The 60,948-nt window shown below is 36.1% G+C and overlaps 2 protein-coding genes and 1 pseudogene across 4 annotated transcripts; 1 reads left to right on the top strand and 2 right to left on the bottom strand.

The window, feature by feature from the left end:
• The window catches only part of LOC124104685 (mitochondrial folate transporter/carrier-like), an 8,079-nt pseudogene extending 5,740 nt beyond the window's left edge, over positions 1–2,339 (bottom strand).
• Positions 2,340–6,747: 4,408 nt separating this feature from the next.
• Dhrs7 (dehydrogenase/reductase 7) lies at positions 6,748–24,035 on the top strand. Its single transcript, XM_046461159.2, has 7 exons — positions 6,748–6,965; positions 13,326–13,478; positions 15,292–15,398; positions 15,762–16,001; positions 18,629–18,751; positions 19,494–19,709; positions 23,771–24,035. Exons 1-7 carry the CDS (start codon positions 6,833–6,835, stop codon positions 23,816–23,818), a joined length of 1,020 nt encoding a protein of 339 aa, XP_046317115.1. The 5' UTR covers positions 6,748–6,832; the 3' UTR covers positions 23,819–24,035.
• A 2,431-nt stretch (positions 24,036–26,466) lies between these two features.
• Pcnx4 (pecanex 4) lies at positions 26,467–59,471 on the bottom strand. Of its 3 annotated transcripts, XM_046461116.2 has the most exons (11): positions 59,049–59,471; positions 53,387–54,130; positions 47,131–47,310; positions 46,527–47,041; positions 46,197–46,297; positions 45,959–46,081; positions 40,649–41,012; positions 39,089–39,192; positions 34,742–35,781; positions 34,176–34,362; positions 26,467–27,837 (listed from the first exon to the last, which is right to left on the bottom strand). In XM_046461116.2, exons 2-11 carry the CDS (start codon positions 54,073–54,075, stop codon positions 27,586–27,588), a joined length of 3,555 nt encoding a protein of 1,184 aa, XP_046317072.1. In that variant the 5' UTR covers positions 54,076–54,130; positions 59,049–59,471; the 3' UTR covers positions 26,467–27,585. The 3 variants fall into 3 exon arrangements, with proteins under 3 accessions (XP_046317072.1, XP_058440599.1, XP_046317073.1); XM_058584616.1 differs by lacking the exon at positions 47,131–47,310; XM_046461117.2 differs by lacking the exon at positions 53,387–54,130 and having other exon boundaries at positions 59,049–59,470.
• Positions 59,472–60,948: the final 1,477 nt, after the last annotated feature.

Below are 60,948 nucleotides of genomic sequence, written 5' to 3' on the forward strand. Positions count from 1 at the left end.
ATACATGAATGTAAAGCACTGCTTTATTTACTCAATAGAACAGGAAGGAGTTTTAATGCCCATGTGTAAAGGATATGATTAAAATATAAATTTGGTATATCTAGTCAATGGAAATCTATTTTAAAGAAGATGTCAAGGTGAGCAAGGTGGTGCCTACCTGTAATTTCAGCAATCACAAGTTCAAACCTGGCCTCAGCAACTTAGCGAGATCCTCAATAACTTAGCTAGACCCTGTCTCTAGTAAATATTAGGGATGGAATTGTAGCTCCATGATAAAGCACACTGGATTCAATCCCCAGTAGTCTCCTGTCCCAAAAGATGTCAAATCTACTGAATCTATTTTGAGGGAGGACCACAATATTGGTAAATTAAACGGACAAGTTTCTATATGATGTATATAATACATTCCCATCCTCATGAATTCTACCCAAAAAAAAAAAAAAAAAAAACTGGGGGTGGGGTTGCTGATATTTGGCCATTTTAAAACATAGGTTCATATATTTCATCACAAGATTTATGAATGTTTATACGAGGAAGGGAATGTTGTAGAGGCATACTGTAGCCTCTGCCTAGGGTTGCCAGGCTGGGGTAGGATCAGAGTTCATGCAGGGGACATCAGCTACTTTTCCTTATGTTTCCTTTTTCTTTCTTTCTTTCTTTCTTTTTTTTTTTTTACACAATACATTTTATTGATTGATTGATTGATTGATTGTGCTGAGGATTGAACCCAGGGCCTCGAATGTGCTAATCGAGTGCTCTACTGCTGAGCCACCACCCCAGCCCTACCTTATGTTTCTTGCATCATTGATTTGTTACAAAGACTTTTTTCTATTTTTATAAATTTTAGAAAATTATTGTGATAAATTTATGAAAATGAGAATAGTTTATTTATTATTTGAAATATTATTTTCATTTCATCAGTGCAAACTAAGTGTTTTATTGAACTGGCAAATGATTTCTCAAAAAAAGTTTCAGAATGTAAATTTTCATTTTCTTAATTTATCATATAACAGATAACTAGTCAAATAAGTGTGTAACTAGTCACATCTTAATGTCTTCTCCTAACTTACTTTACTACATTCTTTTAATCCAATCATTAATATAAAACCTCTGATCACTACAATGCAAGCTCCATAGGAGCAGGGATTTTTTATTCATTGGTGTATTTCCAGTACCTAAGGCAACACCTGCCAATTAGTAGTCACTCAGTGAATCAATAGTTTTTGAATGAATGAATGAATGAATATGGCAGTAGATGGTGAGGAAGAAGATGGAAACTCTCCAGTTGTCTGTGTGATGGTGAGATGGCAGACAGGGGTTATAATGATCTTTCGTCTTGTCAACTGGGATGGATAAAGGAGAATATTTTCTACAACGTGGTACTGAAATTTTCTGTATCCATCCAACAAATGGTGATGAACTTTTAAAAATTTTAATTAGATTTCTCCTTAATTATTCATTACTCTTGATTAGGAATCTAATTTACAAAAATATAACATATTATTTGCTCCCTTTGGCAAAGTTCAGGATGAGTTCACAACTTTTGAATAGGGAACTGACTTAGGCTTTTAAAAGGTAACTCTGGTTGTCAAGTAGAAGACAGACATGGGCTATGGAGAAGGAGAGTGGGATCAAGGAGCCCAGGGAGGAGGTCACAGTGGAGTTTCACTGGAGAGGTGATGTCAGCTCAGACCAGGGTAGCAAGAATGGATGGGGTAAAAAATGGCAGCTTTGGAGTATGATCAAATAGGGGAAAAGCAAATTTAGAGATAGTTACAGTAACAGGATTATTCACCCCATGGGGTGGGTGTTGACATACTTATTTTCCTCCAATGCAGTTGAATTTTTTTTTCCTGTCCCTTTACTGTATTTCTAACCATTGGCACAATTTCCTGACCATGTGCAGGCATTTTAGTGCCAGCTTTAGCGTATCCCAACTTAACCCTTCATATCAAGTTCAACTTCATGTTCATCTGCCCATAACGCTCACTCCCTCTCAGTGCCTTCTCTCATAAGGATTTGGAGACCCTCCTTTCTGCCTTGTTCTTTGCCATGGGACATATAATTCCAAACTGATTTCTTCTAACCACTCAGCTCAAAGCCCTCATTTTTACTGTGGGATCCCTTTGGTTCTGCCACCAACCCTCTCTGGTGATTTTAGTCTTGATATCCCCATCATTTGGTCCTTTTAGGAATTCTAGATTCATCATACCTAATGCTGGTCCTTTCTGCAGCTCCAGGGTTGTCCCTCTGTCCACTCTGCTGTCCCACCTCATTTTCTCTTTTTCCTGCTCAAGTCTGCTGTCTAAGCAGGGAGTTGACAGCAGATGAACAGACATGTTCTTTTCCTACAACCATCACATCTCTACGATTTCCCTCACTTGTCTGGAGGAGGGGGCACTCACTTCTGCTTCACAGAGGACAGAAAACGTCACTGTCACAATTTCTTTGTGGACAGATTAGGAGAATAAAAAGGGCTTTGTAGGATCATATTTGAGAGTGACAAAACAGGTTCTTTGGTTATAAATAAACCTAACAAAGTGTCTGGCCCTTTTTAGAACATGGATTATGTAATAATTTTTCCCTCAGAACTGGATTCTAGATGTCAATTCTGAGGCCAGGGGAAAATTTCCATTCAATATCCCTTAAGGGATGATTCTCAGGTTTGGGCCCTTCTCAGTGGAGTGTCATTTACTGAGATGGGAGAACATTCTGGGCAGAAAAGTTTCAGAAGTAGGAACCAAATGATCTGTTTGGAACATTTTAAGTTTGAGATGAGTACTAGACAACTAGTACTAGTTATGAGTTTGGAAGTCCAGGGAGAGGTCAGTGCCAGAAACATATCCATGGGACTCATTAGGATACAGATGTATGATACAAAGAACTCACTAGGACATATGAACAAATAGAAGGGCTAGTAAAGTGGGACAAGGGCTGTCCTGAGAGTCCTTCAACATTCAAAATTTAGGAAGAGGAGGAGGAGCCAGTAATGGAGACAGAGATTGAGTCAACACCTAAGAAGGAAAATGAAACCAGGAAATACTTTGTCTTGAGGCAAATAGATTAATCACTACCTTTCAGTGTATCAAGATGAGGATCACTGGTGACAACAACAAGAGTGCGTGCGTTCAATGGAATAGGGAGGGGAAAGCCTGACTGACATACACTGAATAGAGAATGAAGGTGATGGATAGAGACAGTGCATGCAGCTATCATTTGAATTTTTCTTAAGGAGGGAGTGACAAATGAAATGGTAGCTGGAGGGGAATTGGGTATCAAAGCAGTGTTGTTTCTTTTTTTAGATGAGCATTTTGCTTAGACATGGTGGCACATGATGTAATCCCAGCTCCTCAGGAGACTGAGGAAGGAGGAGTGCAAGTTCAGGGCCATACTGGCAATAGTCCCTGTCTCAAAATAACATCTTTAGCAAAGGGCTGGAGATGTAACTGAGAGGTAGAACACTCCTGGGTTCAATCTTTAGTACTGGGGAAAAAGAAAGATGGAGCATATTATACATGTGGAACAGTGGATATAAAATGCTGACTGACATAAATTGAAAAGAAAATGAAATTGATGAGTGGAGACACAGCATGCACCCATCTCTTGAATTTTGATTTAAAAGAGAGCAGTGAAAAATGGGCCAAGAGCTAGAAGTGATTTTATGATCAAAGAAGTATTTCTTTTTTAAGATGGAGCATATTATAAGTTTCACGCTGATTTAAATGTAGAGAAAATAAAATATTTATGATAGAGACAGGAAATAATAAGAGTAAAATTGCACTTATAATTAAGATCAAATTAGTGTCCTACTGTTTGCCTTTTTTAGTTAGAGAAACAAGTGATGTATCAAGGAGGAGAGAAAGAAAATAATAAGAGTAAAGTTACAATTATTATTAAGACTAAAATTATAATATCAAATCTAACTTAATTATTGGAATTTTTTTTTCAGTACTGGGTATTGAACCTGGGGTGTTCAACTGTTGAGCAACACCCCAACCCTTTTGTATTTTTTTAAATTTTGAGTCTGGGTCTCCCTAAGTTTCTGAGGTTGGCCTTGAACTTGCAATCCTCCTACCTCAGCTTCCTGAGTAGCTGGGACTACAGGCATTCACCAGTAGTCAAGTTATTTTTTGGCATTTTATATTTAAATGTTTAAAGTTCTGTCAGCTTATGAATGGCTAATTCAGGAGAGTCAGCATTCCTTTGCTGGGCCTATTGTTCCTACCCTGTTCTCGGGAGAGTCCCTTCATTTTTTCATCTGTCCTTTATCTGTGCTTCCAAGTTCTGAGATAATTCTGTGCAAATGGGAAGCGGCAATCCTGGTGGGTGCTATTTGTGAAAAGAACTTTGAGTGTCTTTACCAGAGGCATGAGAGTCCAAGGCTGGGTTTTTTTTTTTTTTTTTTCTTACTGTACAGTAGAACAAAGAAGGGCAAATTGCAGCACAAATAGATTAGTTGTACTCATTGTGTTTCTGATAATAGTAACTGATTCTTTGTATGTAACTAAACTCCAAAATGAATTATGCTTCTATTCAAGTAGAAAGAAAAGTTTGAAGTAGAAATTTGTAATTTACTCTGCTTTTCTTTTCCAATATAAAAACTACTGTGTAGTTTTATTGCAGTTTGTGAATTAGTCAGAGTTTTCCAGAGAAACAGAAGCATTAAAAAAAAAAAAAACACACAACATACATATGAGAGAGAGAGAGAGAGAAAGATTTATTTTTAAGAAGTGGCTCAAGTGATTGTGAAGTCCAGAAAGACTATAGTGTCCCAGGGGAGAAAGAATGTTGCAGCTGAAGCCTAAAGGCAGTCTGGAGGCAGAATTTCCTCTTTTTCCAGGGGCCTGCCTCCTTCTTTTAAAAGCTTCAACTGATTGTACGTGGCCTGCTTCCAATATGCAAGATAGATAGATAACCTGCCTTACTGAAAATCTACTGATTTAAGTTTTAATCACATCTTAAAAATACCTTCACAGCAATATCTAGACTGTTTCATTAAAAATTGTGTCAGTGGATACATAAAATTAACCATCACAGTTTGTAAATCAATAAATGGGATACTTCATTGTGTACTTAAGTTTTCAAAAACACAGTGGTATGAATGATAAAATCTTCAGAGTAAAAGACACGTTTTTGAACTTTTACAAAGCTCACAGGGACCTCTAATTTCTAGGGCTTGAGAGGGTAGAGATTATATTGTTCCTGTCACTTTTTCCAATCCTGAGCCCACTGTCCCATCCTCCACTCCCTCTTCTCCACAACTGGAGTTTGTGATGGAGAATCTAGTTTCTCCATTCATGGGATAGTCTGGCTTAGGATGCTAAATCTAATTAATCCTTTTATTTTAAAGCAGAGAAAACAAGCTCAGAGGAAACTTTTGAGTAGACTCCATTTGGTATTTTAAAACATCTTATCATAAGAGTACTGTATCATACAGAAAATAAAACTCCTGAGGGGCAGGGAGGAAGAAACCACACTTGTGAAAGCAATAGGTCAATGAGAGCAGTTCTTGAGCAATATTATTGCCAGTTGCAATTGGGATAAGCAATAAAGCAAGATAAGAATTTAGGGGGCTCAGGGCTGAGGCTGTGGCTCAGTGGTAGAGCTCTCGCCTCGCATGTGTGAGGTTGGGTTCCATCCTTAGCACCACATAAAAATAAAACAAATAAAAATAAAGGTATTGTGTTCAACTAAAACCAAAAAAAAAAAAAAAGAATTTAGAGGGCTCATATATTCCTAGGGTCACCCTGAACTAGATCACAGCAATTTCTGATTCATCACAGTTTAAACATTTTTTACTGCTTTCACTGGTAAGGGGAATTTTATAGGTGCAGAATACAGACGTTAACAAAAAGGATTCCGGATCTTTCAGGTTGGAGCCCAATAAATGATAATTACAAATGAAAGAATAAATAACTCATAAAGATAATTTATCTTTAATTACAAAACAATGAATGATATTATTGTATACAAGGTGCTGTGCCCTTCATAGGCATTTTTTCACTTCAAATTCCTCGTGTATACTTTGGGGGTTCAGATAACGAAATCATTTACACGAGGTAGCAGAGGGGACAGCCACTAGACTTAAACACTATGCAGGCCACGCCCCAGCCTGGGCTCCCAAGGCCTAAAACTCACCAACCAACAAGCTCCTCAGAAATCACTATCCAGCTCCGCTCTGAGCAAGTGTCATTTGCAACGTGATCTGCAAATGTCAGTTGACATGGGGCAAACTCAACTCAGCGACTGGGTTAATTCGGTGGTGGTATCAATCTATGCTTTGTTGGCTTCACCTAGTTAAAAAAAGAAAAGGAAGAAGGAAACAAAACAAAACAAAACAAACAAAAAACAGACGGGGGATGCTGCTAGGGCTGTAGCCCAGTGGAAAAGCGCTTGCCTAGAAAGCACGAGGCCTTGAGTTTTATCCCTAGAACTGAAGAAGGAAAAGGAAGGAAGGAAAGGGGCATGTTTGTTTCTCCCCCAAACACTGGAGCCCTAAAAAATACTAGTCCGCAAGAAAATTGTTGAAAATAATAGTTCTTGTTAATACAAATCCTGTTTACTGTCCCAACAATGGTATAGCCAAGTAATGAAGTCATCTGTGCCTTTTGTTCCTCTCGCAGCACTTCATTGGGCGCACATCCAAGCGAAACCAGCAGCTTCGGCCACCAGGGCTCCAACTTCTCAAATCAACTCTCGGCCGCAGCCCGGGACCTGGACCCGCCGGGCCACTCCTCCTTCCTGTGGGTTGGGAGGAGCCGGGAGGCTGTGGCGGTGTGATATTGAGGGCTTGAGCCGGTCGTCTTCCGCTAGAGCCCGGCCTGAGGCCACCATGACCTGGGAGCTGGTGCTCTGGTTGCTGGCGCTGGGCGCGCTGCTCCTACTCCTGGTGCAGCTGCTGCGCTTCCTGCGTGCCGACGGCGACCTCGCTCTGTGGTGGGCTGAGTGGCAGGGGCGACGCCCAGGTGAGGGCCCTCCGTGACTCCCAGACACAAGTGGGAGATCGGGCTTAGAGCGGCCAAGGCGGGTCTAGATCGCTAGCTTCCCGGTGGTCCGGGTGGTCCGGGTGGTCCGGGTCCCTCGCGTTTGCGTGGAGTTTATGGGCCGCGGGGCCGCGCCCTTCCTAGGCTGCCACTGGGGAAGGAAGAGGCCGGGCTTAAGGAGGCAGTTCTGCCTCTTTGTTTTTATTTATTTTTTTATGGAGATCATTGTTTTTTAAACCTTTATTTCACTTACTTATTTTAATGTGGTGCTGAGGATCGAACCCAGGGTCCCGCCTGTGCGAGGCGAACGCTCTACCGCTGAGCCACAACCCCAGACCCTGTTTTTTATCCCTATGGGAAAATGGCACAGACTCACTTTCCAGCTCAGGCAACCCCTGGGGTTGCCAAACTACCCGAAAGCGTGGGAATTGGAGGGACGTCCTCAGGGGTTTGACTTCTCAGCCCGGATCCCAGGGGTTCTGGTGCTGTATCAGGGGAGGACACTCTGAGAAACAAGGAGCATCCCCCTGCATTGTAAGACAGTCTCCTTGTACAGAGGCTCAGTGTGTCTTCCTGAAGTTGTTTGTCCTCGACTTCTTGCTGTTCTGTAGTTTTGGAATCAAATTTGAGGTAATGGTGTCTTCCATCTGCCTTCTCACTAGGATATAAGTGTAACACCACAAAGAACTGAAATTGGTATTGTGCCGAGGTGAGATGATTCTTGGCACACTAAGGGACATTCTGCCTACCCTTCTTTTGTCTCTGCCTTCCTATTTTATGGTCCTATAATGAGTGTGTGTGTGTGTGTGTGGTGTATGTGTATTCATGAACACAGTGTGTACTAGGTAGGCAGTGTGCTCAGCACTTTACAAGCATAACGTTTGATCTTACAAAACTGGTACAAATTGGGCATTACTCTTGTTTTCTACGTAAGGAAATTGATGTTCAGAGAGATGAAATGACCTGCCCAAAGGTGAGGTTTCCCGGGATTAAGTTTCCTGTATGAAAATACCTGAAGTATGTGATGAAGTTGGCTTGGAAGTGAAATAGTTACTAGCTCAGAAGATAGACTATGTCTTCTAAATGGCTGATGGGTGGAGATAAAATTGGTTCTTGGGGACTGAAAAAAATCTGATGGCACAGTGTTTTGTGTCTCTCCAAAGCTCAACCTTCCTGATGAAATAAAATTTCATTGTGTTTCATTTCTCTGGTTGGGCTTTCTTGGGTAAAACATGTGCAGCAGTACTGTTGCTGAATTAATACACAGCATGTATACAAGGTCAGTGCTACAAGACTATGGCAAATAGTTGGCTGTGATTGGTGGACTTTGTTTTTTTTTTTTTAGTTGTTTTTAAATCAGGAATTCCATATACACTGCAATTTTACTAACTGTGGAACTTTCTCCTGATTGTAGGTGAAAGGCATGTGCCTATTCACTGCCATTGGCTGCCTTGTGGATGTTTATGTTTGATTCTAAGTGCTTTTGTGTTAAGTTGGACTTTCTACTTTTATCACAAAATTCTACAAAAGTTATTCAATCCATCAAATTATGTTGAGGAAAAGGAAAAATATTAACAGTATCTGAATGCATATCTAGCAGCTTAACTGCTAAGTAAGTTTAGCTTTTACTTGATTATCAAGTAAAAGTTAAAAGATAAGGTCACTAATAATAGTGTTTAAGAAATTCAGTGATTTTTTTCAGTTGTGTTACTTTTGTTGGAAAAATGAGTTTTGAAGGATTTTAAATTTGATGATAGTCAATAATGTGGTTGTATAAGTTGAAAATTTGCATGTTAATTTTATATATCAGGGCTGGGGTTGTGGCACGGTGGTAGAGTGCTTGCCTAGCATGTACAAGGCACCAGGTTCAATCCTCAGCATCACATAAATGTAAAATAAAGATATTGTGTCCAACTAAAGCTTAAGGATAAATATTTTTTTAAATTTCATATATTATCACTTATTTAATAAGTTACATTAAAATTTCTTTAACAAATTCAGTTAATAGTTTAATAGTTTTTAAATTTTTGTCATTCGTAATCTGCATTGACAAAAAGTAAGCTTTATAGAACTGTATTTATAAAGCATACACAGAAATATGTACAGTGTATAGAAACATATTTGTTGAATGCAACTTCATTTGGGAGCACATTAAGGAAAAAAACATGTCTAAAAAGACATTGATGTAGAGGGATAAAGAAAAAAATTAAAGGAACATTGAAATCCACTGAGATTTCCTAAACAACTTAGTCATAAAGATGGGCAGGCCCTATGAAGAAAAAAATTATGCTCCTTGATTACTTTGTAGATTTATTATTTTTTGTTACTTTAAAAAGTAGACAACACATGGAGGAACTTTGGATAGGGCAAAGGAGAGAGGGGAAGGGATGGGGCCTGGGGGTAGGAAAGATAGTGGAATGAGATGGACATCATTACCCTAGGTACATGTATAAAAACACGAATGATGTGACTCTATGTACAACTAGAGAAATGAAAAGTTGTTCTCTATTTGTGTGCTATGAACTGAAATGCATTCTGCTGTCAAATTAGAACAAATAAATAAATCAATTAAAAAAATAGAAAACACATTCATGTAATAAAAAATTACAAATATAAAAACATGTATGGTAAAAAGCAAAGCTTACCCCACCCTTGTCCCCCAGAATCCCAGTATTCAGGCAATCATTATTTTCTGCCTCTTTTGTGTCCTTCTAGAGAGACATATTCTTTGCATTTCCAGGCATGTATCTCACAAGATGAATTTTCAAGGAAACTAAATTTGGATATCGGACATTGATTTAGAAAATCCTATGGCACAGTTCCTGAGTATGAAAAGGGACAACATGTATGGACAACTCAGGTTTTAGTTGACAGAAACCTCAGTGTGAGTCAGCTGTGAAGTGCCTTCCAGCAAAGCTGAGGCGGGTCTGGGCTACATCTGCAGACATTTAGTGTCTAAAGAAACAATTGCCAATGATGCCTCTGTGCTGGGCACTGGGGATGCAGCAGGGACCTGCCATAATCTGGTCATAGATGGAACCTTCTGCAGGACAAGGGAAATAATGGAGTCAGCTCATCCTGCTCTGCATTGCCCTGACCCCACTGGAATCCTGCATCCTTCTCTGGCCAGCTCCCTTCAACAGGAGCATTGAACAAGCAATGGGAGCTTGTGCAGGGGGTTTGAGCAGAGCTCAGGACCTGGTGCTCAGGACACATGAGGAAAGCAGCAGAAGTTGAATATGTTTATTTAGCCTTAGAGAAGCCAGAGATGGGAGTCCTCAGGGAGGATAGAACAGCTGTCTTCAAGCACATGAGGATGGCCGTGTGGAAGAGGCTTGATTTACTCTTTCTGGTGCCAGAAGGCAGGCCTGCTGCCCACTGCTGCCAGTGGGTAGAAGTTAAAGCTGTATCCCGTCAGTGGAAGAAAGAGCCCTTGAATGATTAGACTTGTGTGAAAGTCCCAGATGACGAGCTTCCACAGCCTGGGAGGGAAGGAATGGTTTGAGGAGAGAATTTTCAAACTGGGTTTAGCATTGAATGTTAGTTTCTGTCTAACTCTAAGAGTCTGCTTTCAGGTGTTCTTTCAGGGAGTATTTATATATGTCAGATTCTGTGGAATGTTAAACAAAGGCTGGCTGCTAAACAAAAAAGCGTTCTTCAGGATGGGAGAGTGGGTGTCAGAATTGAATGTGCTAAGGTGAACTTGAGCCTGGACACTTTCACTATTGGCTTTATGTAGTAGCTGCTTGCTTATAGATACAAAATGAAGAAACCTTTATTAGCTCTAGGCCAAGTTAGTCAACAGTATCAGAGCAAAGTAGATTCACTTTATGTGTCTGAGTAAAGAATTCCAAAACAAACTGAATTCACTTTACTTAAATTTGGATTAATGAGTAGTCAATTCCAAGTCAAGCGAATAACATTGAGAAAATAAAGGATTACCTGAATACATATTTCTTAATCCTGTAACATCCTGGTCCAATTGTGCTTTTCCAAAAAAGTATAATTACCTTGCAGGAAAGCTTTGTAGCCCAGGCATATTTTAGGGACATTTCCATTTTTAATTTAAATATTTATAGAAGACTCTTTTCCTAAGGGCAGTTGTATTGTTTAGAATATCTAAGAAACAGTTGGGTTTTAAAATATTGAGTAAAATCAGGCACTCTGGAGGTGTGACTCCAGAGGCTGAGGCAAGAAGATTACTAGTTTGAGGCCATCCTTAGCAACATAATGAGGCCTAAGCAACTTAGAGAAACCCTGTCTCAAAATTAAAATTATAAAGGACTGGGGATATAGCTCAGTGGCAAAGTCAGCTACACCCATGGAAAGTGACCTTGGGTTCCAGTCCCAGCACTGCAAAGACAACTGATCTTATTTAAATATGTGCACTATATGATAGTCAACTGTGTGGAGTTTGGAGCTAGCTATACCTGGGTTCATATCCCAGCTTTGCCAGGGTTTTTGGGTGTTGATTCATAGTTATTTAGTTTTGGATTCCTTTCTATGTTTCAATCTCTCCCAGGCACTGAGGCTATCCAGGAACAAGGAAGTCAGGGTCTCAATCTTGATGGTATTTACAGTCTACTCAGGGTAAATTAATCTTTATTAACCTCAGTTTTCTTTTCTAAAAAAGTGAGATCATAACAGGATTCTTGTGAGGGTTTTAATAAGTAAAGCAAAGCATATAAGTAATAAAGAAAAATGAAATCATTAGGACTGTTAACCCTATTGGCCCTGGTGGGAGAATCAGAACAAAGTTATTAGTATTCTATGTTTTGCTGCTGTAAAGTCCACCTGTTAAAATATTTTTGTATGATTATTATTATTACTTTTTATTGTAGATGAACACACAGTATCTTTATTTTTATGTGGTGCTGAGGATTGAACTCAGTGCCTCACACATGCTCAGCAAGCACTCTACCACTGAGCTACAGCCTCAGCCCGAGTTTCCCATGTTTTTACTCATTACTCTTAACAATCCTGTGAGGGATTTGATATTAATCACTTTTCTTGATCTGGAAAATTAAGGCACTGAGCATATGGGACATGCTCATTGCTGTGTGTGGTGGAGCTGAAATTTGAACCCTGGCAGTCTCTAAAGATGCTGTTGTTAAAAAGATTGGATTTAAAAGTGCTTAACTGAAATAGTACACAAGGTTCTTGATTTCAAGTGTCCTGATATAAAATCAGAAATGCAAAGTTAAGTAATAACTTGCTAGCTAGTTTTAATCCATAACACATATTTTTTTTAAAGAGAGAGAGAGAGAGAATTTTTTAATATTTATTTATTTTTTTTAGTTTTCGGTGGACACAACATCTTTATTTTATCTTTATGTGGTGCTTAGGATCGAACCCAGCGCCCTGCGCATGCCAGACGACCGCGCTACCGCTTGAGCCACATCCCCAGCCCCATAACACATATCTTAATGAAGAAGAAATACAGGAGGTGAATCACAGTGACTCTACAGGTTCAGATAGACAGTGACTTCAGTGACTATCATCTCCTGCAGCGCAAATAAACCACTTTCCATTGCTTTAGTATTGCAGAATTTTCAGAGTCTTCAACAGGAAAATGACTGTGCAAGAACACAACATGTCTTCTTCCTGTCATTATATATTTCATCTTGGGTAAACTACTAAGATTCTCTTCAAATGAGAGCTCAGGCATTTCAGGGGCACTATTACAAAATGACATTAAGTCATCCAATTTGATTGCCAGATGGAGAAAATATTTCCTTTAAAATGCAAGATTATTACATCTTATCATAGAGCAGCACTTGTAATATTGGCACTCTTCATTGAAAGCTTGATTTCAAAAAGTTGGAAGGACTGACTGAAAAAAGTAGTCTGAATTCATCATTATATGGAGAAGAAAAGTGAGTCTGGGTAATGACTTTCTGTTCACTTTGATTGATTGATTGATTGATTGATTGATGGCGCTGAGGATTGAACCCAAGGCCTTGTACATCTGAGGCAAGCACTCTAACAACTGAGCTATATCCCCAGTCCCTTAGCTTTACTTTTCTTATCATACATGTAGATAAATAGAGCCAGGGAGTGAACCATGGAGTGATAAGGCTAACCTTGAAGTAAAGTCTGGAAAATTCTGCAATGCATAAAATACTGTTTAGATAACTATTACTAATATGGTTTGTATTCATGCTTTAAGAGATTAGGTATGAGGAGTTTTCTTAGAAAGTTTAAAAAATTTAAGCTCCACACATTAGTATTCATATTTAGTGGAATTGTTTAAAGTTTTTGATGTTTGTTGCCAGTCTTTGATGTGCAGGTGTGATCCCTCACTTATTCATTCCCTTCTACCTCTGTTTCTTTCCTCAATAGAATGGGAGTTGACGGACATGGTGGTGTGGGTGACTGGAGCATCCAGTGGGATTGGCGAGGAGCTGGCTTACCAGCTGTCTAAACTGGGAGTTTCTCTTGTGTTGTCAGCCAGAAGAGTGCATGAGCTGGAGAGGGTGAAAAGAAAATGCCTAGGTAAGTGAACCTAAAACAGCAGCTGTGCTTCCTAGACATGAGGCAGACTGCAAACTCAAGTGCAGCCTGGGAATGGCAGAGGGGAGATGGGCTTCTCCTGCCAGTGCACCCTGGCTCCAAACGCTCCAAGTGCCTGGCCCCTGGCCCTTTTCTCTTGTCGCATCTTAGTTGGCTTCCCTCCACCTTTCCTGCCTCATTTTGTCAGCTTTCTATTCTTTTTTGCACTGACTCTTGGCATTAGGGAGAGACTGCTGATTGTCCAATCCTTTTTGACTTTTTAGTGACCAGGTGACTTATATTTTTGTCTTAGAGAAAGAATAGTTTTTTTTTTTTTAATATTTATTTAGTTGTAGATGAACACACAGTATCTTTATTTATTTTTACGTGGTCCTGGGGATTGAACCCAGTGCCTCATACATGCGAGGCAAGTGCTTTACCACTGAGCTACAACCTCAGCCCCGTTCAGTTTGTTTTTTTATCTATGACATTCATATATGTAACCACTGAAACTGAGGTAGGATGGATCCTTACTCATTTTGCTAAAAGGTGAGTATTGTAGTCAATGAAATGGTATAACATTTTTGTTATAGAGAATAAAAGAAACAGAATGAAATTAGGTATAAAAAATGCAACCAGAACTAATATTGTTTACATTCCTATAAAGGGTGACTGTGTTAATTATTTGTTGGTTTGGGTTTTGGTGTTATGTTCACATTGAAAGCAGCCTCAAGTAGAAGAGTTGTTTTTTCTCATAGGGTACTTGGTACCTAAACTGAGAGAATGTTGAATTTTCCAGCTCATTGTTTTTTGGTCATCTCTCTGTTATTCCTTTTTCAGTCTTTCTTTAACTTTGCTGATTATGAGCTAAACACCCTGTAATAAGAGTTCATTGCCTGATTAACAGTCTGCAAGGCCACAGGTCATCTTTGATGTTATTGCTTCCAAAGGCCTCTTATGGCACTAGGTCATTTCTTATGGTAGTTACCCCTCTACTTCTGGGACCTGCAAATCCTGCACAAGCAGAGAAGCTGAACCCTGTCAGTCTTTCTTCATTTGTGTGAGCGTGAATGCTTTTCTTTTATCTGTCAGATCATTAGTGCAAGCCCTTACATATATTAGTTCGAAGATGATGCTTCATTATGTCCTCTTTTGCCCATAAATAATTTGTACTTACTGTATTTTCTGTTTTGTTTTTCTTATTGGCATTATTTATTCTGTTTCAAGGTTAGAGTTCAGGCAAATTTGCTTTAATGAACAGAAATAGAAAATGGCAGTTGTAGCACATGTTGATTCTTGGTGGGATTTGTAGAAAGGACCATGTTGTTTTCTTATATGTCATTGGCCTGTGGCTTCTACATGTCATTTGACTGTGGGCTTTGAGCTTCTTACTGAATTAAAACATAACTTTCATTTTCTTTTTTAAAATGTTTGCAAGGCAGCAACTAACCTTTGTGAGCCTACTGCAAAGTAAACAAAACTGTACTTCTAAAGAAATTGCTGTACAGTTTTTGTTTCTTATAGCTTGTAGGTTAGTCTTGATTTCCGCCAGTCTTTTCTAAAGTTCTACTGTCTTTATTCAGAATGAAGCATGCATTCCATGTCTGGTGAAGCTGGCCACCTTTTTTTGTCTAAGATGTTTTCATATTACCTCTAGTTCTCCTGGTGACTGAGAGAAACTTTCAAAGGGCCACCCAGAAGTGAATCTGTGGGCAACTCCTATTGCAGGGTGTGTGTTAAACTTAAGAAGAGTAGCAAGGAGAATGAATGATCTTTGTCATGATGTTCTCACTAATTTTAAAGTATTTTTATTTAGAGAATGGCAATTTAAAAGGAAAAGATATACTCATTTTGCCCCTTGACCTGACTGACAGAAGTTCCCATGAGGGGGCAACTAAAGCTGTTCTCCAGGAGTTTGGTAAAGTAAGTAGCAATTTATATTCATATAGCATTTATTGCATTGCTTTGTCCATCTTTGAAGTATCACAAAGGATATTCCCATCCATGGTGCTCTCATTTTAAGACTTGTATGTACATGGCGTCCTTGCAGTGTAATCAGGCCTATGTATTAGGCCTGTTAATCACTGAGTCTGAGATTTTTCATAAAAAGTTTTATAAAATGGGAGTACCATAGGTACATTCTGGTTACTTTACCATGATTTTTATTACTAAATTTTAGAAATATACCATTGTTCTATTGAATCTTCAAGTTAACAATATAAACAATTGTGCCTAGAATTTCCTTTACAACCCCTAAGCATTTCTTTTCTGATTTTATTTAACTAGATTGACATTCTGGTCAATAATGGTGGAAGATCCCAGCGTTCTTTGATTATGGATACCAACTTCGATGTCTTCAAGGAGCTTATTGAGCTTAACTATTTAGGGACAGTGTCCTTGACAAAGTGTGTCCTACCTCACATGATCGAGAGGAAACAAGGAAAGATAGTTATTGTGAATAGCCTTGCAGGCATTGTATCTGTACCTCTATCCGGTGGATATTGTGCCAGTAAGCATGCTCTTCGGGTAAGGCTGCTGAAACTCTACTCTGACAGAACTGACCCAAATGGGGAATATGATTATCCCTGGAACTGGGCAATTGTGTGGGAAAACAGAAATAGAACTTTGGTAGAAGATATCCCCCAGTACATGATAAAAACAATTTGAGCCACACATGCTTCAAACTTGTCCAAAATATATTTATTGAGCATCTATCCTGTGCCATACACTGCAGCAGATCCTGGAATATAAAAATATGATTTTGCTCTTTAGAAGTGTATGTAGGGGCTAGGGTTGTGGCTCAGTGGTAAAGTGCTTGCCTAGCATGCGTGAGGTATTGGGTTCGATCCTTGGAACCATATAAAAATAAATAGAATAAAATTGTGTCTATCTACAACTAAAAAAAAAAGAAGAAGAAGTATATATAGTCTGGTCAGCATGTCTTCTTTACCTTATCCCTATTTCTACTACGTTCTCATGGTAAACTGTGAGTCTTCCCCTCCCTCTACACAAACTTTGGGATGTATTTTCTTTCTCCCATTACTGTGACTTTTTTTCCTTCCCCTTTGTACTCACTGTACGTTTTGCCACGTCTCATGAATGTGAAAAGAGGTACTGACAACTGAAGTATTAGTATTGGGCCTCATGTGACATTTCAGTGGTTTTGGAAGAAGAAATCTCAGCCAAGGCAAAGGCTAGGAGAATATTTTGATTTTTGAATTTTATCACTTATGAGGTGTAAATACTTTTACTGAAGGAAATTTTAATATTTGCTTAAGTGTGGACAGGAAGAACATATAAGGCAAATAGGAGGAGAATGATGAAAGGAGATCCAAAATGTAAAATTAATATTGTTGAAGGTTGGTTTGAGTCAGCATTTTACTCTTGGGAAAATGAGATGCAATAGCTGCGTGGTTGTCTTACTTTTCAGAGAATGTGAAGCTTTGGTTCTTTAGGACATCTTCTTTCTTCTCTGAACAGGGGACAGTTTGAAGTGATGAGGCTATAGAATGCAGCACTGATTTCTTCCTCTTCAACAATGGGCTGTCAGTCTTACTGTAGAGCATCTGGGCAAACCACAGGCGGGCAGATGTGGGAGGACAACCACCTGTCTTTTGGCCCCAAGAGTTTCATAAGACTTACAGAATGTTCTCAGTAAGACACAGAGGAGCTGTCTGGCCTCCCTCCAAGCTTCTCTGTTAATTACTGGATTTGATTTTCTGATAGGATGTGGTAGGTTGAGACTCTAGTTAGTTTTACCATGGTTGAACATTAAGCAGGAGGCTTTTGTGAAGAATACAGTTTTTTCTAGGATCTCCAGCAAGTTGTGGAGTGAACTTGTTTAGTTGAAAAGTTTACATGTTAACGTATATGGGATTTCTTTGGCTACCAGTGATTGAACCTAGAGGTGCTTAACCACTGAGCCACATCCCCATCTCTTTTTTATATTTTATTAGAGACTGAGTTGCTTAGGGCCTTGCTAAGTTGCTGAGGCTGGCTTTGAACTCGTGATCCTTCTACTTCAGTCTCCCAAGCTACTGGGATAATAGGCATGCATGACTATGCCCAGCTAGTAGATGGGATTTCTAACAAGAGATCTGAACCATCTTGAGAGGTAGTATTGTCTGACAAATGGCTTACTTTATGTTTTCTTTCTGCTTTTGTGGCAGAGGGGCAGAAGGTTAAAAAGGTCAGGAGTTCTCAATTCATTTACCAATTATTTTTCGGTCCATTTCTGACAGCACTCTTCACTTGCTGCATAAACTCTCACCACCCTCATGAGGCCCAGGACTAATCATGAGGAAATAGCACCTTGTAGTGTGTTAAGGATCAGTTATTTAAGGGCTGGTTACTAATTAATGATGTTGGATTAAATATGAATGTACCAGGGGTTAGGTGTTTAGTTTCAGTAGTTAACCTAGCTTTTTAACAATGTAATCTTGGAAAATTCCTAATTTAGGATCAGAGATGAAGGGAAGCAGATTTCTGTTTATTCCTTGTTGGTTTGGAAATAGCCTGTATGTTTAAGTCTAGGTCTATAGTTTGTTTTTATAAATGTCATTCAATATGTGATCATATTATAATTTTAACTGGCCAGGTACTAGTTATCACCCCCAAAAGACTCATCTGCTCAAACTAAATCATCCTGTTTAGTAACATATTACATAGTAATATCAATTGAAAAGGTTGGATTCTTTCTCTTTGGTGAATTTCTGTGCAGCATTGATCCCTCTGTACTCCCTATTGCCCCAAACACTGGCACTTAGATGACTCTGGAGAATAAAGAGAAAGCCAACCCCAGTGATTTCTGGAGAACATGCACTTGTTTTAGAGCAGGGAGATGAGGATTGCTATGAGGAGGGTGTATCAGAACCTTCTGGGAGTTTCTTGTTGGTTCAGGGTTTGCCAACCATAAAGACCATTGATGGCAAGAGCCATTACTACCAAGGTGGCAAACTGCCTATACCTGGCAAGAGGTGAGGATGTCTTTCCTGGATCGCCTCTGGTCTCACAGTGAAAAATGCGTAACATTGTTTACCTAACTACACTACTTGACCTTTATTCAGGCTTTTCAGAGCATATTTTGATAAATCATGAGCTATGAGTCTCCATTTAACTTTATTTGCCTTTTTTTTTCCTTTTGTGTCTGTTAGGGTTTTTTTAATTGCCTTCGATCTGAACTTACCAAATATCCAGGTATAATCATTTCTAACATTTACCCAGGACCTGTCTACTCAAATATTGTGAAGAATGCACTAGCTGAAGAAGTCACAAAGGTAAAAATTTCTAATTGTCATATAATTTGAATGCTTTCCTTGTTATATTGTAGTGTTTTTTTTTACTATATTTCAGGGTTATTATGTCATACTTTTGTTAGAAAACTTATGAAAATTGTTAGTCAGCTGATAGTGCATTGGCCGCAGATAGTGCATTGGCCTTACATTTAAATAAAGGCTAAAGAAGTTGCTAAGATAATATTTATGTCTTCCATTACGTGTGTGCTATTATGTGATAGGTTTTTTTCTTATTTAGAAGCCCATTTTATCTTCTTCCATTTCATCCTCTTGTTTGATGAGATTTCATTTGCTAAATGCATGTCATAATCATTTGAGTCTTAGTACTAAAGTGATAACTAAATTATCACTCTAAGGTGATAATTGCTTCTAGCAATTCTAGCTAGAAGCAAACTTTCATCTTTTAGTTAGCCCATACAGTATTCTCTTGTATATTTATCATTCCTATTAGGCTAATTGAAGAATTACAGAAATTGCACTGGGAATATAGTTCAGGTGTAGAATGCTTGGTGAGCATGAGCAAGGCCCTGTGTGTGATCCCTAGTGCTGAAAAACAAAAAATTAAATTTGAAATACTATAGAAGTTTATAACCCCCTATAGGGTTTGTGGGGATTCCTGAAGGAATAATACAATTAGTTGGCCTTTAAGTTTTTTTCGCTTAAATGTTCTGTGAAATAGTTTGAAAAATTACTCAGCATTCACTTAATTCTAAACTTTTCTTAGACTGTGGTCCATGCTGGAGATCAGTTGTACAAGATGGCAACTAGTCGTTGTGTGCGGCTGATGTTAATTGCCATGGCTAACGATTTGAAAGAAGTTTGGATTGCAGAGCAACCTTTCTTGTTGGTGGCATATTTGTGGCAATATATGCCAACCCTGGCCATTTGGATAACGAACAAATTAGGGAAGAAAAGGATTAATAACTTTCAGAGTGGTAAGGTAAGAGCAGTTTATATATTTCTTAATAATATGTTTCAATTTTGTAGGAAAATAAAAAAATCTTAGTGCTTAAAAGCTTTCTTGCTAACCCTCCAACAATTTCATATCAAATACAGAAATTATAATAATTATTCCACCCTCATATATATCTGGTGGCTTACTGTAAATTTTGACTAGTCTTGGGAGAAATGAGTTTTCTACAAGGTAAAATCAAATCAAAGGTTGCCATTTTTTTCTCTACATTTAACCATTTGACCTGGATCTGTGTCAAAGTGCTCTTTCCCCAGCAAGATCTACCCATCCTACCAGTCTCTTAGGGCAGGGGTTACCTCTTTGAAGTGATCCCTGGCTTCCTCTCCCACCTCTCCCCAGGACTAGGTGCACCTCAGGCCCTATACCCTCTTCTGTCAAAGCACTGACTGCATTGCTAAGACAGGTGTATGCACACTGTTGCCTCCAACCTGCACATCTGACATGTGCCTGTGGCCACATTTATGGAAAAAGCTTATTACTGCCTTTGGCCCTCATTATTATCACAATTAGTGGGGTATATCATTAACTGATTGATAAAATTGTGACTATCAGTAGAGTTTAATGCATAAATAACACAGCAAATGTAATGAGTTAATCTCAAAATTATAGATTGATTGTACAAAGAAAGATTAGTGCTATGGAAGGATTTTATTGAGTTATTTATTTAAAGAGTTATTTCTTTCATACTCTGTTACTATCATATTTTGAATTAAAAAATGCAGATTGACATAAAAAAGAATTATAAAAGAGGATCATACTCTACGTGTCACTATGTAATCTACCACTATTTTAAACAACCCACTGAAACATCTAATCCACTTGTTACACATTTAATTTGTTCCAACTTTTTGCAGGGAAGTGCAAATGAATTACTAGGGAAAAAGATCGAAACATCAGAACATAACAAAATGCTTAGAGATTATAAAATGGATTAATAATACACTAAAACATCCAGAGCTTGCAAAATTATTAATGAGTCTTTCCCTGTACTAATCTGTAATGTGGAGCAGTTTACTTTGAGCAAATCATTTACAATTGTTTTGGCAGTGCTGGGACTCTGGTAGTATGGGATGGTTCCAAAGATGAGCTTGATCAAAGATTACATCTGAGATTTAAATTTGGAGCATAGTTGATCTAATGGCATTGAGCCCAGCTATAGATAAGAGTTGGGAGGGGAAGGCCACCTATATAGAAAGGAAGCACAGCATCCTGGCTGAGAGCACGAAGCCTAGTGCTGGGCTTTCTGGGTTCAAATCCCAGCTCTACCTGATCTTTGCCCCTTGACTTTTAGCAAGTCACTTCTCTATAGCTCAATCTCTCCATCTGGGCAATGGAGATTAGTGAATAGGATCTAGTCATAGGATTGTTATGGAGATTGAATGAGTTATTACATGAAAAGCTTTAAAACAGTCTGCAGTGTTATAAATGTTTGCTGTTAAGGTTTTATTTTCTTTCTCATCCTGATTTTCATAAGTAGAAGGATATTCAGCATACATAAAGTAAAGGTCAATGATTTGTGTTTTTATACAAAAACTAACAAATCAAATCTGTATATTTGGAAGGTGTATGTGATGATTTGATATTATACATACATTGTAAAATGATGACTACAGTAAATCTGATTAACACATCTCCCAGAGTTACCTTTGCTGTGTCATGAGAACATTTAAGATCTACTCTCCTATCCAATGTGAAGTATATGATACGGTGTTAATCAATCACCGTGCTATACATTAATTTGAATTTGTAACTTAATAATAACCTAAGTTACTCATCTTTTAACAGAAAGGTTGTGCCCTTTGACCAACATCTGCCCATTTCTCCCACCTTCCAGCCCCTGGCAACCATTATTCAATTCTGTGCCTCTATAAGTGAGTTTTTAGATGGCACATACAAGTGAGATCATATAGTATCTTTTTGTATCTTATGTTTTTCACACTCTTCAGCTTCATTTTTGTGGTATTGGGTATTGAATCTAGGGTCTCACATCCAAGAAAGCACTCTACTATTGAGCCCCTACATAGCCCTTTTAATTTTGTTTTGAGACATAGTCCCACTTAGTTGCTCAGGCTGGGCTTGAACTTAAAATTCTCTCACTTCACCTCTCAAATAGCTGGAATTATAGGAATGTACCATTATTCAGAATGTACCACACAGGATTTCCTTTTTTTCATGGCTAAAGGGTAATTGCATAGATATACACCACCTTTGTTTAACGCATTCATTCTTTGACAAGGTACTTAGGTTGTGTCCATATCTTGGCTCATTAAAAAAATAGAAAAATGAGCATGGAAGTACAGATGCTCTTCAAGATGCTGGTTTCATTTTCTGTGGATATATGCCCTGGTATGGTTTAGATATGGTTCCTCCTCAAAGCTTGGTCCCAGTATGGTAATGTTGAAAATGGTGGAACCTTAACGGATGGGCCTACTTCAAGGAAATTAGGCCATGAGGGATTAACACTATACCCTACCTGCCTTCAGTTACCACTGAAGGGATTAATAACTATTTCTCACAGGACTTGAGTTAATTCTTAGGAGGATGAGTTGTCATGTACTAGGCTCCTTCTACATAGAACTGATTTCATTTCTTTATGAGAAAATGACCCAGACAAGGGGGCTTTCAGCAGAGGCTGAATAGATGAGGTCACCCAGTCTTTGACTTTTTACAATTTTCCAGAATGTGAACTTAGGAAAGCAAACAAACGAACAAAAAAATCCCCCCAAACTTTTTTCTTTTGGTCATATTGGGGATCAAATCCAGGGCCTTATGCATGCTAGGTAAGTACTCTGCTAGTGCGCTATATTCCCAGCCCTTTTCAGTTTTTATTTTGAGACAGGTAAGGTTGCCCAGACTGCCCTCAAAGTTATAATTCTTCTGCTTTAGCTCCCAAGTTGCTGGGATTACATGTGTGCACATGTGTGCCCCACTGCACTTGGCTTTTTGTAGTACCCCACCTCAGGCATTTTTCTTAAAGTGGAGTAATACATATAAGTGTTATTGCTGTGTATGATATGGTAGTTCTATTTTTAATTTTTTGAGAAATATCCATATTGTTTTTCATAACCCCTATACCAATTTGTATTCTCAATAATCTCAGTAACAAAGTAGACGTATATTATAGAAGTGTTTTTTTTTCAGAGAGGAAAGAGGGACCAGGGATTAGAAGAGTTTTAGTCATATGACAGTTATTCTTCTCTCAGAAATGTCCTTGTGAAGGTTATTTCATCTTGTTTACATACTATCTAAATGTAAAATATAAACATCACTCAGAAAATATAGCATTTTATTACATTAGCCTTTATTAAAAGATGGCAGCCCCCCATGACCTCCTTTCTTTAATATATTGTGTATTTCATGGTCTCGATGCCTTATCACTCTTTTTAAATTATAAATTAGGTATTCTCTAATTTCCTATTACCATTTCTGAGGCATGATACCTCATTCTCTACACAAAACCACAGAACAATAGCCACACTGAATTTTGTATTATCAATATCATCATTATTATTCTTTTTTAGTACAAATTCTTTCAAGAGGTAAATGCATACTTCCCAAATGAAAATCACATAAAGAGCGATTATCAAGTTGCTTTTTAAAAAATCATCCTTTAAATAATATATTAAAAGCTCATAAATAATAATTTGAATTATATTTCAAATATTTCCATTTTAATAATTGGATCTGTTCTTTTTATTTATTAGGACAAGTCAGTGTGGGTATGATATGCTAATCTGAGTATTAATGAGAATTCAGCATTTAGGAAATGATATGAACAGATAATAACCAATGTTATTCATGCCAGATAAAGGAGACAATGATGTGAAGCTATTTAGAGAGATTTGTGGACAGATCTAAAATTTAGCTGTGATTTTTTTTTTTTTCAGTCCAATCTAAACATTTGTCTGAGGCTTGTAAGAATTCTTAGCAGTGAATGATAATGAACAGATCCTCAAAGCAACTTAATTGTAAAAACTTGGGTAAATAGTAGGAAGGACTGATACATATTACTGTTACTCTTTTTACAGGATGCAGATTCCTCTTATTTTAAAATTTGGAAGACAAAACATGAGTGAAAGGAGCACTTGTAATTTTCTGGCCATTGAAGGGAGAAGTGGAAAACATAACAGCAATCTTATGCCCAGAAGAATAACTGAAGGCTAATTTGTGATTTTTTACTTCTTGATACAATTTTCCTTTTAGTGTACAATAAATAAGAAATAAGACTGTCATAAATCTTGCAAAACAGTATTAACATACTACATTCTTGAATAAAAGAATATTTTAAAAATACTTAGGCATTGTTATGGTTTGGATGTGAGGTGTCCCCAAAAGGCTCATGAGTAAGAATGTAAGATTTAGGCGAGTAATGGTTGGGTTGTGAGAGCCTTAACCCAATCAGTGAATTAATCCCCCATCAGGGAATAACTGAGTGGTAACTGAAGGCAGGTAGGGTGTGGCTGGAGGAGGTGGGTTATTTGGGGCGTGGCTTTGGGGTGTATCTTTTTGGAGTCTCTCTGCTTCCTGATCCTCATGTGAACTACATCCCTCTGCCATACTCTTCTGCCATGATGCTCTGCCTCACCTTGAGCTTTGAGGAATGGAGCCAGCCATCTATAAACTGAGACCTCTGAAACTGTGAGACCCCAAATAAACTTTTCCTTCACTAATTGTTCTTTTTCAGGTCTTTTAGTCATAGCAGTCAAAGAGCTGAATAAACAGCCATATAAGCTTAAAATCTAGGATCACAGAAATCTAACCAAAGAATAAACACCTATTTAACAGAATGTCTTTGTTCCATTTGTGCTTCTATAACATACCATATACTACATAATTTATAAACATGACAAAATTTGTTTCTCACAGTTCTGGAGGCTGGGAAACCTGAGATCATAACCAATAGGACTGTTCTCTATCTAGAAAGGACTGATATCTACATCCAAGATGGTACCTAGTTGCTGTGTCCTGCAGAAGGGGAGGGACACCATTTCCTTATGTGGTGAAGGGTAGAAAGGCAAGAGGAACAGGTCCTTTCATCAAGGCTTTTTATTTGGATGCCTATTCACTTTCATGATTCCCTTATCTAAAGGTCCTGCTCTTACTACTTGCATTGGGGATTAACTTTCAACATGAAAGTTGAGTAGAACAAAAATATCCAAAGCATAGTAACATAACTGTATGAAATATTTCAAACAAAAGAGAGTGCTGGGTAATGAGCAGATATAAAGAAGTATTTTGAATGATCCTACCTCCAAGATGCTTATACTCTTCAGAAGCATGAAGAGATACAAATAACTGGTTTGAAGCAGTAAGTAGGAATCGCAGCTATGATTTATTCAACATCTGTAATATGCCTCTTGCTATACTGGGGTGCTTAGTGTTAGTTAACTCATTTATTCCTCCTAGCGGCCATAAGGTAGGAGATATTATCTACTTTTATAGATGACAGAGCTGCACAAAGCAAGTAGGTAGAACTTTCCAATGTTACTAAGGTAGTAAGGGCTAAGTTCAGGATTAAACTCAGCTCAAGAAGACTCTACTAGCAACTGATAGAGTGTTCAGGAAGGAAAACAACCCAAATGTTGAGCCAGGCCTCTAAATATCATTCTGCCTTGGCTATTGGATGCAATTCTTCACTGTCTCTTGGTTCTCTAATGACTTTAAGCAGATTCTTTTTTTTTTTTTTTTGGCCTGGCTTTTCTAGTTCTCCATGAAGTGACTGGTATGATTTAATCTAGGCACTATTACTACTTACAAGTATGCAAGTGGGTTTTAGAGAAAATTCAGTAAGAGCAGTTTTAATATATCGTGGAAATATCAAATATTAGATACATAGGTCCAGTGTAAGAAGAAAGGTTGGGTCATAAATATATATATATATTTGAGTATCATCATTTTGTTGGTAATATTCTAAGTCTTGGGAGTAAATGAAATTGGTGAATACAGAAGAAGAACAGAAAATCTAGAACCAATTGTTGAAAAATTCCAAAATTTAGAGTTCTGGTGGAAGAGGTAATTGAGAGGAATAGTCAGGAAGATGGGAGGAAAATAAATGTTTCACAAAAGCCCAGAAGAAAACACAAAAGGTGATTCAGGAATGAGTGTTCAAATATACCAGATGCTACTCAGAGGATAGGTGAGATGAGACAAAGTGGCCTGCTGATTTGAAAATATGTAGGTAAATAATGACCTCAATAATAACTTTTTAAACTTTGGGTGAGTAGTAGAGATAGACTCCAGACTGGAGCAGATAGAAAAATGAATGAGGAAACTTCAGCCATGAATGAGGAGAAGCAAAGTCAAGGGAAGACATGGCTTGGCATCACTATAATAATAAAAATCTTTAAACAAATTAAAGTTCCTATTATGGGAGGTGGTCAAATAAATAAACAGAATGTCATGCAGCATTAAAACTGATCATCATAATTAATTTTTTTTTTATTTTTTTTTATTTTAATATTTTATTATTTTTTTTTTATTTCTCGGCGGACACAACATCTTTGTTTGTATGTGGTGCTGAGAATCGAACCCGGGCCGCACGCATGCCAGGCGAGCGCGCTACCGCTTGAGCCACATCCCCAGCCCCATAATTAATTTTTAATGACAAGAAATTTTTCTAAAAAAATAATATATAAAATTGTACAGCTAGTAAATCTCAATTATGTAAATCATAAACCCGAACTTGAACTCAGGTGTAATACAAAACCGCAAATCTAACTGAAAGTTAGTTCAAAAGTTATCCTTTAATGTTAAGAGTAAACTGGTCTACACAGTAAATAAATGGACTGATAATAACAACAATAATAAAAAAAACAGGTACATTTAAAATAATTTTAATTATTTCTAAGAAGAATACATCACTACATTACCAATCTAGCAGGCTCCTATAGATCTAGTTGGAAATTAAATAAGTAGAGGAAATTCATTGTCTCAACTGATGCAGATTTCATTGTTCATCCCTTTTATAAGTATTTGTAAAATGTTCCTAAGTAGCAAGAGGATAAAAATAAAATTCCGATCACATTATGAAAAAATTATCTCCATCTTCTAACTTTAGTTAATATACCTTAAGACATTAATAATTGGTAGTCCTTTTGGGGAGGTCTTTTTTTTTTTTGAATCAAGAAATTCATTTGAAAATAAATGCATAAGGAATCAGATCAATGAGCAGGCACACTCAGATTACCCTCAAATTGCTCTTCCTGTACATTCACACAATGCATGGGATGAGCACTATTTCTTTCACATATGTTAAAAAAAGATATTTGGAAAAGAGGGAGAAGATTTTATTGGAAAGATTTTATTAAAAGTTGTTAAGATTTCTGAGTTGAGGTACATGACATAAATACATCAGTATGAAATCATGAAATGTTAAAACAGTACAACATTTAAAAAGACTATAAAAATTATATTTTAAATAAATATATGTATACATTAACCCTTAAATGGATTTAAAAACACTGGTATGTATATTTTTTATGTATGTAAAAATTACATAACTGTTGACTTTTTTAAAGGCCAGTCACCTATCAAACACTTAAGAAAGCAACACAAATTTAATTTCTAATTATATAAAAATGTTTTATTGTATTTATCAAAGCCTACCATAATCCATAGGGCACAAATATTGGCCAATTTCTAACTTTATGTTAGACATAAAGATGCTGTTATTAATGTTTTTCTAAACCGTTAGATGATTAAGGGAATTCATTCTATGAAGCTTAACTTTTTAAAGGCATCCTTGGGGCAGGAAAAAGTCCACTAAAGTTACAAGAAGTTTACATTGTTACTTTTCTAGTAAAACATCCGTTGATGATATTACATTTATAAGTCAAAATGGGCTCTAATACAAACGTATACAGAGAGGTTTTGAAGAATAAATTGGATATCCCAGAGGAGGATCAGCCGCTTGAACTGTAAGGTTTCTTAGGAGTAGAGGATGTGCTTGTATACTATAACGCTCCTCATCATCGTTTGTGGCATAAAGCAATTCCCATGAAAGATTGGCCCACTGACCTCTAACAGCTTCTGCATTTAACTTCCCAACTTGTATCAACAATTCTTGAAGGGTCAGTACTCTCCCAGTATAAACTCCCTTTAAAATATAAAAGGGGAGGGAAAAGTGAAAAAGAAAAGAAAAAGGGATTACATCAGGACTTTTATATTTTACTTAAAAATTAGAGAAAATCTTGTTGCAGTTAGACAAACTTTCTCCCAAGATTAAAAACAAACGGGTGTTTTAAAATGTACACACACAATTTGTTTATATTTAGAGTTAAGAATCACCTGTATTTTCTTTCTTAGCTCTTTAAGTAAGTATGAGAAGAAAATTTTCCTGATAGCTATTTCATTTAATCTCCAGAACAGCAAAATTTCAGCTACTTTTCTTTTCTTTTCTGGTTTCAGGCCACATAACTTCAATAATACATACATCATATATACTCATCAGTGGGTAATAATGCAATAGGCTCCACATTAGAAACAGCTTCATTGAGATATAATTTATATTCTATATGATTTACTCATTTAACAATTATAATTCAATGGTTTTTAGTATGTTCACATATATGTGCAACAATCACCAGTTAACTTTAGAACAAAATGGAGTCCCATATTGTTTAGCTCTTACTTTCTTGTCTCTTCATACCCCCTTGCCTTAAGCAATCATAATGTAATGAGTCACTGAAATATGTGACTTTTCATAACTTGCTTTTCACACTTAGCATATTTTTGAGGTTCATGTATGTTGTAGCGTAAATCAGTACTTCATTCCTTTATGGCTGAGTATTGTTTAATTATATGATTGTACCTTTTAGCAACTATAAATAATGCTGCTGTACATCTGTGTACAAGTTCTTAGGTTGATCTGTTTTTGTTTTTCTTAGGTATAAATTTAGGATTGCTAGTTCATACAGTAACTCTGCATAACCATTTGAGAAACTGCCAGTGTATTTTCCAAAGCAACTGTACCATTTTATATTCCAACAGCAATGTATGAAGTTTCCAATTTCTTCACAGTTCCTTGTCATTAGTTGTTATTATCTTTTTGTTTCAGCCATCCTAGTGTATGTGAAGTGAGGTTGTAGTTTTGATTTGCATTTCCCTGATGACTAATGATGTAAATGCTGTAGACCATTTTTCATGTGTTTATTGGCTATGGCCATTTCTTTAGAGAAACGTTGCATAGTAACAAGTCCTTTTCCAGATATGTGTAATTATTTTTCCCATTCTGGGTTATCTTTTCACTTACTTGACGATGTCCATTGAAGCCTTATCTATTTTTATTTCTCATGCTTTCAGTGTCACATCTAAGAATTCATTGTCAAGTTTGAGGTCGTGAAAATTTACTCCTATGTTTTCTCCCAAGATATATATAGTTTTAGCTCTAACACTTAGTTCTTTGATGTATTTTTTTTTTATATGGTGTATAAAGTAAGATCTGGAGTGGGTTGAACAGCACCTTCAAAGAAAATATATTCCAGTCCTAGCCCACAGTACCCATGAATGTGAATTTATTTGCAATGGGTACTTTGCAGATATAATTTAAGGATCTTGGGATGAGAGCATCCTGCATTTAGGTGGGACCTTAAGTCAGTCAATGACTGGTGTCCTTAAAAAGAAGTAGAAGAATTGCCACAAGATGTACGGAAGGAGGCCATGCAAAGATGCAGACAGATGGATGTTATAGTAACACAAGCCAAAGAAAGCTAGGAACCACCAGAAGGAAGAGGTAAGGAAGGATTCTCCTCTAGAGCCTTCAGAGGAAGCATGGCTACTGACACCTTGGTTTCAGACTTCTAGTTCAGAACTGTGAGAGACTAAGTTTGTTTTTCAGTCAGTCTTTGGTAATAATTTGTTCTAGAAGTCCTGGGAAACTAGTATTAACAACCCAATGCCACTCTTTTGAATGTGGCTAATTATCCCAGCACCAAGATGACCACTTTTCCATTGAATGGAACATAAGAATTTTTAAATTTATTTAGATGTTTAATTTCCTTTTCCAACAATGTTTTATAGTTTTCAGGGTATAAATCTTACCCATTAAATTTCTTTCTAAGGTGTACAACCAGAGATATAAAAAATTGTGCTCTATATGTCTAATATGAATTGTAATAGATTCCGCTGTCATATATAACAAATTAAAAAAAAAAAGAAAGTGTAATATCAAATTTGGTATGGATCTAGGGTTAAAATTAGAAAATTAAGATCAAGATTAGGGTTTACCAGTGTTCATAAGAATATACATTTGAAAATATGCATGAAAACATATAAATATACATGATATGACAGAGACTAATAAATTGTAAGTTCTACAAATATATATGTTGTATACATTGGGATGCATGAATGAATCATGTATATGATATATTCTGATATACATGCAAATTTAACATTGAAAAACTCACAACTAACATCATACTTATTGGTTAAAAAAAAAAAAAAAAAGGATGCTTCCCTCCTAAGATCAGAAGACAAGGATGTCCACTGTTGCAGTTTTTTGTTAAACCTTGTATTAAGGGTTCTAGCCAGATGTTATAGACAATCTTTACGTCCCCATCCCCCAAATTCATGTTGAATACTCAAGTTATATTCCTAGTTCAAGTGATTTTATTATGAAAGATTATTGGATTTTGCTAAAATGATTTTTGTGTCTACTGATGATTATGTGGTTTTTGTTTTTTATCCTATGTGTAGTATATTATGTTAATAATTTTCCTTAATATTAAATCAATCTTGCAACCTAGTTAATCATGGTATATAATTCTTTTATAGAATAATGGATTCAGTTTGCTAGTATTTTGTTGGTAATTTCTGCACCCATAGTGATGAGAGATTAGAGATGTGTAGTCTTTTTTCCTTATAATATCTTTGTCTAGTTTTTTAAATCAGGGTAATAGTAGCTTCATAGAATGAGTGGGAAAAATGCTCCCCTCCCTTGTTCTGGAGGCAACTGTGAAGAACTGGTATTAATAATCATTTAAATGTTTGGTAGAATTAGACAATGAAGTCTTTTGGGGCCTTAGCTTCTTTCTGGGATTAGTTTTGATTAATTCAACCTCTTGTTTATTTCCTCCTAATTTTTAGTAGTTTGTATGAATTTTTTCACTTCATCTAAGATATATAATTTAATGGCAATAATAAGTCATAGTCATTTTTAAATCTACTAGGTTAGTACTAATGTCCCCTCTTTTATTTCTTATTCTAGGAATTTCTATCTCTTTTGTTTTCTTGGCCAAAGTAGCTAAAGATTTTTCAGTTTTGCTGATCTTTTTTAAGAATCAGTTGTTAGTTGCACTGAAATGTTTATATGTTTTTCTCTTCTCTATTTCATAACCACTCCTCTAATCTTTTTTTTTTCTTCTGTTTGCTTTTAATTTGCTCTTTTTTTCCCCAATATGTTGTAGGAGGTTGGGTTAATTTGAGATGCTTCTGCTTTTTTCCTGAAGTTCTGGTATGTGTGTCTTCATTTTCATTCATCTCAATGTATTTTCTAATTGCTCTTTGGATTTCTTCTTTGATACAGAGGTGACTTAGGAGTGTGTTAATTTCCAAATATCTGTGCACTTTCTAAATTTCTTTTACTGATTTCTAATTTCATTTTATTGTGGTCAGAAGACATCTTTGGATTATAACAATCCTTTTAAATTTATTGAGCAGTTTTATATCCTAGTGTATGATTTATCCTGGACAATGTTCTACGTGCCCTTGAAAAGAATACATATTCTGTTGTTGGGTGGAGTGCTCTATAGGTCTGTTAGGTATCATTGACTTACAGTATTGTTTAAATCTTCTATTTCTTTATCTAATTCTATTCATGGTTAAAAGTAGGGTATTGAAATCTCTAAATATTATTATTGATGCCTATTTCTCCATTTCTGTCAGATTTTCTTCATGTATTATACTGCTCTGTTGTTAGCTGCATATTATCTTTCTGGCATAATGTTTTTGATAAATTTGGCAAGTGTTCAGCCATTATTTCTTTGGATAATTTCTTTTCCTTCTTTTGGTAAGTTATGTGCATTTTGGTGCAACTTATGATGTTCCACATTTTCTGAAGTTATCTTCCTTTTTAACATTCTTTGGATAGTACAACTATCAACCTAAAATCTTTAAGTTCATTAATTCTTTCTTCTGCCTGTTCATATCTACCAGTGAGCCCCCTCTAGTAAATTTTTCTTTTCCTTTTTGTAAATTTTCTATATCTACTGACATGCTACATTTAATTTATAATTTTTTGTTGAAAACTGAATGGCTCAGATAACACTGTAAAAACTCTGTATGGTTCAAATATGAGATGTCTCCCCAAAACTCGTGTGTGAGATAATGTAAGAAAATTTAGAGGTGAAATGATGGGGTTATGGGAGTATGTTAACATCCTCCACAACAGGAATTAACTGCATGGTAACTGTAGGCAGGGAGGGCGTAGCTGGAGAAGGTGGGTCCCCAGGAGCATGTCTTTGGGATTTATATTTTGTCCTTTTGAGCAGAGTTCTCTCTCTGCTTCCTAGAGCCATGTCCCCAGCTGCTTTCCTCCATTGCATCCTTCCACCATGATATTCTGCCTCACCTCAGGCCCTAAGGAATAGAGTCAGCCATCTGTGGACTGAGACCCATGAAATTGTGAGGCCTGAAATAAACTTTTTTCCTATAACTGTTCTTGTCAGGTCTTTTAGTCACAATGGCGAAAAGTTGACTTGGGTAACTGATACTCCTTACTCCCTACCCCAGAACTTGCTATTTTTATGTACTATTTTGTTTAATGAATGACTACATTACTTTTGTGAGTAAATTCCTTCCCACCCCTTACTAACCCTACCATTTAACATCTCAGATATTGCTCCTCTGGTAGTGTATCCCTGTGAATGCTCACCATTACTTTGGAATGGCAATGGTTTGGGGAGAGCTATCTTCATTAAATAGTTATACCTAGCTGTTAAACTCCACTGATTGCCAGGTAGTTACTCTGTTTGCAACAGCAACCTGGGACATAACTTGCTCCATGGATTGATCCATTAAATTTGGGAAAAATTTTTGGAAAAGTTTTTGATGTCAGTGTCTGACATTTGTTCTGACCCCAGGAGTGTTCTTCTTTACTTCTTTCCCTAGTTTTTTAATCTAGCCAGTTTACAGTTTAGCTTGTATTTCTAATGAATATACCTTGTAATTGTTACAACCTCCATTGCTTTGGAGTGCATATTAGGCTTTAATGTGTTCACACTTGCAAATGAATCAGTTCTTTCAGGATGAATTTCAGAGTTCTAGGCTTTAATGATTTGCTTCTCCCAGAGGGGAAAAAAAATCTGTGGGCGAAGCAGAGTTCTGGACAAGAAGTGGAACAGTAACATGGTTCTGAGTGACACTTCTGCTTAAGGAGATACACACTTGGTGGAGGGGAAACAGGAGCCCCAGTCTTTCCAGTTTGTTTTTTTTTAGTGAAGAACCTCTATCTTATGAGGAGGCAATGATCATCAGGGATCCAAAATTATCGGTGATAACATGACAAAGCTTCCTTTCCACAACTGTAGTTGGCCAGAAAGTAATTCTTACCTCAACTATAAATACATAGAGTCTGACCTCAGCAACAGATAGCTGGAGGAAACAAGATGAGAAATACTGGACTCCTGATTTTCCTGAGAAAACAATCTTCCAAGTGGGAGCAGAGGGGAGAGAGGACCCTGTGTTCTTGGTTGTACCAGTCTAAATAGAGTTTCTGTATTGCTGAGAGGGAAGGCAGTCGTGGTTCAAATACTGGTATCTCACAGTTCTTACTGTTTTAGTATTGTTTTCTGAATTAGTGTTCTTTTATTTGCTTCATGCCCTTAGAATTATTTCTCAGGCTTTAAATGAATTTTTTTTTTTAAAGTTTATTATTCATCAGTTTTACTGGGAAGAGAACTTAAGAGAGTTCCTCACATGCTAAGGCAGGCTTGGAACCCACAATAGGTTCATAATACTGAATCTTTCGTATTGTGCACAATCAATGACATTTTAAATACAGTACAGATATTAAATCTTTAAAAAATCCCTATTTCGAGTATTTCTAAATTCTCACAGGTTAGATTTGCTTCAAATAAAGTATACATATCAGCAAAATAAATAATTTTCCATTTATAAATTAATTTCTCTTCTAGGAGTCAAATCCAAAATGATAATTCTTACTCTTGAACTGGGTATAGGAATCTGATCTATTTTGTCAAATATGCTATACTTGTACTTATACTTGCTATCTCATATGTTCACTGTTATATAATGACTACACATTTTTATTTGTCTCTGAAACAGCTATTCTAAGGTTGGACTACTGTGATCATTAAGTCACGATAAAAAATGTCTTGAAACTATGATTTTTGTGTGCATGTATATATCAAAAGCTAGAATACAATTATTAGTGTGAATATTTCATAACTGATTTAAGAACATTTTTAACCTTACCATATTCGGATCATATCCCAGAGCAAACAAGCATGGCTTTTCTTGTAAAATTGATTCCTTCCATTTTTCATCTGATATTAAACCAATGTACCAGTCACTTTCATATTCATGAAGGCAGCTGGCCAGCTCTTTAAAGTCTTCTATTGAGCCTAAACTTGCTTTATCAACCATTAGTTTCAGAGTATACCTAAAAAGAAGGGAGAATCAAACAGTTTTAGAATATTTTAAAATGAACCATAGAGGAAATGGATTTGTTCAATCAATATTTTTAAGACTTTGAACTGAAATTATCTATATTTCAGACAAAAAATTAAAGGAGAAATGATGCAGTTAAGGTGAAGAAATCCAATAAGTCATTTGAAAACTAGGTCCTTCACATTAAAAAAAGCAAAGGAAGTAGAAATTAAAGTGTACTGTCAATATGATCACAATACATACTAAGCATTTTTTTTTCATTTTTAAGAAATTGGCTTTAAAAACATTAAAAATCAAATAGTCTTCTAGGTGATTACAAACAAAATACCATTTTTCAAACAATGTCACACATTATAATCAAAATGAGTTACCTGAATGCTTTCAAAGTTAGTTGTAACAGTTCTGGTTTTTCTGTGAGCCAATCCAAGGCACCAGACCAGGGTAAAACACCATTGAAAACTCTTAATATATGACCAGGACTAGGAGTCACATTGTCTATTCCAATTAAACCAAAATAACAAGTCATTACTGTATGAACATAAAAGTCTTTTAAAACTTTATCCTTTGCAATTTCTTCCAGTAGAGTTGAGGCCTTTTCTTCTGAATAGAAACATTCCAACTGCCTTAAAACAAATTGGTACCAGTCTTCTGGAAACAATGAACTCAGCTCTTTCATTATGGCTTTAGGCATACAGTTAGACCTCCATTCTTCAGGTAAGCTCAGTAAATGAGAATAGGAACAACTGAAGTCCATAAGAGGGACATATGCCTTGTCTTCTTGTTTTCCTTTGTCAACAGCAGGGTATCCCAACATAACAGCTTTATAAAGACTGTTTTCAGGAACTGTACCTGTAGAATGATCACCAACTCTCTGTGAGTCTACTGATCCTGGAATAGGCAAATTTGTTCCTGGAAAATCTTTCAACTGCTTTTTTCCCTCTTTTCCTTTCTTGATAGTTGGCTCATCATCAAAAATATTATCATCAGACCAGTCTTCAAAAGTTTTGGAATCTAAACTATCTGTGTCTTCTGGGGACTTTGGACGTGGGGAAGTATTTGAAGCTGGCAGGATCACTAGAGGTGTTTCCCTTTTACTTTCACTTTTATGAATATCCTCTTGCAAGGTGGGCCTTTTGGCACAGTACTGAATGAGTATCCACACAAGCACTTTAACAAGGTCACCTTTAAATTCTTTTAAGTTTTCATGGGAATCAATTATGCCAGATAGGACAATCCTGGCATCAGAATATAGTCTCACAGGCAAAACAGTACAGGGGGTCAAGACATTCCCAAAGTGTTCATTAAGGGAACATACTTTTGTGTATTCTTCCTGCTCAAAAGCACTATCAAAAACTTCATCAACTCTCTGGGCTTCAGCAGTATGACAGGATGTTTCTTGTAATTCTAACCCCTAAGAGGAAATATAAAATACTTGAGTTTATGATCATTTATTACATAGAGAATAGCAACTAGTTTTGTAAATGCCTGTATATTCTCATCATAAAAATATGAAAAAAAAACCAAAAAAGTTATTTAACTCAAGACCTATACCTTAATACAAACTGGATAGAGATAGTAAAAACACCATTATTTTAAAATAAATTATAGAACTCCACTAGAAATTAGATAAATAACTTTATTGAATACAAACATAATTTTAAAAGCCTATATATACTGTCTAAGGCAAGTTACACATTAAAAACTTAAATTAGAATGTTTTGTAAGAAAAAAGGTAAAACTAGAATTATAAAGTATAAATAGTAGTTTTAATATATTTTCCACCAAACTTTATGGGAGTAAGAAAATCATTATACTAATATGCCACAATTTATGTAATTGTACTCTTGTTCCAGTTTTTAAAATGACAATAGGATAGTAACAACAGATTTATTTGATTACTGTCTATCCCCTCCAAATACAAGATGAACTCATAGCTTTGTTTTGGATACAACTATATCCCCAGTGCCTAAACCCATTCACAGTGAGTATGCAACAAATAAAGACTTGGTGAATGAAAATTAGGAACATTTTCTTGGGCTGTGGCTGTGGCTCAGTGGTAGAGCACTTGCCTAGCATGTATGAGGCACTAGGTTCGATTCTCAGCACCATAAATAAATAAATAAATAAATGTCCATCAATAACTAAAAAAAAAAATATGTTCTTACGCAAATTTTAAACACATTTTGATTACTTCCTTAGAAGGAATGACTTAAAGAGGACATACCAGGTTGCTGTTTACTATTATCATTAGTAGTAGTGTTAATTTATATTCTCAAAACTACCAGTGCCTTCAGAACCCATTTTCAAATCATGGCTCTACCAGGTGCTGGCACAAAATCAGTACCTACCCTGTTTCTTTTCCTTCTTTTTCAAAGAAAAAGAATCCTAGTACATAGGTTTTTGAAGATTAATTAAGTTTTGTAAATGTGAAAGTATAATATAAGTGTTAGAAGATGGCATAGTCTAAGTCAGACTGATTTAAAAAACAAACAAAAAACAACTGTCACTAAAAAGTATATTTTTAAAGCACAAAGACCAAAAGAAATGATCCATAATATCAGGTAATATTAAATCATAGCATTTTAAAAATAAAACAATCAAAATGTCCTTGATAATTTATATGTTTTGTAATTTCCTTCTTAAAGTTGGACATGTAGATTAGAACACAGGTTCTCAAACGTTAGGTGAGTCAATCACATGGAGCACTCTTAAAAGACTGTGGGGGCTATGTTTGTGGTTCAGTGGTAGAGCGCTTGCCTAGAATGTGTGAGGCACTGGGTTTGATTCTCAGCACTGCATATAGATAAATAATAAAATAAAGGTTCATCAACAACAGCAACAAAAAAGGACTGTTGGACTCAACCCTGAGTTTCTGATTTCGTAGGTTCAGAGTAGGGTTCAAGAATTTCCATTTCTAATGCTACTAGTTTGGGGACTACAATTGAGAACCATGGGTCTGAAGGGACAGCTTTTTGCTCACCAGAAATTTTACCTAATCTATGCTAAGACAAAAAAGTTCACTAATTTTTGGGCTGGGATTGTGGCTTAGTGGAAGAGCACTTTCCTCGCACGTGTGAAGCAACTGTGTTGTATCCTCAGCACCAAATAAAAACAAATAAATAAAATAAAGGTATTGTGTCCATCTACAACTAAAAGAAAAAAAATATATTTTTTAAAAAATTTACTCATTCTCTATTCATTTAACAAACATTTATTAAAGCCTGTTCTGTGCCAGGCACTGTTCCAGGGGCTTAGGATATATTCCTGAGTAAAAGTAAGAGATCCTTGACCTGTAACATTCACATTTGAGAGTAAGGGCAATCAACAATAAAACTAATAAGTAAATGTATCAGCTTTTTAGAGAGTATAAGTACTAGGAAAATAAAGAAAAAGTAAAGCAAGCCAAGGGTTGGGGTTGCTGGCATAGGAGTGGGAATATAATTTAAATATGAAGGTTGCTGGGTGCAGTGGCACATGCCTGTAATCCCAGCAGCTTAGGAGGCTGAGGCAGGAGGATCCCAAGTTCAAAGCCAGCCTTAGCAAAAGCGAGGTGGTAAGCAAGTGAGTGAGACCCTGTCTCTAAATAAAATACAAAATATGGCTGGGGATGTGGCTCAGTGGTTAAGTGCCCCTGAGTTCAATCCCCAGTACTCAAAAAAAAAAAAAAAGAAAGAAAAAAGAAAAAGTCTGTAAGAGATTAAGATGACATTTGAGAATAGACATGGAGGTAGTGAGGGAGTTAGCTATGTAATTATTTGGAGGAAGAGACTTCTAGGCAGAAGGAAGAGCCAGTGCACTGGAGTAAAGTGAGAGAATTAAAGTAGTAGATAATGACAAACAGGGACTAGGGAACCTATTTGGGGCCATGGCTTTTATTTTGAATGGAAGAAGAGATCTACTGAGGGCTTTGAGTGGAGAAGTGACATAATCTGATTTAGGTTTAAAGATCCTTTTGGCTGACTAACTGTAGGACGCATACACAGAAGCAAGGAGAGCAATTAAGAGGCTATTGTAATCATCTGGGAAGGGATGAAGGCAGCCAGAAGTGTTGTGAAAAGTTTAAAGGTGGAGCAAACAGAACTTTAGAGTGAATGTGGGGTATGGAAGTGGAAAACATGACTCCATTACTTTTGGCTTGAGTAACTAGAAGGGTAAAGTTGTTACAAATGACTGCTAGGCTCTGGGACACTCTGATGTGCAGATGTCAAGGAAAAAAAGAAAGAACCATTAGAGGAGATTAACTGGGACTAACTTATGAAATAAGAGTTAGAATGAAAAAAAATGAAATTGGAGATATGATAATAAGCAAATCTAATATAGTATTTTGTTCTTAAAGGAAAGAGTGAAGAAGGCTATAGCAGGTAGACACAAGTCAGAAGATGGTTTTTATTAAGCTGAGAATGTTTATATCATATATGACTTAAAATTATTACTGAATCACATTTTTGAGATGTTCAGTTAGATACAGATAAAAAAAGGTCAGGAAGAAAAGGAAGCAAGTATATTTTGTTTTCATGTTCTATTCTAAAATCAACACCAGGTAGCTATCATTATGTGCTTATTGAAAGTTGTCTAAAAAAATCACTAGGTGTTTTCACTGGTAATTAAAAGGACATTCTTCTTTCAATTTGAGTCACTGTTTGATGTGTGAACAACAGGTAAAATTTTACACATGTACTATAAAAACTATTAGAGAAGTTTCAACAATGCACATTGACCTTAATGTTAATACAGCAGTAAGTATAGCCACGTTCTAGAATCATTATCCATATTAAACGATCCTGGAAACGGCCCAAATAATGAGACCCAGGTAAGAGGAGACCTAAAACAAATTAGAAAAAAAAAAAAAAAAAAGAAAAGAAATTTTCAAGTTTGTTTCATTTTGCCATATGAATCTTCAAAATTAATAACACACCTAGAATTGATTCAAAATTCCTACCTTCTCATTAGGTCAAGAAAAATAACTATTCACTGTTTATCAGGAGTCACTGAGCTGAGCTCTTTGCAAATAGTTGGAAGAGACAATGTACACATGGTAATATATAAAAATTAAAGGATATATTTTTCAGAAAAACAACAGATTAGAAACTATTGTACAAATATATAAAAGTCAATTTCACGTTGCTTTAAAAGATTTTGGACAATTTTGTTTATATGCATAAAATATGTAACAATGTTTATGATTTTATTTATATAAAAGTCACATCAATTTACAACATACAGATATTTTTATTTTTGTTTTGTTTGCCATACTGGGAATTGAACCCAAGGTCTCACACATGCTAGGCAAGTGTTCTACCACTGAGCTACATACCCAGCCTAAAAATATTTTTAAAACTTAATTTTTCTTTCAACATCGTATCTCTGAGATTTTCTCAGGTTAAATGCAAACAGCTCCCAGATTAATTCACTATAACTGCTATTAAGAGTTCAGCATATGAGCTGGGCATGGTGGTACACACCTGTAATCCCAGCAGCTTGGAAGGCTGAGGCAGAAAGAGCACAAGTTCAGAGCCAGCCTCAGCAAAAGTCAGGTGCTAAGCAACTCAGTGAGACTCTGTCTCTAAATAAAATACAAAATAGGGCTGGGGATGTGTTCATTGGTTGGGTCCTGGTACCAAAAAAAAAAAAAGCTCAGCATATGAATATAATTGAATTTGAGTAATCTTTTGCTTGTTGATTAACATTTCAGGTGTCTATAATTTTTTACAAGTAATGCCATGGAAATAATCTTTGTGCAAGTACTTGTACAACATATTGTACAGGACTGACTGCTATTCTTTGAAGGTCTGCTTACAGCTTGGGCCTTGGCTGGCATCTGGGAACCATTCTATCTGATAAGAGTTTCTTGTTGTGCCTAACTATGCAACAAGAAACTTTTGTTTTCAAGAGTATTGATATCAGAACATACTAGGCAGAGAGGGGCTAAACAACCAGCTAGTATTCACTCTTAATGGATCTAAGCTAGAGTATTTATTTGACATATACTCATTATAAATTCATGTAAATACTGAGGGGAAATGTGTTTCCACATTACAATAATGAGCCTGTAATCTGAATTTATTTAAGAAAAGGTTTTTGTAAAAACTCTAAAATTACCTTAGTGAAAATTTACCTAAGAAATTTTGTCTTATAACCTTATATGCCTTCAAATAAGGAGCAAGATATATAGTTCTTATTTCATATTTAGTCTCTCTGCCTGGGCTTTTTCTTCTTCTTTTTGTTTTGGACTTTAAATAAATTACTGAGGTTTTCTTAAGCACAACCCATTTACCTACCTAAACTTCCAGATGAAATTGCAGTCTGCAATGCGGCAGTCAAGCTGGGGACCATTTGGTAGTAGTACACTGTATCTGCACAAACACAGGCTGTGGTGCCTACTGCTCCTGGCCAAACCTGAATAGGTCGAGGGAACCCCACCAAGAACACAGGCAGGGTAAAGAGGGGGAGCAAGGGAGAAGAGAGTAGTGTAGAAATAAATATGATGACCATCACGAATGGAGAGAAGATAATATTGAGTATACATAAAATAGTAGTTGTTTTTCGACGTTGCTTCTTTTCTGTCCATGATGTCACAAGTACAGTTGCAGCGAACTGCAATTTAGAGATGAACTGAATCAGACGATCACGCATGACACCAACCTATAGAGACATAAAAAAGATTTTTATTTATTCTTAAAGACTTTTCATGAATTTTTAGAATCACATAAGGAAAACAACATAATAATTTTATTATTGTCCCAGTATTTTTGAGGAAGTAGTCCTTATATGTGATTCTTTGTTAAAATTTTTTTTTAAAAAAAAATATTTATTTTTTTAGTTGTAGTTGGATATGATATCTTTAATTAATTAATTTATTTTTATATGGTGCTGAGGATTGAACCTAGGGCCTCGACGTGTTAGGTGAGCACTCTAGGGCTGAGCCACAACCCCAGCCCCTCTTTGTTATAATTTTTTATAAAATAAAAATGAACAAATGAGGTTACATTTTTAAGTTTGAGCTTTCTTTAAAAAAAAAGCCAGGTGCAGTGGTGAACACCTTTAATCCCCAAAACTTGGGATGCTGAGGCTGGAGGATTTCAAGTATGAGTCCAGCTTCAGCAAATTAGCGAGATCCTAAGCAACTTAGTGAGACCCTGTCTCAAAAATAAAAAATAAAAAGGGTTGGGAGTGTAGCCCAGTGGTAAAGTATCCCTGAGTTCAATCTCCAATAACCAAAAAAAAAAAAAAAAAGAAAATTGACATGATACTATCCATATTATACAGCTGAACAACTATATGCCAACATATTAGATAACTAAGATGAAATTGTCTCAATAAGAAATTTTAAAAAATTGGAATAGATTGAAAACAAGTTTAAAAAAAAAAAAAAGGATTAAATTAGTGATTTAAAAACCATCCAAGTTGGGGATATGGCTCAAGAGGTAGCACACTTGCCTGGCATGCACGGGGAGCTGGGTTCGATCCTCAGCACCACATTAAAAAAATAAATAAATAAAAATAAAGATGTGTCCACAGAAAACTAAAAAATAAATATTAAAAAATTCTCTCCCTCTCTTAAAAAAAAAAAAAAAAAAACCATCCATGAAGAAAAGCTGAGGCTCACAGGGCTTCAATAGTATAAAATATTACATACTACAATATATTTAAGATATATAAAGAATACTACAAAATATATAAGAATAATCAGTATCAATACTTCATCAACTTTTCCAGAAAGTATTCCATAGAAGAGTATGGAATCTTCCTAACTTATTTAATTGATATCTAAACTAGACAACATCATTACAAGGAAAGAGATCACACAGACCTATGTCGTACAACAGAAATGACAGACAAAATACTAGCAAGTTGAGTTCTCCAACATATGAAATGGATTATACAGCATGACCAAGAAGCATTTATCTCAGGAATTTAAGACTGGTTTAACAACCAAAAATTGTTGAGAGCCACAGCCGAAGCGGGCCCCAGCAAACTTTCAGATCGCCAGCTGATGATTGGCTCACAGCGCCCCAGCAACTTCTAGCTGATTGGCTCCTCTTGGGTGATGCTCATTGGGCTGTTTCCCTGCCCTTTCAGACCACGGAGCTGCTCACTGGGGGACTTTTTTGGCTCCGCCCATGTGACTCAGCCAATCCGCCTCAAGAGCAGGAGGATTGGGGGAGGTGGAGAGAGGCTTGTGTGGGAGAGAGAGGCTTGTGTGGTTCTAAAAATAAAGTTAGTTTCTTTTGACAAGTGACTCCTGATTTTGCCCAGCCAGACTGCGGCAAAAAATCAATCAATATACTATACCATGTTTATATATTAAATGACCAAACCACATGAGACACAGAGAAAACATCTGATAAAATCTAATATATCCTTCATGACAAAAAAATACTTAGCAATTGAAAGGAACTTCCTCAACCAGATAAAGAACAACTGTAAAAGTCTTTAGTTATCATGTTTAATGGTAAATGATGATATCATATTTAATGGAGAAAGAAATGAAATGTCCACTCTCACTCTTTAAACTGGAGTCCTAGTTATTGCAAGTATGAAGAAATAAAAGGCATCCAGGTCAGAAAGAAAGAAGTAACACTATCTTTATTTGCAGATGACCTCATCTTATATGTGGAACATTCTAAGAATTCACTAAAATTTTATTAGAATAAAGGAGTTAAGTAAAATTTTAGGATAGAAGATTAACATAAAAAAATCAATTTTGTATTCTATAGTCTAACAGCAAATAAGTAAAAAATGAAATTAAGACAATTCCATTTCTAATATCATCAAAAAGAATAAAACATTTAGGAATAAACTGAATAAAAGAAGTATTACCATACGTATACTGAAAACCATAAAACATTATTAAAATAAATTTAAGTTCTAAATAAATGTATCTTCATCTCATAGAACATGAATATCTCATGTTCACAGGTTGAATAATTAATATTTCTAAGATGGGAGTACTCCTCAAATTCATCTGGAGATTTAAGGCATTTCTTATCAAAGTTCCAAAAGTTTTTTTTGCATAAACTGACAAAATGAAATTGATATTTATATGGCAATGTAACAGTCTCAGAATAATAAAGATAATCCTGAAAAAGAAAGACAAAATTGGTAGACTCCTACTTCCCAATTTAAAAACCTAATGTACTACCAAAGCTACTATAACAAAGACAGTGTGGTACTGGCATAAGGCTAGACATCTAGATGAATGGACAGGAACTCAGAATATTCTAGAAATACATCCTAATTTGACTTTTGACAATAATGCCAAGAAAAGTTGGTGTGGCAGAACAGTCTTTTCAATAAATGGTGCTAGCACAAATGTACATCCATATGCCAAAGAATAAATATGGAGTCCTACTTCACATCATATGAAAACAGTAAATCTTTATAACCTTGGAGTACATGGGAAAAATAAACTTCATTAAAATTAAAAACTTTAAGGGTACACTTGTACATTGCTGGTGGGACTGCAAATTGGTGCAGCCAATTTGGAAAGCAGTATGGAGATTTCTTGGAAAGCTGGGAATGGAGCCTCCATTTGACCCAGCTATTCCCCTTCTCGGTCTATTCCCTAAAGACCTAAAAAGAGCATGCTACAGGGACACTGCTACATCGATGTTCATAGCAGCACAATTCACAATAGCTAGACTGTGGAACCAACCTAGATGCCCTTCAATGGATGAATGGATAAAAAAAATGTGGCATTTATACACAATGGAGTATTACTCTGCATTAAAAAATGACAAAATCATAGAATTTACAGGGAAATGGATGGCATTAGAGCAGATTATGCTAAGTGAAGCTAGCCAATCCCTAAAAAACAAATGCCAAATGTCTTCTTTGATATAAGGAGAGTAACTAAGAACAGAGTAGGGTCGAAGAGCATGAGAAGAAGATTAACATTAAACAGGGATGAGAGGTGGGAGGGAAAGGGAGAGAGAAGGGAAAGTGCATGGAAATGGAAGGAGACCCTCAGGGTTATACAAAAGTACATACAAGAGGAAGTGAGGGGAAGGGGAAAAATAATATAAGGGGGACAAACGAATGTCAGTAGAGGGGGCAGAGAGAGAGGAGGGGAGGGGAGGGGAGGGGAGGGGGGATAGTAGAGGATAGGAAAGGCAGCAGAATACAACAGACACTAGTATGGCAATATGTAAATCAATGGATGTGTAACTGATGTGATTCTGCAATCTGTATATGGGGTAAAAATGGGAGCTCATAACCCACTTGAATCAAACTGTGAAATATGATATATCAAGAACTACGTAATGTTTTGAACAGCCAACAATAAAAAATTAAAAAAAAAAAACTTTAAGAAAAAATAAATAAACTTCCTTTAAAATTAAAAACGTGTGCTTCAAAGGAAATTATCAAGAAAATAACAAAAGCTACAGGAGAAAATTTTTGCATATTATATATCTCTCAAGGGACTTGTATCTAGAATATATGAAAAACTCTTATAATTCAACAATAAAAAGATAATCCAAATAAAAATTGATAAAGGATTTAGACATTTCTCCAAAAAACATGTACAAATGGCCAGTGAATACCTGAAAAGATGCACTTTTAGTGATCAGACAAATGCAAATCAAAATTACAAGATGGTAGTTTGCACATATGTGTATGGCTATAATGGAAAAAGTTAGATAATAACAAGTGCTAGTAAGGCTATAGAGAAACTAGAATCCTCATACATTGCTAAAGGGAATGTAACATGGTATAACCACTTTGGAAATCATTTTGTATACCTTGAAGTGTTAAATTTGGAATTACTATATCATCAGAAATTCTAGTCTCAGATATACATAACCAAGTAAATAAAAATATATGTCCATACTAAAACATGTACAGAAATGTTTGTAGCAATATCAATAGTCAAGAGTGGAAACCTAAATATCCATCACCCTATCAATGAATCAAACCAACATAGTCTTTCTATATAATGTAGTATTAATTGGCAATAAAAAAGAATTATATAGTGATATATGCTATAACATCAATGTACCTTGAGAATATATAAATGAAAGGAAACAGATGCAAATGACTACATATTCCATAATTTCATTCAGGTGAAATATTCCCAAAGGGCCAAATCTACAGAGACAAAAAGAGATAAGTAGAACTGGAAATGTACTGCAGTGGTAGAGCACTTAACTACCATGTAAAATGCCCTGGGTTTGTTCTCTAGCACCATAAGAAAAAAAGAAAAAAAAAAAAAAAAAAAGGTAGGTAAGTGGTCACTGGGGCTGGAATGGGTGTAGGTGGTGGGATGGAGAATGGTAATGGAGAATGATGATCATTAATGTATATGAAGTTTCTTTTTGAGATGTTGAAATGTTCTAAAATTTAGATTGTGATAATGACTATAAAATTGAATATATAGGCTAGGGTTGTAGCTCAGTGGTAAAGTGACTGCCTAGCATGTGTGAGGCTCTGGGTTTAATTCTCAGTACCACATAAATAAATAAAATAAAGGTCCATCAACAACTAAAAATAAAAAAAATATATATATGCTACTGAACAGTAAACTTTAAATGGATACATTTTATGATATGTGAAATATATCTCAATAAAACTGTTAAAAATATACTTACCAATAAAAGTCTGATTCCTGTATTCAGGCTTCTATTCCACCATAAATCTGAACTAGAGATCAGCAAGTGCACTGCTGACACGATGGCTGTCTCCAATAAAGCATTTTCTGTATTCTGCCATACCTGTAGTATACAGATTATCTACTTTTATTGGGTAGAATCTGATAATTTAAGCAAACTGTTAAACTAAAATCATGAGTTTAGCAAAAGGAAAATACTTAGTGCATATTAGGATTACCATTCTAAAAGCTCTTGTGAATCCAATGGAGACAGAGAAAGAGTGGAGCTCTTGTAAGGAACTATCCAGTGAAAGAAATGCTATCATAGCAAAAGGTGACACTTAAACAAAACAAAGAAAAAGAGAAGTTTATAATTAAGGCAAATTTTGTTTTGGCAAATATGAATTTTTATAAGTACATTCAAGCAATTAATTAAAAACCCTAACAAACGAAAAACAAAACATAAAGAACACATACAGTGTAATACACAAATATGGGTATTCCATTATATTTTTGAACAATTCCTACAGATAGTTTGTAACACAAGGTTAGTAGATAAATTCTCTTACCTAGAGTTAGCAATATCCGTCTGACAACACCAATCTTCAGGAGCTTTGTTTGTTTCTCTAAGAATACAGTCACAGTCTGCACATCCTTTGGATAAAAAGGATTTCGGAAAATTCCAAAGATATAGATGCTTTGAATTTCTTTAAGTATCCACACTATTATAAGTAACATCATCAAGATATAGCCAACAATATCCTGGGAACTGCTTTTGGAAATTTGTGAGAAACCAGCAAATTGATGTAGCAAACTAGTTTCCAGGAGAGCCAAGACTAGTACAATGATGTACAAAACACATTCCTTCCACATAAACAGTTTTTCTGAACCACTGGGTAAAGCTTCAGATTTGTTTCCTACTCTGTGTTTCATCATACTGTGTTTGAAAACAAAACTCATGTCACTTAGGTTAAGACTCAGTAATAACCCAAATCCAGTCATGAAAAGAAGAACACCAATAGTGCTGGGAATATAATATGATATTATAGCCGTTCCAGCAGAAATGATGAACATTACTAATAACCTGCAGAGGGAAAAACGAGAACAGATTTACTTGAAAAGAAAAATGCTCTTAATGAAGTTACATTTAACATCAATACAAAAAAAAATTACCGTAGGTGAGTTGACATGCATGAACCTCCAAGGCCAAACTCTAAAATCTGCTCCATTGCCCATAAGAAAAGTGCATCGGGTGGGGGCAGAGTCCCAAGTGCCCACAGAAAGGGTAAAAATATAAACAAGACATGTAAAATCTGATTCACTTGTTCTAGAACTGGCATATTTACCACAAATCTACAAGAAAAAGAAAACATTTAAATCATACAAAATAAGATATAGCAGAGGATCTTTCTAGAAACATAATACCACACACCCTCGCGCACATAAAGAACACTTAGAGAAAGGTCCCAGTCCCAAATTAACAAATGACCCATAATACTGTAACACACTGCTCCTTCTCTAAACCAGCAAGTACCCTTACTCAATTGTGTATGTGCTGGGAATATAATATGATATTGCAGGTGTTCCAGCAGGTTAGAGAAATGGACTTTGCTAACACTTGGTAGGAAGACAAAAATCTATTAACCTTCGGTTACAAACCATATGTAGGAAGTGCTAAAAAATATGATGAAATCCACATGTGGATTCAAATGAGCAAAGGAAGGAAGAAGAAATTAAAAGTCATCACTGAATAGTAATAAAATTGATGTAGGGATTTGTTAAAACTGAGGCCAGAAGAAACAATTTCCTCTCCTAACTCTAAACGTACTCTGGCTGAAATTTTATCAGTATTTCTTCAGAGTTTAATATTTTATAATATAAAATTGCAGGTAACCTTGGGAAAGTGAAAGCCTTACTAACATTCATATATTACTAGCTTGCAGTATAGTTAATATCAACAGTCAGCAACATGGTCACAACTATATCTCTATGAGTTAACTGGGGAATGTAACTAGCATTTTTGATACTGTTCTATTTTATATAAGCAAAAAATGGCTTTGAGAACATAAAATCATACAACATAATCTTGTCACAAAGTATGGGCTGCCTCTACCTTAAGCGTAGAAAGTGATACTTGGTATAGCACTTCCAGTGAAAATAAAATATTACTAAATTGTTTCAAATAATTTAATAAAAATTTAAAGCATAGAAAAATAAACAATATCAATATATTGCTAATTTTCTGGTATAAGGCTAACTAAACACTGTGTCTGGATACTAATAAAGTCAGGGTATTTATGGAATACTAAAGACTTTAGAAACAGAAAACTATAGTTCAAAACTTATAATTGTGCTTGAATATCTCAGCTGCTAGTTAAGGAGAGAGAAAACATATACAAAAGGTAACTATTTAAGTATATGTTAACAGCCAAGAAACAAATGTAGAGCAACTATGGACGTAATAACGGTATAACATATTTGCTCACAGAGATACCAGGACCTACACCATCTAATATACTGTCTCACAATGTATGTCCTTCAAATTATTATAAGCAGAGAATGAATGAACACTATGTTAACAATGTGACAATACTTCCTGTAGTATAATTTTAAAATAAAATTCATTTCATTCTGAGAACAATCAACCAACAAAAAACAAACCACACATAAGCCACAAGAAAGTCAAGAAAAAATGCAGATCTGTACAGCACATTTTTCCCAAGATAATAATATTCTTGCAAACACACTCAAGGATAGGATATTTATATATAAATAATGTACACTCAGGAAATATATTTACCAAAATTAAGTTCTACCTTTAAATCTTTTATTCTTAAATAATGTGCAATGACACAGTACTTGTATACAAGAATATTATGAATAAGGATACATAATTGAAGTAACCAAATATTATTTTATGTAAGACTCAGCTTCAAAATGGTAATCATAGTTAATTCTTTTACAAGAAAAAAATGTTTGAATCTAATGTTTCTGATGATGTTAACTAACATTAATTTTCTGGAGTAAAAAAAAACTCAGCTCTTAAGAAAAAATTGTTATTTTGAACTTAACAACTATGAAAATACTTTGAATTCTGAATATTCACTAGGATCCACATGCCATGCAAAAAGTGTTCTGTAATAGTGGCAAGGAGGATGCAAACTGTGTGTCATTCTTTCAAATAATTCCTGAGAGTCTGAGCTAAAGCACTATAAATTAAATGTTTGGTTTTAAAAAAATATCCATTTTTTAGTTTTAGGTGGACATGATATCCTTATCTTATTTTTATGTGGTGCTGAGGATTGAATCCAGAGCCCCACGCATGCTAGATAAGCGCTCCACCACTGAGCCACAACTCCAGCCCTAAATGTTTGTATTTGATAAAACAAAAATGCACAGTAATTTAAAATTATTATCACACAACTGCATTAGGTAAAGAATGGGAAAAGAAAAAAATTACACTATAGAAGTGCAACTCTTCAGCTTTCTTTCACATCTTCTAAAACAGAACTAAGACATAATTAGATTTCCGACAATTGTCCAGATTTTAAGAGTGCATGCATTTCATGCCCCAGTTTTATCATTATACCTACTGTATAAAGATCATCAATTTTTTATTATTTTGTTATCACAAGTTAAATTTTTCTAAAAATGAAATGAGAGTTAATTTCCTTGCATAAGCCACTTCCTTCTTTAAAAATAGTAATGGAGATTCCCCTAGGTTTTTGTTTTTCTTTAAGTCATAGTAAAAAAACAATAACCCCCCCCCCCCACAAAACAAAAACCCCTTTCAATTATCTAACTTTAAACATTAAAACAGTATATAAAAACCTTTTATGCACTTTGATTTAGAAATTAGCACAGAAAGTCAAGGTAACCAAATTAAAAATTCAGCCTGTAATTTCTTACAGAAAATTAGATATACTATAACACGTATGTAATTAATGATTTCAGAAATGGCCTAGTGAGATAGTAACTCAATAATCTGTACTCTGAAGATCATCATCATAATCTTATAAACTTAAAAATCCTGTACCCTTGCACAGAAGATCCTATGTATATACATACTCAATATTTTTGCTAAACTGGGTATAGTGGCAAATGTCTGTAGTCCCAGTGATTCTGGAGGCTAAGGCAGGAGGATCACAAGTTTGAGGTGACCCTCAATAACTTAACAAGATCCTCTTAAAATAAAAAATAAAAAGGATGAGGACATAGCTTAGTGGTAAAGTACCCCTGGGTTAAATCCTCAGTACCAAAACCAAAAAACAAAAATACACACACATATACACACAACACAATACTACTAATTCTTCAAAATTAAGCATTTAATTGTAATTATCTCATAGTAAGTAAATGATATTAAGAAGTCAATTTAGATAAATTTCCTATTGGTTAACTCTTCTCTTATATATTTGGTTAGATGAAGAATTACTATTGTCCTGTGATCCATAAACACAGCACAATTAGAAGAGATTCAGAATTATGGAATAGCAAATGGACTCTACAGAAGGTCAGTTTTAGTATAAAAAAGAAATATTTTTAAGTCTTGTCTTAGCTTAGGTCGCATTAACAAGTACCATAGAGGGGGTGGTTTAAACATCACGAAAATAAATTTTCTCAGTTTTGGAGGCTGGAAGTCTAAGATCAAGTGTTAGCAGGGTCAGATTCTGGTGAGGGTGCTTTTCCTGGTGTCTGAGAGATCAAGTTCTCTTGAGTTTTTCCTTATAAAGGGAATTAATACCATGAGACTAGGACTCCACCTTCATGATCTAATTAATTCCCAAAGGCCCCATCTCCAATTAACATCACATTGAAGGTGATAGCTTCACCATAAGAATTTTGAGAAGACAATTTGGTCCAAATCTTTCTATCCCTATCCCTTGTACTCACTCCCAAATTCATAACCTTCTCACATGCAAAATACATTCATACTGTTCTAATGGCCCCCAAATTCTTAACTTATCCCAGCATTAACTCTAAAGTCTCATCTAAACATCATCTAAATCACCTGTAAATCTACACAAGTACTGTACTTCCAAAATACAGTGGTAAAACAGAAATAGGAAAAACATTCCTTATACTCCAAAAGGGAGAAATGAGAAAAAAGGAAAGTGTGATAGATTCCAAGAAAGTTCAAAACCTAACAAAGGAAATTCCATTAGACCTTAAGGCTTGAGAATGATTTTCTTTAGTTCCATACTCTGTCCTCTAGGCCCTTGGAGTTGAAGTGTCACTCCCACAGCTCTACACAGGGGTCCTTCTCCTCTGATTCTGAAGGGTGATCCTGCCCTCCAAGGTTTTAGGCAGAGGTCGTCTGGCCTGTTGAACTGAGGTATGGCCTTAATGATCACTTTGGGTATAATTTTCCCTTTTCTTATAGAATAATGCACATTTTTTTTCTTTTGGTACTGGGGATCAAACTCAGGTGCTTTACCACTGAGCTAAATCTCCAGCCCTTTATATTTTTTGATTTTTAGACAGGTTCTCACCACATTGCTGAGGACTTCATCAAATTGCTGAAGCTGGTCTTAAAACTTGTGATTTTTCTGCTTCTGCTTCTGGGAATTACAGGCATGTGTCACTGCTCCCAGACTGCAGTTGAATAGTTCTATCACTGTCTTGTAAGATCCAAGAAGTTTAACAGGCTTCCTTCATTTCATTCTTTCTCAATTTCCTTTAGTTCAAACTGGCAGCGTTTCTACTCACGTAATCCCATAAACTCTCTTCTTAAAAAAAAAAAAAATTTTTTTTTTGTAGTTTTACATGGACAGAATGTCTTTATTTTATTTATGATGCTAAGGTTCAAACCCAGTGCCTTACATATAGTAGGCAAGTGCTCTGCCACTAAGCTATAGCCCCAGCCCCCATAAAAATCTTTAAAAAAATATATTTATTTATGCACGTATTTATGTATTTGTGTGGTGCTGAGGATTGAAACCAGTGCCTTACACGTGCCAGGTGGGTGCTCTACCACTGAGCTACAACTCAAGCTCAAAAACTCTTTATTAAGGAATAATCTAACCACAGAATATGCTTTCTCATGTTTTCCATATATGAATAGGTTAAGAATTTTCCCAAATTTTCAGGTTCTGTTTCCTTGTTTTGCTTAACAATTCCCTCTTCAATTCTTCTGTTTCCTTTTGCATTTTACTATAAGCAGTCAGAGGCAATCAAGCTGCTCCTTCAATACTTTGCTTGGAAATCTCCTTACCTAAATATCCCATTTCATCACTCGCAAATGCTACAACACTGTGCAATCAAGTTCTATGACACTTAAAAACAAGGATTACTGTTTTTTTTTTCCAGTTTAAGTAACATATTACTTATTTCCATATGAAATCTTATCAGAGTTACCTCTAACATGTCTATTTCTAGCATGCATGCCAAACTCTTATAGCCTCTACCCATTACCCAATTACAAAGCCACTTCTACATTTTTCAGGTATTTATTATAGTAGCATGCCACTTCTTAGTACCCAAATCTTAGGGTGGGCTACCACAATGAAATGCCAGACTTGAGTAGTTTAAACATAAGAAACTTATTTTCTCACAGTTCTGGATGCTGGAAGTCCATGATTAGAGTTTTATGTAGCATTCTGGTGAGAGCTTTCTTCCTGGCTTATAGTCAGCCCCCTTTCTTGCTGTTCTCACACAAAGAGATAAAAAACTCTTCTATGTCTCTTAAAAGAGTACTAAGCCCATTCATCAGGCCAGGACCTCACTTTCATGACCTAATTATCTCCTAAAGGCTGTATCACCAAATAATATCATACTGGGGTTTGGGATTCAATTTGTGAATTCTAAGTGAATACAAACATTAAGTCCATAATATGCCTGTACACCTAACTTGGAAAAGAGAAATCTGTAATCTACAGAAACAGAAAGAAGTCAGGGTTAGCAAAGGAAAGCAAGCAAAAGTTATTATCAAACCATTTTGTAAATAATTATATTTTAAATGTTTTTATTTTTCTTCTATAACAAACTAATTTATAAATCAATATTCCTCCTATATAACAAAATTTCTAGTCATCTTGAATTCACTCAACCTGAATAATATTTACACATATAACTTTTAAATTATTCTTTCCTCATTCTCCTCAAGAAAGTTTCATTGTTTTCATAGGTTTTGGCCCAGTTATCTTATAGATTCTCAATGGTCTTTCTTTAAAATGAAATACAGGATTGAAAAATAGTTTACTTTTCTTGAAAAAGGAATTTTCCCCTTTCAGTATGATTTAATTATTACTTTTTAGCATAAATGTTTTACATTGATTACTTCTAAGATTAATCATAAAAACAACCCATCACCCAATGATTTGGGCATGATTTTTAATCCAGATTCATTTTTTTAAATACTAGCAAAAGCTCTCTTATCAGGTATACATAAAAACAAAGCAAGTTATAAAATATTTGGTAGGTTTTTTACCTGTGTGCAAGATCCACAGAAACAAAGAAAAAAATATAAATGGGTCTCATAAGAGGAGTGATTTCATAAGTATCCTGAGGTTGGAAAGTTGCAGTCTCTGTAGCTGTGTTCACAATTAATGAGTATTCTCCTATACAGAGTGTTATCCATCCAAAGACAAATAGAGGAGCAGTGCCTCCTATACTGCCATACAGCAAGGTTATTCTATTTGGAAGCAGATACCATGTTCCAAGAGCACATACTAGCCCAGCAAGAACAGAATGAAAAACTATATTGGCTATATATTTCTTTCCAGGAATTAGAAATTTGACAGTCTCAGCACCAGCACAGCTTGTAAATTCATGCTCATCTTCCTCTGCTAAGATATCTGTAGTTAGCATTCTTTGTACTGTTGCTGATTTGTTTTGGGCATATAAACTTGTGAACTGGATGACAAATGCAGTGAAAAGCATTAGTCCACCTGAAAGTGATGCCGTATAATAGTCTTTCAGGATGCCCAGCTGGTACAAAAGTGTTCCTATTCCACCCAAAACCCATGGCATCAGAAAAAGGATAATTTGATTAACATATACGTAAGGAGGGGCATAAAAGCCTAATCTGAGTCGAGGGCCTCCTAGAACAGTCTGTGGAAAGCGCTTCAGAAAGAAGTCCTGTTTGTAATCATTCAGCAGAGGCACATCTGGACTCATCCTTCTCACGCAGGATTATTCTGAAAATCACATCCTTTTCTGTAACCAGAAGTCTCTAAAAAAAGAAAAAAATACCACTATTTGAAAGTGCCATACTCAAAACCTACAGTGGGAATCACCCCATATTTCTACTTCACATTCTTTATTCCTTTAAGAGCAGGATTTATACCTTCAGTTCTCAGGCTTCTTATTATTACCTGATCCTTGGCACAAAGTTGTTGAATTGTTAAAAAACAAAATAAATATGATAAGTTATTTTTTAACTTTTTAAAACAATATTCTATATTAATTTATTAAGAAATTAATATGTAGAATTAGATCTGAACTCATATTTTTAAGATTCTGAGGTCAAAGAAAAGTTAAAAAAGTCTGCCAGTAATTTGGTCACTTCATTGTGAGTTTTTGTTGTTTTTAATTTTTTCTTTTATTATAAGAGTAGTTCAATTTTTTTCTCTCAATGGTCAGATGGTAAATATTTTAAGCTTTGAGGACCATTAGATCTCTGTTACAATGACTCTATTTTGTTGCACTAGCAAAAAAAGTAGCTGTATACAACACTATATATAAATGGATAAGAGTGATTGTTGCAATAAAGCTTTACCATATTTATCCAGATAAGGTATGGGCCAGATTTAGCCTGAAGGTCACAGTTTTCCAGCCTTCACTGAGTAAAATAAAGATTTTCCACAATTCCCTTGAATTGAAATGGAAATAGAAGTTTAAAATAGAAAACCTGTTAACCATATCACTTAACAATTATGGTAAAGTTAGCGCTATCCAACTAATATAAAAAGTTAAATCCTGTTGAAGTAAGTAGTATTTCAATAAAACTCCATATGGTCATTGGCAGCTCAATACGTAGTAGGAAGAACAATAAACTGGAAATTAAAAGGCTTTAAGTACCAGAGTGGATGCTTATTTTTATTAGCTGTGCTTCCTTTTTTAGTTGTTCTGTTGTCAGTTTCCAGAATCTATCAGAACTGGAAAGCATGGAATAACAATAGGACCCATACATTCTTTAGTGTAGGTTATTTTCATTAAGGGCCAGAACAATCTAATTTTTAAGTAACATGGGTTCTCTTCAATTTAACTTACTCAGCTGCTTATTCTATTTTATTTATTTATTTGTTTATTTGTTAGTTAGTTGTAGGTGGACACCAATATCTTTATTTCATTTTTACGTGGTGCTGAGGATCCAACCCAGTGCCTCACACGTGCTAGGCGAGCGCTCTACCACTGAGCCACAACTCTAGCCCTCAGCTGCTTATTCTAAAAAAAAAAAAAAAAAAGCTGTCTGACACAAGATCAACTAGAAAAGTATTACCTCAGTTAATCATATGTAGGGCTAGAAAGAAAAAATTAAAGTCATCTTAAACTAGCTTTCTTTCAGTCATTTTAAAATAGTCTTTCCACTAGTTCTACCAAACCAATATTGGGACTGAAAAGAGCTTTAGGGTGCCATTAAAGGCTTTGGGTCAGCTTTAAGAATTAATACCTTAAAACCACATCTTTATTATACTATTAGAAAGTTTTTTAAAACTGTAAGCATCTATCTTACATCTTCCAGTCACTGTTTTTTGGTTCCGCCCAGAACAAATGACACCTTTCACTCATAGGACAGCCCTGCAAGGATTCACAAAATAACAGAACCACAGGACCACATATAACCTTCACTGTCCCAGGTTCAAGCACAGAGAATGAAAAGACTGCCTCCCTGTCCACTGTATGAGCTTATCTCTTGCAGTGATGCCAGGCTCCTTATACTTTATTCTGATAACACTGTCTTGTTCAAGTCATAGGGTAAGTGAGGTCACACTCATGTGGATGGGGGTCAATATTTTGATATCATTTTCCTATGGAAGATCCATGAGACAGGAAGATGAATTTGGATAGACTGATGAATCCTGGATGAATTGACACACTTATATGGCTTCTACCTCCAGCATGTTCAAGTGAAAACTGGCTCAAGACATGGAAAACAAAAACTGTAAAAAAGAAGCTTAAGAGATAAAAATGGCATCAACAATTGTCTGATTTTAGCAAAGTTAACTTAAAAAAAACTATCATTATTCTATGAAGAGAATGAAGGCATCCATGCTTCTAAAATTTATTTTACAAAAATTGAAAGGAAATTTACTGAAGTTTTACTGTTCTAAGCATCACTGCATTTATTAAAATTTTGAAAACAGAAAACTTCATGTGTGAAGAAATGAACTGACCCATACCTCAGTACTAAAAAGCATTTGAAATAACTTAATTCTCAATTGCTCTGAATAAAAATCACTTGTTACCAGGGCAGTTCTAAAAAGTATGCAGATGTAGTTTTTTTGTTTTTTTAATAGTCAAGTACTAACTGTTGAGGATATTTTGAAGAATACAGAGATAGAAAGATAGCTACCATTATAATTCTGAAAATAATCTATGTGATCTTAACTGAATGCCATGCCATGAATTTTTTTTTTTTTTTTTTTTAAATTTCTAGTCCTGGGGATTGAGCCCAGGGACACTCTACCACTGAGCTGCATCCCAGCCCTTTTAATTTTAATTTAATTTGATTTTATTTTTGAGACAGGATCTCACTAAGTTGACTCACTAGGCTGGCCTCAAATTGTGATCCTCCTGCCTCAGCCTCCCAAGTAGCTGGGATTATAGGTATGTGCTACCATGTCCAGTTTATAGTAGATTTTTTGAAGAGTCTTTTAAAAACATTTGATGCTCAAACATGAAAAATATATTTCATGCTCTGGTTTACAAATTGTGTGGTAAGTACTCTCTTTCACCCATTAATGAAAGGAAAATATACCATAACACCTGAAAACAAAGTCTTAAGAAGGAATAAGTTTATTAGGTCTTTTGGGATGTAGATTATGAGGTTTGTTAAAATTCACAGCTTTGAAGGGTCTTTGAATTTAAGAGTTTTCTATTAGTCCATAGGAATTGGTCTATGACTGTAAAGGAAGGATGACTACATATTCAATAGTTGATTGCAGGTATTAGGAATGCCTCACAAGTGGAACAAAGTTTTAGTTGGTTCTATGCTTTCCCTTTCCTGTTGTACACCAAGATATGAATTCACAGAATTCCATTACGCATGGAAACCTAAAATAGGAAATAGCTGAAAACCACATCAAAACATCATAAATGTACAATAGGGCCAGGCAACAGTACTATTCCTATCCCAAAAAATCTTCCTGCACTTCACACAACTTGCCCACTATAAATTCAATTGAGTTGACAAGCCATTCTCTCAAAATCAAGTGATTCTCTCAAAGTCCTGTGAGTGAAATTGGCCACCCACGTGAATTACTAGAGATAAATTTTACATCAAAACATCATAAACGTACAATAGGGCCAGGCTTGACTATTGAGAAACAGTGATTGCAAGTGACTTAACCAAGATACAATATCAGTTGGTGGCAGAGTGAGTTTTAAATCATACCAAGCTATTGCTAAATGAAAGAGAATTTTATTTTGAGGCTACAATGGGTTCTTCAAGGAAAGGTGGGTCTGAGAGTAATCTATAAAAATGTCAAAATGAAAAGTGTATGATAGCTAAGCTAGCCTGAGGGCTTTGGGACCAAGCACTTTGATAAGACAAGTAGAAGAATATTTAAAAGAAAAGGTTCTCATCACTAAGAAGGTGAAAACAATCTACAGAAATTTTTTGCAAATCATATACACGGTGAGAGATTTGTATCTACAAAGAACTCTCATAAAGTGAAAAAACAACCCCCGCCCTTTTTTTAATGGACAAAGGGCCACTGGGGTCATGGTTCAGTGGTGGTAGAATGCCTGTATGGCATGCATGAGGCCCTGAGTTTGATCCCCAGCACAAAAAACAAAAACAAACAAAAAAACAACCAAAAAACCAGGATCTAAGTAGATATCTCTCCAAAGGTGATACACAAATATGAATAAATCCAGAAAATGAAACTCAATAATATTAATCATTAGGGAAATACAAGTCAAAAATATCACGATATATCATTCCAAATCCCCTTGACTGGCTAACATTAAAAAAAAAAAAAAAAGACAATAACAAGTATTGGTGAGGTTATGGAGAAAGTAAAACCCTCAAACAAATCTGGTGGGAATGTAAAATGGTACAGCCCTTTAGAAAAAGCCTGGCAATTCCTACAAAGGCTAAACATAGAATCACCAAATGACTGAGTTATTCCACTTCCAGGTATTACACTCAAGAAAACATTAAAACACATGTCTACACAAAAATTTACATGGGAACAGTCATAATAGAAATTTTTTAATAGCCCCAAAATGGAAACAAAACTGTCCATCAAAAGGTGAATGGATAAAAAAATGAGGTACTGCTACACAATGAAATATTATTAGATTATAAACAGGAATGAAGTATTCATACATGCTACAACATGGGTGAACTTTGAAAGCATTATGCTAAGTGAAAGAAGACAGTCACAAAAGACCACATACTGTAAAATTCCATTTATGTGAAAAGTTCAGAATAAGCAAATCTAGAGACAGAAAAATAGATTCGTGGTTGCCTTGGGCTCATGGGGGTAAGGATAATGGAAGTAGGTGATTGGTAAAAGATGCGAGGCTTCTTTCCTGGTTGAGGAAAATGTTCTAAAATTGACTGTAGTAATGGTTGCACAATTCTGTAAGTATATTAAAGAATGTACAATTTAAGTGGGTGAATTGTATGGGATGTGAATTATATTTCAAGTCCTTACAAAGGAAAAAGAAATAGTTCCCTACTTTGTATTTTTTACAGCAGTTATAACTAACAGGCAGCTATTTACGAAACTCAGAACTAGACAATAAATGTCCCAAACAGTTAAATAATGTCGTCAAAAGGTTCAGTAATCGTACTTGAAGCTTTTATGACAAAGGACAAAAACCTGTTTCCTGTGTAATAAAATCTGGAAGACAAAGTGGCCGTGCACAGTGGAAACTAAGGCAGCGAAGTCGCCAGGTGGGTCAGGGATCAAACGTACCTCGAATCACTCGAGGGAAGGGGCGGCGCGAAGGCAGCCTGGAGTCTGCATTTCTGCTGGTAAACCCGGGTAAGCACTCCCACCTGGAAGCTGGCTGCGGCCGGAAGGCGGAGGCAGAGAAGCTGCAGCGGTCCCACAACAAGATCCCAGAGAGGCCTCCGCAGCCGCTCCCGGTTTCCATGGCTAACATCAACTCTGGCGGGCGCCACCCGAGCGGAGCAGTACGCGTGCGCGCACTCGCGCGCTCACGGGCGGGGCCGGCTCGCCTCAGCCTGAGCTCGCTTCCGAGGCGGGCTAAGCGAGGTACCGAAGGGAAGAGACGCGATTCCTTCGGTCCAGGCCTGGGCCCTAGTATGCCAGGTTCGGACTCGTGGGAGGAGTTTGTACTCTGGTCCCTCTCTGGACCCGGACGTTTGCGTTAGGGATTTGAGGGCTGGAGGTTAACCTCTGAACTTTAACCCGGGCCGCGCCCCTACGCAAGAGCGTCGAGGTCCTGGTGACGTGACGTTCTTCCGCAGGGCGGGCTCCAGGGTTGGATGGACGCCATTTTGGGAGCGCCTGGTTATCTGAGGTCGAGAGGGGTTGTCTGACCCCTGACTCAGAAATGTAATAGGGCCCCAATCTTTCAAGGTCGGACGACCTCAATTAATGGCACCTGCTGTTTGGCCTTCACCACCCAACACTTACATGGTAATGAGGACTTTTCAGTGCTTCTTCGTGAACCATGTGCAGTTTGGAAGATTTGGAGCTGCATAACGGGCATACTTCGTTTTATTTTGCTTCGCAGATATTGTTGGTTTTTTGGTTTTGTTTTCGTGTGTTTTTTTTTTTTTAACAAATTGAAGGTTTGCGGCAACGCTACGTAGAACAATACTGTTGGCGCCATTTGTGACTACTTTGTTACATTTCGGTAATTCTCACGATGTTTCAAGCTTTTTCATTATTTTAATATGTTATGATGACTTTTTGATACTCATTGTAATTGTTTTGGGGGGTATTATGAAACATGCCTATATAAAACAGCCAAACTTAATGTTGTGTCTTCTGCTGTTCCACCCATGGTGCTGTTCCCATTTTGCTCCCTCTTGGGCTTCCCCGCTTCCTGAGATACAACACTGTTGAAATTAAGGCAGTTAATAACCCCACAATCCTTCCTCCAAGTGAAAGGAAGACAAAAGCTCGGCTTAGTGAGGAAGGCATGTCCAAAGCTGAGATTGGCCAAACGTTTGACCTCTGGAGAAGAACAGCTACGTTGTGAATGCAAAGGACACATTTTTGAGGGAAATTAAAAAGTGGTACCCGAGGCGGGGTGGGGTGGCGCACACCTGTAATCCCTGCGACTAGGGAGGCTGAGGCAGGAGCATTGAGAGTCAGAAGCGAGGCGCTAGGCAACCCAGTGAGACCCTGTCTCTAAATAAAATACAAAATAGGCCTGGGGATGTGGCTCAGTGGTTGAGTGCCCCTGAGTTCAATCCCCAGTAAGGGGCTGGTGGGGGAGGGGGGGGAGGAAGTGGTATCCAAGGAACACAAAAATGAGAAAAAAGCAAAATAGCCTTATTGCTGTTAGTAGCCTTGATAGAAATCAAACCAGCCTCAACATTCCCTTTAAACCAAAGCCTAATCCAGAACAAGGCCCTAAATCTCTTCCAATTTTTTTGTGAAGGCTGAGAGAGGTGAAGAAGTTGCAGAAGAAAAGTGTGAAGCTAGCAAAGTTTGGTTCATGAAGTTTAAGGAAAGAAATCCTTTCCATAGCATAAAAATACAAGGTCAAGCATCAAGGACTAATGTAGAAGCAGCAGCAAATTATCCAGAAGATCAAGCTAAGATAATTGATGTAGGTGGCTACATTAGATAACAGATTTTCAATGTAGAAGTGGAGCCTGAAGATATGACTAAGTTA

This window comes from Marmota monax, unplaced genomic scaffold, assembly GCF_021218885.2.
Source record: "Marmota monax isolate L192 unplaced genomic scaffold, Marmota_monax_Labrador192_F-V1.1 WCK01_AAM20220418_F8-fsc00001, whole genome shotgun sequence".
NCBI lineage: Eukaryota > Metazoa > Chordata > Mammalia > Rodentia > Sciuridae > Marmota > Marmota monax.

Excerpts from the sequence above, each read along its gene's own strand:
- Dhrs7 (XM_046461159.2), top strand. The coding sequence starts at position 6,833 with ATGACCTGGGAGCTGGTGCTCTGGTTGCTGGCGCTGGGCGCGCTGCTC. Across the intron at positions 15,399-15,761 it reads TTCTCCAGGAGTTTGGTAAA|ATTGACATTCTGGTCAATAA; the intron begins GTAAGTAGCAAT and ends TTATTTAACTAG. Across the intron at positions 19,710-23,770 it reads ATAACTTTCAGAGTGGTAAG|GATGCAGATTCCTCTTATTT; the intron begins GTAAGAGCAGTT and ends CTCTTTTTACAG.
- Pcnx4 (XM_046461116.2), bottom strand. The coding sequence starts at position 54,075 with ATGAGTCCAGATGTGCCTCTGCTGAATGATTACAAACAGGACTTCTTT. Across the intron at positions 47,311-53,386 it reads TCTGTGGATCTTGCACACAG|ATTTGTGGTAAATATGCCAG; the intron begins GTAAAAAACCTA and ends TTTTTCTTGTAG. Across the intron at positions 34,363-34,741 it reads CTAACTTTGAAAGCATTCAG|GTATACTCTGAAACTAATGG; the intron begins GTAACTCATTTT and ends CCTTCTTTTTAG.